Below are 72,089 nucleotides of genomic sequence, written 5' to 3'. Positions count from 1 at the left end.
AAATCTCAACATCAAGTCATCATTCTTTCAACATGATTATTTGTCAAAAAATTTTGGATAGTCTAAGTCCTTTGTAATTCCTTGTAAATTACATGTGTCAATACATGTGTCAATTTCTGCAAAAAAAAAAAAAAAGTTTACCAAAATTAAAGGAAACTTGTGTTTACAGGTTTTGCGAGTGGTACATTCAAGGTATGAATTACTATGTACAAATTAACAATATATTATGACATGAAAAGAGATACATTATTCATTCCAAGTGGAGACTAAATAAACTAAAACAATATGTATCTGATTATTTGTTTGTTTAAAATTATATAGTTTTTAAACATGTAGAAAAAACTAGACCAGAAATATAAACTAAGGACTCCATAATGATCTCCTATAGGGAGAAGATTACTGGAGGGATACAAGGAAAGTAATACTTACACATTTTTATATCGCCTCCTGTATTTTTATATATTCTTACCCCCATACACATTCCACATGCTAAATAGTGTGCTATGTACTTCTTAATAATATTTATTTTAAGAAGAGAAATTTCAATAAAAGAAAAAAAAAATAAATGAAATGGGCAGAGAGAAGCAAAGGAGAAAGGAGGGAAAAAATGGTGGATAGAGAGGACAGTGTATTTTAGAGAACAAAAGAACTACGGAAAATGGGAAAGATTTGGAATATGAAAGCTAAAGCCATGGAGATAGCTGAGTAATTACGGGTAAGGAGGTCCAAACCTTCCTAGTCAGTATGCTTGGATCCTGGAGAGTGGGCCTTATCCTGAGCTCCACACTACAGAAAGCCTAACATATCATGTATGCACACAGTGCATGGTACTCAAGAGCTCATGGGTAACACTAATGGTTGTGATGTCCCATACTGGTCTAGCCAGAATGACAATAAGTATCCACTACTGCAAGAAACACTATTCAAGTCTGAGGAGGAAATGCTTTTCTACCTCTATTTCCCTATGTTTTTGAAACAAAAGGCAGCTGCATATGAATGCTGAGAAGTTTTGTGTGGGATAACTGGGTCAAATGGTGGCTAGCTGACTTCCCAGATAAACACTGCAACAAGTGCAGGAAGGATGCAAACAACTAAAGCATTTAGCCGAAAGACAAATTCACTGGTCAAATCCTTCCTCTAACAAGCATGAATGCAATAGATTCTTGCATAACAAAATATTGTTTTCAACTATCTATTTTCTTGCTTCTCTTCATTTTCCATTTCCTCCAATTTAGGGTTTGGGGGAAGATGGTGCAATATTTGCAATATTTACACCCAATGACTGAGGAAACATTTTTGGAACTAAACAATTCACAATTGTCTTAAATTTTTGTGTTTGTGCATATGTCTACATGTAATAATCAAAATATTGTACTAATCCCTTCTCTTACCATATAAATCTAAATACGAGTTGGTAAAAATTGAATATAAATCTTAACAATTTGTATGAAGAATATAATTTGTAGTAATTTTGATTGTGGACAACTTAAGAAATCATTTACATATTTTAATATGATATACAAAATTCCTATTTCTTTTTTTCTTTTTATTTATTCGTTTAAGATTTACATAATAGTAGAGTGTATTTGGACATATTATATGTAGATGGAGTATAACTTATTCTAATTAGGATCCCCTTCTTGTGGTTGTACATGATGTGGAATTTCACTGGTGGTGTATTCATACATGAACATAGGAAAGTTACATCTAATCCATTCTACCGTCTTTCCTATTCTCATCTCCCCTTCCTTCCCTTCATCTCCCCTTGTCTAATTCACTGAACTTCTATTCTCTACCCTCCCTTATTGAATGTTAGCATTCACATATCAGAGAGAACATTTGGCTTTTAGTTTGGGGGGATTGGCTTATTTCACTTAACATGATAGTCTCCAGTTTCATCAATTTACTGTCAAATGCCATAATTTCATTCTTCTTTAAGGCAATAGAGTAATATTCCATTGTGTATATTTACCACATTTTCTTTATCCATTTATCTGTTGAAGGGCACCTAGGTCGGTTCCATAGCTAAGCTATTATGAATTGAGCTACATTGATGTGGCTGTGTCCCTGTAGTATGCTGATTTTAAGTCCTTTGGGTATATACTGAGGAGTGGGATAACTGGGTCAAATGATGGTTCCATTCCAAGTTTTCTAAGAAATTTCCATAATGCTTTCCAGAGTGGTTGCACCAATCTGTAGTCCCACCAGCAATTTAGGAGTGAAACTTTCCCCCACATCCTCACTAACATTTATTGTTACTTGCATTCTTGAAAATGACCATTTTGACCAGAGTGAGATAGAATCTCAGTGTAGTTTTAGTTTGCATTTCTCTAATTGCTAGAGATGTTGAACATTTTTTCATATGTTTGTTGGTCTATTATATTTCTTCTTCTGTGAAGTGTGTGTTCAATTCCTTAGCCCTTTTATTGTTTATTGTTTTTGTTTTTATTTTGATGTTAAGTTTTTTGAGTTCGTTGTATATCCTAGAGATTAATGCTTTATCTGAGGTGAAGGTGGCAAAGATTTTCTCCCATTCTTTAGGCTCTCTACAGATTCTTGATTACTTTGCTATAAATAATCTTTTCAGTCTGATACCATCCCATTTATTGATTCTTGACTTCTTGTGATATAGGAGTCCTATTGAGGAAGTGATTCCTAAGTTGACATGATGGAAAGTTGGGCCTACTTTTTCTTCTAGTAGGTGAAGTGTCTCTGGTCTGATGCCTAGATCCTTTATCAATTTTGAGTTGAGTTTTGTACAGAGTCAGAGATAGGGACTCAGTTTTATTCTACTACATATGGATTTTCAGTTTTCCCATCATCATTTGTGGAAGAGGTTTATGGTACCTTTGTCTAGTCCGAGATAACTGTGTTTATGTTGGTTTCTATCTCTATCTTCTGTTCTGTTCCATTGGTTTTCATGTCTGTTTTGGTGCGAATACCATGCTGTTCTTGTTACTATAGCTCTGTAGTATAATTTAAGGTCTGGTATTGTAGTGCCTCCAGCTTCACTCTTCTCACTAAGGATTGCTTTGGCTATTCTGGGTCTCTTATTTTTCCAAATGAATTTCATGACTGATTTTTTAAAAAATTCTATGAATAACACCATTGGAATTTGAATAGGAATTGCATTAAAGCCATGTAGCTCTTTGGGTAGCATGACTATTTTGGCAATATTAATTCTGCCTCCAAGAACATGGGCGATCTTCCCATCTTCTAAGGTCTTCTTCAATTTCTTTCTTTAGTGCTCTGTAGTTTTCATTGTAGAGGTCTTTCACCTCTTTTTCTTAGATTGATTCCCAAGTATTATTTTGTGAGGGCTATTGTGAATGGGATAGTTTTCCTAATTTCTCTTTTAGTTGATTCACCATTGGTATATAGGAAAGGAATTGATTTATGGGTGTTTATTTTATATTCTGCTACTTTGCTGAGTTTGTTTATTAGTTCAAGAAACGTTCTGGTTGTTTTTTTGGGGGGTCTTCTAAGTATAGACTCATTTCCTCAGCAAATAGAGATAGTTTGAGCTCTTCTCTTTCTATTTGTGCCCCTTTAATTTCTTTTGCCTAATTACTCTGAGTTTCCAGGACTATGTTGAATAGAAGTGGTGAAAGAAGGCATCCCCGTCTTGTTCCAGTTTTTAAAGGAAATGCTTTCAGTTTTTATCCATTTAGAATGATGTTGGCCTTTGGTTTAACACATATATCTTTTATAATGTTGAGGCGTGTTCCTACAATCCCTAGTTTTTCTAGTATTTTGAACATGAAGGGATTCTATAATTTATCAAATGCTTTTTCTGCATTGATTGAGTTAATCACGTGGATCCTTGTCTTTAACTCTGTTGATGTGGTGAATTATGTTTATTGATTTCCACATGTTGAACAAACCTTGCATCCCTGGTATGAACCCTAGTTGATCATGGTGCACTATCTTTTTAGTATGTTTTTGTATGTAATTTACCAGTATTTTATTAAGAATTTTTCCATCTATGTTCATCAGGGATATTAGTCTAAAATTTTCTTCCCTTGAAGTACTTTTGTCTGATTTTGGCATCCGGATGATACTAGCTTCTTAGAATGAGTTCGAAAGGGTTTTCTCCTTTTCTATTTCATTGTATAATTTGAGGAGGATCGGCATTAGTTCTCCTTTGAAGGTCTGGTAGAACTAGGCTGAGAACCTATCGGGACCTGGGTTTTTCTTTGTTGGTAAGTTTTTGATGGTGTCTTCTGTTTAAATAATCTATGTCCTCCTGAGTTGATTTGGGTTGGTCATATTTCTCTAGAAATTTGTCAATATCTTCATGATTTTCTATTTTACTGGAGTACAAATTTTCAAAATAGTTTTGATTATTCTTTGTATTTCAGTAGTGTGATGGTGATATTTCCTTTTTGTCATCTCAAGTTTTAGTAATTTGAGGTTTTACCTCTTTCTCTTGGTTAGTTCAGCTAAGGGTATACATTTTACTCATTTTTTTCAAAGAACCAACTTTTGATTTTGTTGGTTTTGTAATTGTTTTGTAGTTGATGTTGTTTTAATTTCATTGATTTCAACTCTGATTTTAAATATTTTCTGTTTTCTACTGCTTTTGGTGTTGGTTTGCTCTTCTTTTTTAGGGTTTTGAGATGTAATGTTAGATTATTTATTTGATGACTTTCTATTTTTTTTTAATACCTTGAATTCTGTCATATCATAATGGAATGAAATTAGCAATCAATGATAAAATAAAAAATAGAAGGTACTCTAACATCTGGAGACTAAATAATATACTATTGAATGACCAATGGGTAGCAGAAGAAATCAGGGATGAAATTAAAAAAAAATACTTAGAAGTAAATGAGAATAAGAACAATGTTTCTACTTAGTTCTAAATTTAAATGTTGATTTAAGCAGTTATGGTCAATTTAAATTGCTACTCCACAGCAGACCAAAGTTTCTAACCCCGAAATAAATAAAACACTTTCCAATTACTACAATGAGTAAAGAAAGATTGTCAAACTTGATATTATTGTCTGTAGTATATGAAGTATGCAAAAAATGTATTAGAGTAACTTAACCAGGGACTTTGCTGAAATGAAGATAAAAAAATATTTTTTTGTGGAAAATGTATAACAATTTATAAATTATTTATGTCTTAATATCATTACTCATCCAACATCATTGGTCCATCAATGGAATATCTAAGCATAAACAATCATAATTGAGCCTACAAGCCCTACATATTTTGCCAAATTTTATATTTTTCCAATTTATTGTTATAAACTAACATAAGGTTTGATCTTGAAAAACACATGACATAATATATGATTAATTTTATTTAGATTCATTGAATATTTAGTCATCAAGTACATGGTCTTCTATTTGGGGGTTATATTTGCAGTTCTGTTGCTAGTTTTTCCAGAGTTCATGCCCCTATCCAGCCTTCTCCCTTCTGCCATTCCCCTCATGCGAAACATTGCACATAGGCAATGCACCCACTATTCTACATGAATAGAGATTCTCTTTCCTTTTTGCAAGTTTGCACCCTGAATAAATGTCTCTGGATTCTCTGTGGTTATAGCCCCCTACTCTCATTTAGATAAGAGTTTCACATGGATAACTTTGTCCTCTCCATCATCTGTGAGACACCTCACTCCCTACTCAGGGCAATTGAAATGCTTTGGTTTCCCAAGCACACTACCTCCTGCCATGATGGTGATATAGACAGGGCCATGCACAGGGAGAAAATGGTGAGAGTGTGGGTTTCTTCTTTATTTTCCATATCTGTCAATACATTTAACTTTTCAGTGGGTTCGAGCACTAGTTTTATTCTGTTCACTATCACCCCTAACAATCATGTTGTTTGAGGTTTTTCATTTGTAACAGGAAGTGGGTATTTGTGTGGTTTCTTCCTAACCTAAATCCTATTGTGGAACCATATGTGAATTTTCTACCTCTTCGGGCAGGCAATTAGAACAGAGAGAAGTTGATCCACAATGCCAGCTCCTCAATTCACTTATTAACTCCCATAATGTATAAGGGTGGCAAGATCATGACATCCCAGCAGATTAAATTATTTGCTAAAATAACTGGGCTTTGTTTGTGGGCTACAAATCTGCTCCACAATAATTTTCCTTCTTAGCTTTCTAAGGAGATAAATAGAAATTTCTGGTTATCTGGGATTTTCCCCAAAGAAAAATCAATAGGCCATTGTTTTAAGTTTGCAAAGGTGGCCACATCTTCCATGCTTTCCTTCAGTACAACTGATTTAACTATAGAATCTGCTGGCAGTGACTCTGTTCCAGTTCTGATATTGTAGTCAGGGATTTTTTGGTTTGCCTTCCCATTTCCAGCCTGCCTCATGATTTTGTAAAAGACACAGTTTACTAGGAAGAAGAAGAAGAAGAGAAAGAATGAGAAGTCATCACACAGGAATGTTAGTAAGGATAATTAGACCTTGATGAGAGAAATGAAAGACAGAACCTTTACTACACATTTGTGTGTGTGTGCATGTGTGTGTGTGTGTTCACTAGAATTCGGATTAGAGGAGGAATATGAGCTCTAACAACTAATATCAACCATGCCAGTTTTTAAACTCTTACAAATATGTAAATTCCAAGACCCAGGTTAGAAAAATACATGCCATGTTATAGAAAATTATTACCTTTTTATTTATAAGGAGTCAGACATGACCAATAACTGTTCCTATACAAAAGGAACATTGTTAACTAAAAGAAGAACTCTCCTGACTCTCCTGTTCTTATCTGAGCAATACAACTCTGGTTGACACTGATATCTCTCAAATGATATTTCTCTGGAATATGAACCATTTTTTGCTCATAGCTAAAAGGTGTATGGAATATGGCATAAGTGGAAAGCAGAATATCCTTTAAGACAATGACAAAGAGAGTTTATGTTAGGGTCTCACACTCTTGCCTCAGGGGAAGAAAGGGAAGAGAAAGATGATATAGGAAATTTATCTGATTGTCCTAAGGCCCTAACTAAAAATTCAATTCTTCAATATTTTTTTAATATGTGCTCACTTTTATTCTCTGGTTGTTGGAAGGTACTCAACATTGTATGAACATTCTTTGGAGGTTCGAGAAATCACAGTGACCTAGGTCTGGACCCAATCTCAATTCATTTGCAAGGTAAGCATCAATGTTGCTAGCATTGCAATTTATTGTGAAAATGTTTTCTTACTTTAGTTATTATTAGGCCTATATATTTTATATGACTGGAGAATATTATTATATCATTCCTCTGCCTATCCACACACATTCACACATACAGAGTTGACTGATAGGGTTTGTGAGATCTGCAAAGAATAGCATGTGAAAGCAAGAATCTTTGGGAAGAAATAGCTCATAGTGTATGAATGTGAACAGCAATTGATATGGTAATGGAAATAGCTTCAAAAACAAATGCTCACTCTCTTTGTCCTTATTACGTTCATGTGTCATATCGGTCTTGGGTGGTGATTAATACTGGTCTTGTCTAATTGACTCTTGACATCTACTACCACAACTAGGTTGCAACAGCTTAAAACTGATCAATTGAGCTAATTGCTCAATACGAAGAAGCCATACCTTTGGTCCTGGGGGTACTTGTAAAGACATAATGTGCTCACTTTTTTAAAAAAGGGATTAGGCTATCTATAGAGATGTCCTATTTATCTAAAAATACTCTATATCACACTGTATAGAATAAGGACTCTGAAAACAGGTTCCGTTTAAATACCACATTTTACTAGCTGTATAATCTTGAGTCAACTATATAATCCCTCTGTACTTCAGTTTCTTAACTGAAAACTGGGGATGATGTGTAGCTTAAAGTAATATGTTAAGCATTTAGAATTACATCTGGCATAGTCAGTGCTATGTGAGTATTTTTCTTAAATAAAAATCATCAACACCTATTAGAAACAGAGAACCAAATACTTTTTTGTTGTTTTTAAGAGATAGGATCTATAGTGAGACAAGGTCTATGTTGCTCAAGATAGCCTTGAACTCCTGGGCACAGTTGACCTTCCTGCCTTAGCCTCCTGTGTAGCTGGTACCACATCACCTGGACCCACCATATCTGGCTAGAAGAGTAAACTTTTATAAAATACTAAAAAAAAGTATCTGGCATATAGTAGGTACTTCTTCCATTCATCAGCATAGCACAAATTAGAAATCATTTATGTCTTCAATTAGTCACTCATTCCATTGGTGCAGGGAAAGAAAGGAATACAAAAACTGGATAAAGACAGAAAATTAGCGCCTACAATGTTCCAGTTGCTAAATAGGCACCAACATTAAATCATCTTTGTTGGTGTTCATTAACTCCAAATAAATTGTAACTACAGCAATTTTACATAAGAGGTAATACAATCCAGAAAGCTGAACTTTGACATGCACCCTAAGAGCATGAAGCAAACGAGTCCTAGAGAACTCAGATCTGTCTGACATCAAAATTCAAGCTCATTCTTCTAGATTTCATATTTGGAGGCATTGCACTGGTTTTCATACTTTGGGTGCCCAAGGAACTAAACACTTGGTACCTACATACACATAAATAACTGTGGACTTGATAGTGGCAAACACATGAACAAGATATAAGATGCAAACATGGGATGGAGGGAGGGCTTTAAAAAAAATATGTCATTTGTTCCCTATACCAGGGAATATTTTTCCTCCAAAAGTAATGATAACTGGTTGTAATGATAACTTAGCTTCAAGCATTGCATTCCACAAAGAACAGGGTGTTGTGGTCAATGTGAGTGAATGAGTGAACACGGATCAAGGGTGATGAGGAACAGTGTAAAGGGAAATGACAGAGAAAAGCTTGAGGTCATTATAGAAAAAAATACCATTAACAAAAGTCGTTGCCTTGGGACCTGAAGATATAAATATATTTGCAATGTTGGAGAACTGTGCTGATCACAAATCTTGTTTACTTTCTCAGACTCAATGGCCCATTTCTCTACAAACATTCGTCTTGCCTCTTGGCCAGCAGTCTCTTGGTGACTTTGTCTGGCTCTCCCGGCTAACTTTTGTCTGAGTTGATGTCCCAGGGCAGCATGGCCTTTCATTCCTCCTGCCAAGCCTTCTCAGTGCTGAGATGTCTCTCCATTTCTAAATGTGAATGGAACACCATAAGAGAAGCTGGGACTCTTGCTGCCTGAGCAGGTGCCAAAGGGCTGAAGGGCACACCCCAGAGTTGTGGGGAGTTAACTTGACATAAGGTAAACTTGAACCAATGGAAAAAAGGATTCAGGAGAGAAGGAGGCAGGTAAGCTCCATGCCCTTTCTCCCTTCCCTGGCAATTTCTGCTGAGTGCCTCACAGATACCCTTTGCTGAGCAGCCTGCTGTGTTCCCTGGTAGCTCACAAAACAGCAAAAGCCAACTGGATCCTCCTAGCATCACATGGCTTTGCATCTGTCCTTGCTTTGTTGCTTTCTCCCCCTCTCCCTAAACAATGGCTTCTGCTTCTCAAATAAAGTGTTAGTACTTTAATCCATGTCTCAGGCTCTGCATCCTTGAGGACTAGTACTAAGGGAAGAGTAATTTGTCTTTCTACAGGTCTGTTCCCTTGTGCAAACACTAATTTCCTAGGACTTCTTATGACATGCTATGAAAACCATGAAAAGTTTTATAAAGAAAGTTTATAAAAAATTCAGAACTTTGTTGATTGGCACTCACACTGTCCATAACTTAGCTATATTATAAATAGCACTGCTGTAATTATTAGTATGCATGTATCACTATAGTTATGTTAATTTTAGCTCTTTTGAAAAAAAATACCTAGTGTAAGATAGCTGGGTCATATGGTGGTTCCATTCCTAGTCTTTTCATCATCTCCATACTGTTTTTAAAGTAGTTGTACTAATTTGCAATCCCAACAATGATGGAAAAGTGTATTTTTCCCTCACATTCTTACAAGCATTTATTGTTATTTGTATTCTTAATTATTGTCATTCTTAGATAAAATTTCAGTGTAGTTTTGATTTGCATTTCCTTGATTAGTAAGGATTTTGAACATTTTTTTCACATCTATGTTAGTCATTTGCATTTCTTCTTTTGAGAAATGTCTTTTTAGTTCATTTGCCATTTAATTTTTTAAATTTGTTTTCGTTTTAGGTGGACACAATAACCTTTATTTTATTTTTTTATATGGTGCCAAGGATGGAACCCAGTGCCTCATGTGTGATAGGAGAGCACACTAACACTGAGCCACAACCCCAGCCCTAATAAATTTTTTTTGATGTTAAGTTTTTCAGTTCTTTATATATTCTGGATATTAATCCCTATTGAAAGAAAAGCCAGCAAAAATTTTCAGATTCTGTAGGCTCTCTGTTAGTGATCCTAATTTTTTTCCTTTGCTGTGCAAAAGCTTGAATGGATAAAGAAAATGTGTTATATAGACACAATGGGATTTTAACCAACCATAAAGAAGAATGAAATTCTGTAATTTCCTGACAAATGGGTGGAACTGGAGAATATCAGGCTAAGTGAAATAAACCTGACTCAGAAAGTCAAGGGTCAAATGTGTTTTTTCATATGTGGAAACTAGAGAGAAGTAAAGAATCAAAGAAAAGGAGAACTTATTATAGTAGAAGGGAGGATAGTGGAATAGAGGAATAACTGTAATGCTTCAATATAAAAACAACAAATAGAAGGAAACCAATATAGTAGAGGAAGGAAATCAATGGGAGGAAGGAGGAGAGGAAAAGGGAAATACTGATGACTGAAATGGAAAGAAAATATGTTGTATACATTTATGAATATGTCAAAATGAACCTCACTATTACATAGAACTATAATGCACTGATAAAAAAAAATAAAAATTCAATACCCTGGGCCAAGCCATAGAGTTCTGTGGAGCTTTCATATGTCATTTTATTAAATGTTATCATTAAAGATATAGAATTTGTATCTGAAGCTGCTAGGACCATTCTTGAGAAGCAACATAGTTAACTCTTAGTTTTGTTAGAACTTCTAGTAGCTCCCTTTTAGGTATTGCAAATGGGTTCACAGATTCATTTCCTTGTTTATTTATTACCAATAATTTATGAAATTTTAGCTACACTAGTAACTAGCCTAAGGACTGGAGTAGGTATTTGTATCTATGCATGTGTAGTTGGTTGGATAACACCCCTAGGGATTTTATAATCAGATAACAATTACAAATAAGACATCATATTCAGAAGCCACACATATACCATGGAATATCAATTTGCTTACCACAAACTTAGCTTTCATAATTGATCTGAGGGTGGCAAAAGGAGACACCAGGGGTATTGCAGTTGTAGTTCTACCTTTATAACCAATGACATCAACTAAGAAAAGGACAAATAATCTATGAGCACAGAACAGTTGGTCATCTGTTTAATTTCTACCCTATGCATTGGCTAGTTCATTTAGAATTATACATAATCATGCGTGTGTATTTCACAGTTTTTTTCCTATGTTTTCCTTTCCCTTTTTAGAAAAGTGGAATTCAATCTTATTGCCTTGTCTCTCTGGATTGTCATCAAATCTTTTCTGGAATGGATAAAATCAGATTCTCTTTCTCTCTTTTTTTCTTTGTATTACTAGTGTCCTGACTTTGAGTAACCTGGAATACCTTGATAATGCCAGTGCTCAGATTATTATTATATTTGCAGTGATTTTGCTTGAGGAGGAAATTACTGATGTTCCCATAAAAGGGCTTGAAATGGAAAAGACCTGCTCTGTTTTGTTTAGTTTGTTTTTTTTGTTGTGTGTGAGTGTGTGAGTGTGTGAGTGTGTGTGTGTGTGTGTGTGTGTGTGTGTGTGTGTTTGGCGGGAGGGTTTGGAGTGTAGCTTTCAAATCACCAGAAAGCAAAATCAGAAAGGTTATTACCTGAACAATAAAGAAAAATATTTTGTCCATTTCATAGAGTACTTTTTCTTTTTCTAAGTCTCCCCGTCCTACATGCAAAGGGTTGGGCTTACCTAGAAGTAAAAGATATGTGAGTCATTCATGCAAAACAACAAAATATGAACCTAGACCTACTTAGAAAATAGACTCTTGTCCACTACATAGTCACAGTACGTTTGTGAACTGCTCCTTATAGATGTGGTTAGTTAAGGAGCTTGGATTAGAAAATAAATCAGCTATGCCACCGAGCACACTGTTCAGTTCAGCGACCTCATTTTCATGGTAAGTCTTTCTCAAAGTGAGCAGTGTGCAGATTTACATTTGAAATGAGCACCTTTTCCGTCACAGCGATGTGATTTGAGTAGCACTGACCTATGCATTAGTCAAGATAGTCTTGGTTACGCTGCAGTAATAAGCAAAGCCCAAATCTCAATGACTTAACCAAACTTATCAATAATTTCTCAACCATGCTATAAAGGTAGATGGGGCTCAGCTTCAGTCATAGAGATGGGCTACTGGGCATTTTCCTAGCTTATAGCTAAATCCCTATGAAGTATGGCCTCTTCGTTTACAATGACAGAACAAAAGAGATTAACAGAGAAACTGTATGCCTCCACTATAAAAATGACACATGCAACTTCCATTCACATTTCATTGATAAGGACTGGCCCTCAGACCCCAACCAACGCAGGAAGAATAGCAAATGGTGGGAGCAAGAAGAATATGTGGTAAGCACTAAGTTCTCTGCCACACCTACATGCCACATTATATGACACTAAATTAATAAACTAATAACTTTAACTTCATATGTTTGAATGTAACCCTTACAGAGTTGTCTATGTTCTAGCAATTTCTAAAGCTTCTCCTTTCTTCTTTTCCACTTTAAACTGGTAGAGTTAGTTGCGTCCTACAAGACAGGATGCAATAACCTTGCTGTAAGTAGAAAATATCATTAGTATTTTAAAATTCGAATCAGTCCTAACACAGTCATGGTTTCTGATGTAACTCAATTCCTGATGAAGAAAAACCCTTCTCGATCTTTCCTCTTGCTCTGGATTCAGCTACATCAAGGAAACACTTTGAGTCTCAGTGCGGCAGCCCCATTGTCCGATGGACTCATCTCCTCTAATACAGTTCTCATAGGCTGAGCATCACTGGGCAAGACACCAGCCACCTCTGCCTTGTGCAGAATTTGCATTACCTAAAGATCACTCTGTAAGCTATGGTCCATTCGCCTTGGCAAATACTGTTTAAATATAGCATCCATAAATAAATGTTAAATAATTCATGAACATAATTTTGTAAATTCTGCTAGGCCACACCTCTCTGGGGGCATATTTATGAACATGCGTCAGCCTGGAATCAATGTGTCTGCCAAGCTCCTTGCCTCTGAGGCAGAATTCCCACATCTAGCCCAAAATGCTGCAAACGGCTCCGATTCCCCTTCAGTAGTCATCCATCATGCTGTCACTTTAATTCAGATGCTGCTACTTGTTTTAATAACATACATCTTACACAAAGAATATTGCTAACACAAGAATCTTGGGGTAGATTTTTACAACCTCATAAAATGGTATTAACCCTCTGATCTCTGATGTTCATTCCATGCAGCAAGAGCCTCTGAATGCTTTCCCTGCCCCCTCCACATCTTCCAATCTTCCTGATGCTTATCAATAACCTCTGTTCTTGGGGGCTATATAGTTCCAGGCCCTGACATCAATCACTGCAGTAAAAATATTATTCCTCCAGCATTGCCCTGAAGAATTATGGAAAGAATAAAAGTGTTATTGCGGGAATTATTTAGCAAACAATAGATGGATAAAAATGTATTACGGTAAGTGTTAAATTATATCACCTCATTACCAAGAGTCGACTTCAGATACCATGAAGGTGCCTTGCTTCCTTTTTGAAGTAGTTCAGAAGAACAATGGGAAAGAACCACAAAAGATTTCAGAAGGAAACACCAGACTACCACTACTAAGATGAATGCTACTGAGGGGAAACTTATTTAGGGGAAGGACTTGGGAAAATATTCCTTTTGGCCTGTTTTGAATATGAAGTTGGAATTTACTGATGAGCAAAGGGGTTTATATTTAATTGCTGAATATAGGATGCACTTCTAGGAAAGAGATTCTTAAATGAAAGTAGATGGGTGGTCTACCAAGCCCCTGGTATGTACACTCCTCACACCCAGTGCATACTACTCTTAGCAGGGGTGGGAGAGTGGTTTTCACTGGAGAGGGGAAATCATAGTCAGTTCTAAAAATCAGGACCATGCCAATATTGTTGCCCCAGCCAGTATTGAAAAATAATGTTTCTGAAGCGTCAGATTAAGCTAATGACTAAAATCAGACCCCCATTTAAAATACTGTACCTAAACAAGGTTGGAAATCACTTTATTTTTCTTAACCAAGTTGTCTTTTATCAGTTAATGCAGATTATATTTCTTTTCTTTCTCTTTTTCTTTTTCTTTCTTTCTTTCTTTTTTTTTTTTTTGGCATAATGTTACACTGGGCTCCTGGGATTCATTTGATCAACATGATTAAATTATTTCCTTACTCAGCTAGAAGGAAATTACTAGTTACCAGACATTATGTGTCTGTTAATTATGTGCAATAAGGCTCTCTCCTATCACACCAGCTCCTGTATTCATGTTCTGTGCATTTTAAAGGCATTATCATTAAAAAAAATTTAAATATTGAAAAGGGACAGCTATAATTTTGTTTCATCTATTTAATAAATAAGTAATCTGTGAAATCAGTGGTACAAAGTGTCTCTTTGCTCTTTGTGTCAGCAGAGACCTTCTTAGGAAGAACAAACTGAAAGGTTCTTTTGATTTCTATTTTTTACAAAAGAATATCTCCCTGTCAGCTTTCTGGGGCAACATCCAGGTCTTCTGTTACTGAAAAGAGCAAATACAAGCCCTGCCAAAAACAAAGCCAAATGAAAAACTCTTGATTTTTTTTTTTTTTTTGGTGTGTGTGTGTGTGTGTGTGTGTGTGTGTGTGTGTGTGATTCCATAAAGCGGAGTCTGCTCACCTGGGGCGGCTGAGGGTACCACGCTTACATTCCTTCTCGTGGCACCATTTACGATCTAAGGTTTTCAAAGATTTTCTTCTTTTCTTTTCTTTCTTTCTTTCTTTCTTTTTGCCTCTCCCCCAAAGGAAGAGACGACATATGGTAGTGGAGAGGCCTTATTTTGTCTCCTAATGAAATGATGTGCTTCTGTTTCATATTAAAGTGTTAATCGGTCTGAAATTAGGTCTTACGAAAAGAATAGTGCTTTAAAAAATGCTTAATATGATTCATTTTCCGCAGTCCCAGCCAGATGACTTTTATTTTTATATCAAAAAGAGAAAGTGGAAAGCGAGCGCTTCCTCGCTGCGCTCTTACGCTTCCCCCATCGCCCCGTCTTGGGACCCAGATCCAATAACCGGTTTATAGAACAGAAAGCTCTTTAGAGTCAGAGCTTGTGCCAAAGCCTAGAAGGTTTTGTTTCAGTTTGAGAATCTTCATAGGTTTATGAAATCTCAACAAATATTTCAAAGAAGGAAGGTTCACATTTGAAGTAGGTGATCCTATTAGGCGCTGAGCGCCGGCGCCTTTGTTGTGGTCCCAGGCATCGTTTTATGTAAGATAGAGCCGTGTCCCACTAATATGCCAAGACATCACTTTCATGCCAGAAACAGATAGGGCTGAACTTGTTTCATGCACTTTGGCTTTCACTGTTAATAATGAATGACGAAAGTTCAGAGGAGAGGAGCTAAGTGGATACTCGGCTTTAAAAGAATGAATTTTAACTAGCAACATGCCAAACTAGTCAGAAACCACTTAGATGGTCAGCAACGTGTGCACAAAAAGAGAACTCGTCCTAGAAGTCTGTCCACAGCCACCAATTTGCATTGGGGAGATTGGTTATCTTCCAGATGGCAGGTGAGTCTCCTTGGAGGTGGATTCTGGGGTTCCCGGGGCCACCTGACAGGTGCACCCTATAAGGTCCCAGGCTTGCGGAAAAAACTGGAAGGCCTTGAATGTCAATCTCTTGTCCCGATTTCAAAGAATGGGAAGAATCAGATTCAGAAACAGAGACAAGAAAGTTTTAAGTCTTAATGGATAAGAAAAAAATTGAATTAACTTCTAAGTAAAACCAACTCTTGAAAATTTCATATTTCTTTATTCTTCCTTTCTTCCTTTCTCTTTTTTCTTTCATTTTACTTATAGTTGACTTCCTAGAGAAAGAACTCAATAAAAAGAAAGCACATTTTGAAGATTACATACGTAAAATTCATTCACTTATTCATCCAGCATTTATTGGGTGCTTACTTCATGCTAGACACCTGGTAGGTACCAGGGAGAGAAGAGGATGAAACAATACCCCTACTGTTTCTGTGGTGCAGCTTAGAATATAACTTACAGGCTCCGTGTATTTTCAGCCTCCTTTCCATCAGCATCTACAACCACAGCTTGGAGAGATGTGAATTGATCATCTGTTCCATCAGTTTGATCATCAAAGATCCCAGTCCCTCAAGAGACTTGATACCAAAAGCAAGAAAACAAGCATTTTAGAATCTGAGAATCTAAAAATGATTTTCACCCACCAGGAATAAAACCATATGATTTGTGAATTTAAGTGAAAATTTTATTTTATTTTTAATTTTTTAATTAGTTTTTTTTTAATATATGACAGTGGAATGCATTACAATTCAAATGACATATATGGAGCACAATTGTTCATGTCTCTGGTTGTATACAAAGTATATTCACTCCAATTCATGTCTTCATACATGTACTTTAGATAATGATGTCCATCACATTCCACCATCATTTCTAACTCCCTGCCCCCTTCCTTGCTCTCTCAACCCTCTGCCCTATCTAGAGTCTGTCTATTCCTCCCATGCTCCCCTACCCTACTCCACTATGAATCAGCCTCCTTATATCAGAGAAAACATTCAGCATTTGTTTTTTTCTTTTGGGATTGGCTAACTTCATTTAGCATTATTATTATTAAGTGGAAATTTTAATTATCTAGAATGTCAACCTTTCTGAGTAACATCTCTCAGATTGTCTTATCTGTGCATGGAAAGAAAACTCCTTGCACTGGTATTCCGGTTGTGGCAATTCTAAAGATTGCCATCATGTATTCAAGTATGACTTTGAGTGCTTCCTATGATTGTCAATGGTCTGATCCATTTGCCTATCTTCCATATCTCATTGGGTTGAAATAAAGATCAATAAAAATGTATGCAAATAGAATTAACTAGCTTGGGATTTTGTAATAGGTAAGAGTTTTGCAAATTTAAATTCTGGGCCTTCAAAGCCAAATTTTAGAGAGAATTCCTTGATCTTTGTATCATACAAATGAGAGTATTCCCTGTTTAGAAGAGTGCCTTAATTTTAAATACTTCCTTGAGATAGCAAGGCTCTTGTCCTAGTGTTCAAACCAAAATAATGTCTTCTGGTTTCAGGGAGGGAAAATTTTACTACATTTAAAAGAATTTGCTGTTGTTGGATATTCTCCCAGCCACATCCAGATCACCATGGCACAGCCTTACAATTAGTCACACACTCCCAAAGATCTGGAACTGGTATAGTATTAGCTCACTCCTGTACCTCCACAGAATGCCAGGCGGATACCGATGGATCATGAACTGATTATTAACTTGCCGTTTTGTAAGGCTATAAAATGTGGAAATAACCCCATTTGGCTTGTATTTCCTATTAATTGAAGCAACCAGTTGTTCCAGCGCCACTTGCCTCCAAGTCTTGTCTATGATGCCTTTTATCTGTGAATCTTCCACTCCCATCTGCACAGTGTGATGACTGGATGTCTTTCCACACCTGAAATGGCAGGGCTGAGAGGACAGTGTCATGCTGCTTTGGACAGAATTGTTCCTCTCAGCTTTCCCTTCTTGTGGGTCTTACCTAAATCAATCCTAGAAATTCTTTCTCTCTGACTCATGCATTCTTCTTTTCTGTTTGAATTTTTGATCCTATGGTCATTGCTTCTCTCTGGAGATTGGTCTTGGCTATCTAACTGGAAAGCCCTATGGTTCCCTGGTTGGCACATAATCCGATCCCTGTTCCTTTTAGATTGTTTCTTCTAATTTGGAATCTAGCTATAGTCCTTGGATTTTAGCTTTATGATTTCTTTTAAAACATTTAAAAAAAAATAAATTAGATCTTCTATAGAATGCTACTAATAATCCTTTTACTTTCCTTCTGCTTTTGGATACCTCCAGTGTTTTTAAGTATAACACAAAAACCAACACTGTTTATAATACAAAAGTGTGAGATTTTGTTTGCCAACAAATTGGTGAAATGAAATTTGTTATATTAGTATGACAGAATATTAGACAGCATTAATGATATGTGTAGAAATGGATACTTACTGACATTGAATATATCTAGTATACCTAGTATATCAATCAAAAGATTGCAAAGCACTCCTTGTGATGGATCAATCAGTCTACATACTATCTATCTCTCTACTTATCTACATGAGCTCTACTTATCTATTTCATTAAAACAAATAATGGTTACCTATGCATGATGGAACTAAGCTTTTATTTTATTTTCTTCTTTATGCATAGATACACTTCTACTTTTCTAAGATGAATATGAATCAATTATATTACTAATAAAAAAGCAACAAAGGTTACAGGAAAATAAGAAGACCCCTGGCCAGGGCAGGTCTCATGGGAATATTGGGCAATAAGTCCTAACTCATTCAGCCCTGGGAGTGGTTCCCACTCAACTCCCACCATTAACTTCCCAGGCTCCAATTATTTTACATACAATATATACCTTTACCATTTGCTCACTGCATGGTATGGAGTGAGTATTGAATTTGATTAAGCCAATCTCTTTAAGAGTTTGTCAAACTTTTGAGATAGAGTACATTACAAAAGACACCCTTTATAAAAATGGTGGCAAGACCCAGGGTGAAATGTACTTTCTTATTGTTTTAGGTGACCCTATTTAAGATGACTTCGTTTGCTCTCATGGCATTGTGAGCCGTGAGGAAATTCAAGTTGTCTGAGTTATTTCACGTCAACAAGTGGAGATGAAGCCTCATTGGGTAACTGCCAAAACGGGATGTTGCTCTTGAGTTCAAAGTATCCAAGCATGCATTTAGGAGGTTTGTTCAACTAAATTCTCTTTCAGTCTTTTTTTCAATTTTGCAATGAAAACTGCTGCTCACACAGCCCCAGTGACTGGAGAGGAGGAGTAAGAAGCATAGGGTAGCCAGGGAGAAATCAAAGCATCACTAAAGGTGTTCCACATGTGAGAAACATCAAGTTAAAAATGGAGGGAAATAGCTGTTGCTTTATTCCATAAATTAAAAACACTCAGAGCTGCTCTTCTCTTTATTTTAAAACACTTTTGGTAAAACAGTGGCACTATACTGATTTAGCATGCTCTCGTGGTTTCTATTGAACTTCTTCTTCTACAAAAAAAAAAAAAAAATTCTGTTTGCTTTCGTTAAGACTGAAACAGGACAGAAGTATGTGGATACCCAGAATTAAAATGCTAGCTAAAGTCTGACCAATTATTTTAATATACATCAAACAATGTGCATTAATTCTTTATAGTTGTTTTGACCTACCATGTCTGCATCTTAATCATTTTCTTGTTGTGCCAATATTGTTTGCATAAGAGTAGGTTTATAATTTATGTTTTTTATTAAAAGGTGTCTGTGGAAAAGAGATTTACCATGACTCTTCAGAAAATTATATTTTTAATCAGCTGTAGAAATTCATAGTATTTTCTGCATATGGGGCAGCTTATTACAATGATCCAAGCAGACCAAAGCCAACAAATAATCTTGTCTGCCTATTGTTAATTCTTAGGAGAACAAACATATGCTTAGAACATCGTTACTGCTAAATTAGCAGGAGCAATCAGCCATCCTAGAAGAATAAAATAAAAATGCAGAACACTATAGTATAATTACTATTTGCATTTAAATTGTGTGCTATAGTTTTCTAACTTCATGTAGTAATAGTAAAGTCTAACATTTGCTGATTTCTTTCTGTGTGTCAGTAAATGAGAGGATTATCTCAGTTAATCTTCATAACAACCCCATGATATAGATACTATTATTATACCCATTTTGCATATGAAGAATCTAAAGTTCTAGACAGAATCTCTTGTCTAAAGTTGCAGAACTACTCAGCAGGAGTAGAAATTCAAGGTTGGCAGGTTTGACACTTATTGTGTCTACTCTCTTATCTGTTTTTATTATCAATCAGCAAACATTTGGTTTAGACACGAGTTTTGACATTACAGTGTTCAATTTTGATCACTACCAGAGAAATTTCTATAATTTTGGAAGAAATAACTCTTCCTTCCAAACTTCCTGAGTAGATTATGGGGAGAGGAAACAGGATTTATTCAAAACAAAGTATATCTTTTTTTTTTCCACCAAATTAGTGATGATGGATATGCATAGTGGCACGCCAAAGATTGCTCTTTCTTTCGTAATTAATTTTAAAAACTCTAAAGAGCAAGTATAAGAACTTATTATTGTGTAAATTTACAGAATATGAGGTGCTTGATTGACATGGAAAATTCATGGAATGAGGTAGGAGGTGCAAGCTGAAGGTTAATACTATGGTCACCAATCCTGAAACGTATTCTTTCATTCATTCACTCCAGGAATATTTATTGAACACCTACAATGCTCATTTTTCCAATATGAAGAGTCTGTAATAAAGTCAGATATGACTGTGTCCTCGAGAAGTTTACACTCTAATCAGGAGACAGAGAAACAAATACAGAAGTGATCAAGTTCTTAGGATAACAATGACTGTGATGAAAAATGATGGGTGGGAAGAGATGGTGATGGAGACAACAAGGTTGCAGGTTTGCCATGTGGGAAAGTCTGTGGTGTCACCTCGGCTTCTAATTAGGGCACCATTAATAACAAGAGCAGAGCCATGTATGTGGCTGTCTTGGTATGGCCCTCAGGTGCCTTGATTGAGTAAAGGGTCACATCATTGATTTCTCACTGTGAGTGATTGTGACTACTCATAGAATCCACAAGACTTCCAGAATTCGCTAAGGAAGGGGAAGACATAAGACACAGTAAACAAAAGTAAAAGGAGCCATGCTCTACGCACACACTAACATAAAGGGGAGGAGGAAAGTACAGAGGAATAAGAAATGTGGTGACACAGAGTCTTTGACTGAGAGGTAATATGTGGGGGTACAGATCCATCCAGCCACTGGATCCTTGTGATCTAGGACATGGCCACTAGCCTCTCTGAGCCTTTTTTTTTCTCATTTGAAAAACAGGCATAATTATTGTTCCACTTTTTTTTCTCAGGACTACCATGGGGTTGAAATGAATCATAATAATGGTAAGAGACCCTTCTTGGTGAACTGTGAAGTGTTAGAAGGAGCAGTCATTTTTCCCTAAAAGTAGGCCATGCTCAAGAGTGGTATCTTATGGATTTTGAAAATCACCTCCTCCAATTCTTAAATTTCACAAATTAGAGACATTGAAGCTCATGATGGTTAATGAGTTTCCCTGAGAACACACCACTAGTTAGTATGTTGTTAGTTTCAAATCTATAGACTCCCAGTGTTCTCCATACCACATACAATTGGATGGACAGTGGTAATTCACTAGCATTAACAGAAATGCCCCCTACTTTAACTTCAGATGGACAATGAGTTTCTTCTTGGTCCCAACTAGAGTCCTATATTCTGTTTGCTCTGGAGATAGTATTTTAGCCAGAGCCCATGAGGTGTCACTACCTCCCACCCCAAGCACTTTCCGTGTGGCAAGACAGTAAGACTTATAGCAGGCTAAACTGAGAGAGTGTTACCTACTTAAACTGTTTTTCTGACTTAATAAGAATTTTTCATCTACAGCAAGCCATTTTAAAATATTGTCTATACACAAACAGTCACTCTGAATAATAGGTCTGCACACAGTAAATGTCACCTCTCTAAATCACAGGAGACCTCGGCGGCACAGCACAGGAGGCTCCATAACAGTTTAAACTTCAGCCTCCCATTTATTACGGATGTGTTTATAAATCTCAGAGGGCACTCTTCCGCCGCCTAGGAAATCCAAAAACAGCGCCATTGTTTGTCAGGGTGACTTGTCCAGGATGTTGAAATCCTGGCCATCTTTCTTATACCCGGATCCCATTTGGCTCCCAAAGTGGGTCAGCCAAGGTTGTTGTCAAAAATGCCATTTTCTCATCTCTAATGACAAGAAAACTCTGCTCCATAAAGAGTATATGGGACTTAGAAAACTGGAAAGGGGAGTGAGAATGGATGTAGGAGCCTTTTTTTTTTCTTTTCTTTTTTCCCCCTTTACCTTGAATAAATGATCTTCTCTACAAAACTGCTTTGAGTTTCTCACATGAGGGAAGCAAAAGACAGCTTACACAGCAATGGCATTGAGAAACTCCTTAGCCGCTCCCATCTGTCTTGGTTAGTATGAATACTTTAGCATTAAGTGGAGAAAAGGAGAATCCATCAATAGTTAATAACTGACCTTAAGATGGGAATTCAAAGTTCACCACAATTACACCCAAGTGTCAGAGAACACACATGGGACACTATCAATATATTTGAGTACAAGAGCCTGGGATGGCAAATTTAAATACCATCAGAGAGAAGAACTGGGCATTATTTTTAATGAGAAAATATTGTTACCATGTCCATCAGCCCCTACTGGAGACTGAGAGCCCAAGTTCTCGTTCAAGAATGATTGTGGAGAGCAAGCATAATCTAAAGGAGTTTAGAATCAAGATGAAATCCGGTCATGTGGTAGGTTGTAAACAAAATGTTTCTCAGATTCAAAGGCAGACTGTATTTTAAAGTTGGAAATGAGATTAGGTAAAACGTTAAAACAAAATATGTATGTGCAGAGATGCTCAAATTGATTGTCATCAAGGAAAAGCAAATTAAAACCACAATGAGTTATCACTACACTAGAATGGCTAAAACAGAAAAGACCATCAATACCAAATGCAGACCGACTGGAATCTCTCAAACAAACACGGCAAGTGAGAATGTAAATGGCTCAACCATTGTGGAGAACTAGTTCTCAGTCATTCAAAGAGTTAAACCTACATGTACCTATGACCCAACTATTTCATTTCTGGGTACTTATTCTCAAGAAATGAAATGTGATATTATGTATGTATATATATATATATACATATATATATATAAAATATGTATATTACCTATCAATATTTTTAGATATGTTACAACTCAAATATAGCTCATAAAAAAAGACTTGCCCAAGCATACACACAGCATTTTTATTGATAGTGGCAAAAAACTGGATGCAACCTAAATGTCCATCAAAGGGGAAGTAAAATACATTGTGGTGCATTCCTACAACAGAATCCTACTCAGCAATACGAATAAATGAATCCCAGTTACAAGTCCATGAATGAACATAATAAACATTATGCTTAACAAAATAACTAGACACAAAAGTACACACTACATGGTTCCATTTATATGCAGCTCAAGAACAGCCAAAACTTGCCAATGGAGATAGAAATCAGATTAGAAATCAGAATAGCAATGCCCTCTTAAAGGAGAGAGAGAAACAAAGGAAAGAGATGGGAGAAAACTTTATAGGTAGGAAGTGATGCTTGGTATTGATTGCCTGGGTATATTTATGCAACTAAGTTACACTTTTAGACTTAGGTTCTCCCTCTCTCTATGTGTATATTATATATACATATGTAATATGTATATATATAATATGTATATTATATATCAATATATCTAATATATTACAACTCAAACAAATACAAAATGATATGGGAATTGTTCCACTTATTTAATTGAAGTATTAATATACACATATTTATGAATGTAAGGAAATGTGAATCTAATTGCCTCTCTAGTATTCACTTCCATTAGTTTTTTAACTCATATGGTGGTCCACAGGCAGACAGCAGAATCACCTATTTACCAATAATCTAGAATCTCAGGTCCTGGGTCAGAATCAGAATGTAAAATTTAATAAGAAGCCCAGAAAATTCACAAGCACATTAAAGTCAAAATATCATGGTGATAGTAGTTTTATTTGCTTTTTAAAGAGCCCCCAACATCTATTCATCCTATTTCAGACAAAAGCAGTACCCTTTGGGGGTAATTACCTCACTTACCTTTGTGAAGTGCTAAGGTTCCTGTTAATCAAAGAACACTGCCCAGTTGTCCTTTGACTAAGAAATGGGCATGTCCTTTAGGCCATCAAGATTCTGGGTCTCTAGCCATTATCTTTGAGTGGAGGGCAGCAAACTTTGACAAATAGCTGGAGAGCATTTATTCAGTGATGGTGGTAAATGAGATTGCTGCATGGTTGCTGGTGCTGTTACCACCTTACCTGACTTAAATCTGTCTGGGTTCAAAGCCTGGTTTTCCACTCCCACTTTGCATTTTGTGAACTACCTGAATAGTAGTTAGGTTAGCTAGGAGTAGACACAGTTGTTTGCAACCAAAACACTTAACTAATGTGAACTATTGGTTCATCTAGAATATTTAAGTATGCTAAATGTAGTTTTGTTTTGTTTTTGGTACCAGGCATTAAACTCGGGGGCATTCAACCACTGAGTCACATCCCGAGCCCTATTTTGTATTTTTATTTTAGAGACAGGGTTTTACTGAATGACTTAGTGCCTCACTTTTGCTGAGGCTGGATTTGAACTCACAATTCTCCTGCCTCAGCCTCCAGAGCTGCTGGGATTATAGGCATGCACCAAAGCACCTGGCAAATCCTCTGTTTTTTAAATTCAGTAAAATTAGTAATGCTTAAATTCTAGTTAGTTTTCTTTTTTTTTAAGTACAGGTGATTTTAGGAAGGTAGACTTTTAGAACTTAATTTTCAATTAAATATAATTCCATTGTTAATTTTATGTTAAAAAATATCACACAGAAAAAGAAAGTTTTTCTTTTACTTTTAATGCCACTTACAAAAGGGGATTATCTTCTAAATGTAAATGAACTTTTAAGTTTACCCTAAGAGGGAGTAGGTGCTAGGGTTTGGTTTTCAAGGAATAGGTTTCAAATCCAATGAAACTTGTCCATTAACCATCACAAATGGTTACGAGATGCAAATGAATTATTTGGACATATTGGAGGGGCTCTTCTGTAGGACCTAGCAGCATGGTACAAAACTATTTTAAATGAGAGAGAAATCCAGAATCCATTCCTCTTTTCTTCCTTATTAAAAGAACTTGAGTTTAATGTGGACACAATGTACTCAGCCAAAATACTCCATTCCCCAGCCTCCCTCACAACTGCTGATGTTAACAGATATAAACAGAAGTAACTGGGTGGGGATTCCTGGAAATTTATTTAAAAAAAAATGATTATCTAGGTGGTTCATGCTTTTGTTTCCAGTTCCTATTTATCATTCTGGGCAGAATATACATATGACGACTGGGGCACCTGTTGCCATCTGGAACAATGGGGGAGGGGGGGGACCTTGCAGCTGCAAGCTGCCTGAGAACTGCACAACTTATGTAGAGATGTGACCCTACTCCACGTGGGACTCTTGTGTTAGGCACAACTAAATCTAATTCTAGGTGATTCAGGTAAGCAAAAATAAACAACTGTGTCTGTAGGTTTATAAGTCATCAACAATTCTTTTAGTCATCTCTCTTGATTTGGAGGTTTATCCCTTAGAATCTTAAGATATTAGAGCTGAAAGACAACTCACAGAACCCTAGATAAAATTTCTCACATAGAGTGAACATCCCTTACTTGAAATGCTTGGGACCATTTCAAGTGTTTTGGATTGGGGGATTTTTTTTTTTCAGTTTTGGAATATCTTCATATACATAATGATATATCTTGAGGATAGGGCCTGCATTTGAACACAAATTTTATTTTATTTTTTTGCCTATACACTTTAAGCCCATAGGAAGAAGGTAAATTTTATGCAGTATTTTTTAATAGCATTGCACATAGCACAAAGTTTCACGGTATGGAATTTTCCACTTGTGGAGTCACGCTGGCATTCAAAAAGCTTTGCATTTGGGAGCCATTTCAGATTTCGGCTTAGGGATTCCTAAGCTTTACTATAAGTAAGACAAAGCCCAAAGAGTTTCAGTGATTTGCCCAAGACCCTGCCATAAGTTATTTATCAAGTATCCATTATAATCAACATTTATCAAATATACATTGTCATGCCTGTCAATGCAACACTTCCCAGTACACAGGACATCTGTCTTCTTTCCAGGATGCCTCTTATGACTCTCAAAGCATTGCTTTCCCTTGTTTAAATCTATATAGAAGTGTAGATCTAATATATACTTTAATAATAAAAATACTAGGGAGAGAAGCTTGTCTTTTTAAGCTCTCCTATACATCCCCATAATAAATATGGGCTGACAGGGAGTCAATGATCATTTGGATTCCGTTCCTGTGTGTGTGTGCATGCGTGCTCACATAAGTGTGAGTGTTTCAAGGAGAGATAGTGGTAGTGTGAAAGCCATTTTTAGAGAAAGCATCTCAAACTGCGGAAGGAGAATGATGCCTGACAAGCATTTCTTTTATTGAATAATCCAGTTTACAAATGCTTCCAGACAGATGGAGGGGACTTGACGAGGTTAAAAATATGACAACCACAATCAAATTCCAAATGGAAAGTGTGCTCTGAATCATAAAGGTGAGGATGAGGTTTCTCCTCCATGAACTCAGTTGTTGTAGTAGATTCTTTGGTCTAAATAGATACCATTCTCCTCTTTAGCAAATTTCTGTTGGGGGCGGGCGGGGAAAGGGGGTCAATTGCTCTAACTAGTTTGCAAGAACTGCTACTTGTGTGTGTTTGAGTGATTCAGAATCACTGAGGCCTGGGTGCAGATTGACAGCTGAAAGTAAATCAGGAGAGCAATTGGGGAAAAGGCTCTTGAGTAGCCAACTTGCCTATTTCATAGATTCTTACAAGGAATATAGGCATGCTGGGGCATTTTTGTCTTAGCAATTACTACTGAGATTCACCATTGCAGTGATCCATGGGGATTCACTGAAAAGGTTAATAGCATCTATCAGATTTACAGGGTACAACAAGGAAGATGGCACATTCCCCCAGTGTGAGGTGTAATGTCACCTGTGTGGGCTGAGCAGTCCACATTCATTACCATTCATTGGCCAAATGGCCTGGGTTTTAACCAGCCTTGGAATGTAATCTGTCAACAGTTGAGCATTCATTGCATGAAAAGTAGCAAGCGAGAGGGCAAAGAGAGAAGACAACAGAACTGGCATATTTTGCTCTCAGCTGATGGACCTTCTGAGAAAGTTATGCCCAAGAGTTGACACAGCGTGAGACCAAGGTGAAAATAAATATCCAGGCCTCGGAGTGCCACTCTTTTAAAAATATACCTTAACACACTCTCAGGCATCTTACTATAGCTCAGTACAAAGCTGTTGTTTCTCATTCCCTCCTTCGTACAGAGTTTTCAAAAAGCTGTTCAGATTTGTGTAAATATGTGACTATAATTGGCTTTCCAATTTCACAGCTTATCAAAGGCAGAAAGGGGGCTCGCCGACATTTCAAAGACAATAAGCACATTTGATGCAATGGTCTGTGATTCTCCCCAATGTTTTTAACCCACAATTGGAGAAACAGATGGTTAGATTTTCTAGGAAGCTTAAAACAGAAGCTGCGCTAATACAAAACTGCTCAGCTATCAGACGGGGCAAATCCATTCTGTTGCTTTTTTTTTTTTTTTAATTTCCAAATCACAACCCATCAGAGGAAGGATTTAGCTTCAGAAAAAGATATTTACCAGGAAGAGTTCTGCAGAAAAGAAGGACATGCTTTGTTAAACCAGATGCATTTTATTTTTTCTGGAACCAAGATTTATGAAAGCGGTATGCTCATATTTCTCCATATACAGTAATTGGAACTCATTATGCTAATTGTATTTCCATTATCACTAATTAACAATCAGAGTGACCTGGCCCACAGTCTAATTTGTCTTTAATCTGTTTTTGTAAAGGGAGTTTTACCCTGTAATTTCAAGGTGATAATTCTATTCAGTGCAACTTTATGAATTGCCGAAGGTAACACTTTTTGATACTCAATGCTATCCTCTTGCAACTGTTTAGGAGAAAATGGGGAAGCAAATAGATATACCTACGTGGGCCCTCACACTGATGAGTTAGATGATTAGCCTTTGACATCGTAAGAGCATCTTTCATGATTCTTGACCAGACCAGTCAAAGCAATGGGTCACTGGTCCATGTTCAATAGGTTTAGCTTTTGATAAAAAAAAAAAAAAAAAAAAAAAAAAACTGCAGTACTTAGTCCAAAAAAGCAGTCAGCATCTGGAAAAGAAGTGTTTTGAGTACTGTCTGGTGATTAGTTAACATCTTCTAAATATTTCCATGTGACAAATCTCTTGTAAAGAGAAATGAGAGGTTTGAATTACCAAAAATTTGCTTCTTATAAAAATGAGATATTAAATGTGGATATGCAACACATCCATGATATTTCCTCTCAGGGTATATTTTTATTATTTGTTGGGCAAACGCACAACAGCCGTGAGATGGTGTGAGAGGAATGAGCCTGAGGTTTTGAGTTCAAGTCCAATTCCAGGGCTTTGAACTTTTTTTCCTTATCTTTATAATTGAAATACTGCATTTGAGGTAAAGAGTTGAGGCAGCTTGGAGCAACGGTTAAGAATGAAACCAGAAATCAGACTGAGTTTCAGTGTGGACTCCATTACATATTAATTGGCAACCTTAGGGGAAGCCCCTCTCTGCATAGATATATGAACTATAATTATATGGACATAATAATAGTTCCTTCTTCATAAGGATGTTTTGAGATCAAACTAAAGATTAATGCATATAAAGTACTTTTCCTGGTCTCTGGCACACGATAGGCAAATAACAAAGGTCAGCTCTGGTATTGGAAATTTGACAGCATTTTACTGGGAGCCAATGGTCACTAAGCCATAGGATGCTTTCTTTCATTCTAAGGATTGAAAGCAAACGTGGTCACCTTCATCCATTGTGAAGAAAAGACTTTTATGAGGAGGATGGAGAATAATAGTGGGAGAGGGGGGGCAAAGGGGAGAAAGCTCTATGAAAAACACATAGAAGAAATTAATTTCAGAAAACATGCCTCTACTCTACTCTAAGACACTTCAGAAATTCCAGATGACTGCACCTGATCTACCACCTCAAATGCTGACTTCTATCTGAGTAAGCACCTGTGGGCTCTAGTCCCATAGATAACCTCAGAACTAGCACCTTAGCCTAATTGGCCGGGTTTCCATTTATGTGTCTTTCAGAATGCCTCCAAAGCTAACAGCTTTGAGGTCTCTGTGAAAAACAAATTTAAAAATAAAGGAAGAAAAGGGAGGAAGGTAAAGAGGGAGGGAGAGACTCTTTTGTGATGTGCTGCCCAACCCTCTGGCCACACTTGAGAATCAGTTAGGTGGCCGTGCCATTTCTTCTGCAAAATGTGTAGAGCTTTTCAAAGTCTCAGGGAACCCTGTTTCTTATTTTGGCCTCTTCTGCTTGACAGGCAGATTTTTCAGAAACTCCCAGAGTCCGATAAAACTGTAGCTCTATGGCACACTCTGATTTCACACACGCAAAAAAAAAAAAAAAAAGTTATTTGGTTTTCCTTGTCTGTAGCATAAATCACAGGGTATCACCTAATCCAAAATAATCTTAATCAATGCTTCACCGTCTGGCTTTCCATAACAATTCTAACTCCCCGTTGATGTTTTCCATCTTCCCTTCTGTTAGACCAGATGGTGCATGTTCTAGTCTCTTTATTATCTTCTCCTGACCATGATACTCTGTCCAAAGATCCTTGTAGGAAACCCCCACACTGTCAGCAGCAGCGGCCCTGTCCTGCCTCTTCTGTGCCGAGTTGATTCAGGCAGCCTGCACGATGACTATCTATACCTGGGTCTTCTTCCAAAGTCACTCCCTGGCTGGTTCATAATTATCTGATAGCACAACCACTTTGGTCTTCACATATTCAGTATGAATTTTCTTTTCCAGGGTAAACACAGAATCCAACTTGGATATGATGCTTTCTCACAAGGAGAGTCTGCAATCCGCTTCCACCCAAAATCAAAACGCCTCTTTCCCTGTTGTGTTAAGAAAGGGAAAGGAGTCTTTAACCCTCTGTGCTTCTGAAGCTGGACCACTATGTTTTTCTAACATACCACAACACAGCTGAATTATATCAATCTTTCTAAACAACAGTCTCCCGTTTGTTTTTCTGTATGAACCACCATGCACATTTTGAAAAAAAAATCTTAAAATAACTGATATGTTTGATACATCAATGATATATTTGATATATTTGAACATCAGTGACAATGACACACTGACTTGAAGATGATCATGAATCAATTACTTCTGTAGATCACTTTAAATAGCAATCATTGAACCCACCCTTTTCCTGTCCTGTGTGTGTATGTGTATGTGCGCCTGAAAGTATGTATACATGTGGGTGTGTGCAAAACTATCAGCAACAGATGCATTCCCAGATAGCAATAGTCTCTTAATGCAAATTATCTTAGAAATCTTATCCCCAAACATGCTAGTTCTCTGGACTTTATTCTTATCTCCCTCCAAAACACAAATTCATGTGATTCGATGAGTTGGAAATATAACATATATACAGAGTTGGAAGAAAGCATGGGTATCTAAATTCCAAGGAATACACATCAGTCACCGGGTGGAGAGATATGCTAACACAGCACCATTTTTCTGTGATATCTGACAGAACTGAAAATCACAGCACAGAGCGATTTTATCAGAAAGGATTTTCAATTTGTTGTTTAGGAAGATAGATCTGCAAGGATCCTCTTTATCCCTAATGACTATAGAATGTAAATAATCTTGTTATAACGATATTTCATGTAAATTTTATCTTTGGATGAGGTAGATTTTCTTTCAGGCAATTTCTTTTCTTCTCTTTTTCTTTTTTTTTTTTTTTTGTTGGGGGAGGGAAGGGGAGGGTGCCTAGCCCCCATATAATACATAAAATATAATATGTCTGGCTCCCAAATCCACACATTGGGCTTGATCCTCCAGTTAAAAATGCAGTCCTTTAAACTCAATGTCGATTCCGACATGAAGGGAATTCCTAAAGCATGCACAATCCACATTTGAATCTCAAAGCATCTTTTAAACCATAAATGAGAGCTATAGTCGTTATGCTATGGCGAAAGCCTCCTATTTTTCACTTACCTCCAAGTCCATAATTTTTTTATCCAAAGAAAAATAACATCCAGGGGTTTTTTCTTTTCTTTTCTTTTTTCTCCCCCACTGTAGAAATTTAGGCCAATACTATAGAATGCAAATTTTATCCCAAGCTCTGTATCAATAGAAGCTAAGATGGTTAACTGCTTCCTGAGGCTTAGCAAAGACTTGACATAATTCTCACTTAACTGGTGAGGTTTCTAGGATTTGGGACACTTTTAGCTCCTCCTTTTCTATTCATGAGGATGAATGGAATTGTGTCATTCTGCAACTGCGGAGGGTATTACTGTTTCCATTTGCATGTGGTCCCGATGATTTGCATGTGGGGGCAGCCAAAAGGTCTCAGAATCATTTCCCTATAAAACCATTTCCTTGCTGATAAGGCTTCCCATAAGCATGGCTGAAGAAAATGGGTCAGACTGTGTTTCTAAAACTGTTCAAAGAAACACCTCCCAGATTTTTCCTATGCAAACTTTATCATCTTTTACCTAATTATAGTGGAAACTCCTCCAAGGGGTGTTGATGTTGATGTCCTTCTTTATTTCCTACACACCATCAAGTAGTATTAAATAAGATAGATCTCTCTTTCTCTTCCTCTCTCATTACATTTTTTATGCTTTTTTTTCTCAATGCCATTCTTACTTCAAGTAAGAATGAAAAATGTAATTAATTTAGCCAAGAATTCAAGAATTTTTTTTTTATAGATATGGTCTCAATGTTCTTTTTATACTTCCAGATCTGTCATTCTTGCTTCAGGTAGAAAGCAGAACTGGGTTTAGTAATTTAGCCAGAACCTCTATTTTTGCAAAGCATTCAGCAGGACTTAATGTTCCATATTGCTTTGGAATCTTGTTTTTTGAGGGGATTTCATATCCTCTCTGTCATGCACACTGCCTACGAAACCTGAGCCTCTGAATTTCAAAGCAGGATGAATGTTAGAATTCTCAATGGGAAACTCACAAAGTGGTATGCCATGTGTTTCTGACCAGTAGCGTTAATTTCAAAGACCATTCAGCTTCATTAGTTAGCACTAACTTCTTTGTACCTAATGAATGTCGGTATTCATTTAATTCTTTTATTCATTTATCTGTTCACAAATTAAATATTTATGCAATATCTCTATGTGATAATCCCTTTGTAGGCTCTTAGGACATGGAATGATTACAATACAGTTAATGGCCCCAAGGGACACATAGCTTAAATGAAGAGACCACACCTAAATGAACAAATACAAGTTTATGAGAGCAGGAACTTTGTCAGTCTTAATAAATAGCTGTCACAATGCCTAGGAGTTCCTGGAACATCAAAGGCCCTCAGTGAATATTTGTTGAATAAACCAGTGACTAATAGGCATAACCATGGCAGAGGCTTAGTCTACATTTTCACTGTTACATCTCCATCACCTTGTACCTACTTGGACTACCAATGAGACTGGCATGTCTGGTGGATGGTGATGACAATAATAAAAAGAAAAAAGATGGGTGCAGGGATACATGATTGTAATCCCAGCGGCTTGTGAAGCTGAGGCAAGAGGATCATGAGTTCAAAGCCAGCCTCAGCAAAAGCAAGGCGTTAAGCAACTCAGTGAAACCCTGTCTCTAAATAAAATACAAAATATAGCGCTGGGGATGTGGCTCAGTGGTTGAGTGCCCCTAAGTTCAATTCCTGATATCCCCCGCAAAGAAAAGAAGAAAAATATATTGGCACTTAGTATGTGCAGTGCTTATTTGGAAAAAGAAAATCACTTATACTGATCCTAAGAGGTAAAAACTGTTACTATTCCTATTTTTAGATGAGGAAGTTAAGTAACTCATACAAGGAACAGAGGTTGTTTATATGGAGCTCAGATTTGAAAGCAAGTAGTGTGTTTTAAGAACACACCCTCCTAAACACTTTGTCCTGCTGACCAGCACAGGTTGACTCAACTGATATGTATTTAACTGAACTGGGTTTTTGAGAGTCTTGAATAACAGGCTCAATGATCTGAATATTATTCTTTATTTTTTCCTAACTATTTTTAATTGTGTTTTCTCATTTTTTGTTGTTGTTGTTGTTTGTGTGTTTTGATTTTTTGCTTTTCTCAACACTTTTTAGTGTTAGCATAGATTATCCCATGGAGTCCTCACTCACTGAAAGTTTTTGAGCTATATTTCCAAAGGATGTTTCCATCTAAAGTTATGCAAGTTATCAATGAAGGAGAATAAAAGTAAAAACAAGAGAGCAAGTAAGACCCTGGAGAAATAGCTTGGTGATGGAGACTTCCCTGAACCAAGATGATGCTATAGGAGTGGAAATAATGTGCTCAATGACAATCAGAGATTGCTTATCTATGGGAGAGTAAAGGGAAGAAAGATCAGGCCAATGATTGAAGTTAAAAAATCGTTGCCCACCCTGGTTTGGTGATATGTAGGATAAGTAGAATTTTAAACATGTTGACTTAAAAGCAGGGGTCGGCAAATTACCATCCGTGGACCAGGAAAGGCCGACCACTTATTTTTGTAAATAAAATTTTACAGAAACACAACTGTTCCCATTGGTCTATGTGTTGTTTGTGGCATCTTACCAGTTACAGCAATCTTGCATAGTAGTTGCAACAAAGACCATATCACCCCAAGCTTCCAACATCATCTCTGCTCAAAAGTAATGAATAAATTCTGAAAGGTGGTTAGAAATGCTGTCTTGGATCTCATGTGTATGTTCTCTATCTTTTTCTTCCAAGTGCAAGTATGTGTCTAACTGTTCCATTAATTAATCAATGTTGCTGAACTCTGAAACAGAGATAGACACGCTTTCAAAACAAATCCCTCGATACATAAATTATGCATATATCAACGTAACCTAGGCAGTGTCCCATAGCACCCACCTATAATTGAATCAATTTAGTTTGTGACAACTCAAAAATATTTACTTAACACTGTCTTAGGGCTAAATGGGCAGTGATAACATGAGGGTAGGCACAAGTGGTACTTGGATGGTGAAACAAAGATAAGGTGGTTCTTGAAACCTCACTGGGATGTTAAAGTGGCCAGACACAGGAATACCACTGACTAATGCCCATGTTTCTTATCCTTTCATGTTCTCAGGTTTCTTCTCCTCTTTCCTCTTTCCCTATCCACTAAGGCCACCTTTAAATCCCTCCATGTCTGCTGAGCGAAATGGAATTAAAAAGCACCTCTGTAGGAGGCCAATGACTCACATTCTGGCTCTCTTCTATCACTTCCTGAATGATCCTAATTGTTAAACCATTTAGCTTTCCTGACATAACGTTGCTTTTTATCTGAAGTAGTGATTATTTCCTACAATTGAATGGCAGGAAGACGCCTACATTATCTCCAGAGTTCATTGCCAGGCCTAAGATCTCTGTTTCTAAGGCTCTGGCCCCATTTGGACATCACAGTGCCCTGACTCTTTTGGAAATGTTATATGTACATCGATACTTTATGTGGTGGGTTCACTGTGTCCCCCGAGAAGACCTGGAACACAGAATGGGTCTTTGCTGATGTAATTAAATTGAGATTACCCAAGATCCGGGTAGACCCTAAATCCAATGATGGGTGACCTGATAAGAGACAGAAAAGAAGACCCAGACACAAAAAACGAAAGCTGTGTGAACTTGGAGGCCGAGATTAGAATGACACCTCTATAAGCCAATGGAATTTGAAGGATTGTTGATAACCATCAATAGCTAGTTGGGGGGCTGGGGAACAGATCCTCCCTCAGGGCCTCTGAAAAGAAACGAACCTTGCCAACACCTTGATTTGTGACTTCTGTCTTCCAGAAGCATGAAGGAAATAATTCAGGTCATTTTAAGCCACCTGATTTGTGGTTAATTTATTTATAGCAACCCTAGGAAATCAATACACCTTGTTAAATTTTTTCAATTTTTTAATTGTCTATGCTATTGAAAATCAGACTACTTCTACCTGTTTTTGTTTTTCCCTGCCTTAGAGATTGTTATAATGTTTTGGCAAATTTTATATTGGGATTCTTTGTAAAGTAATAAGTCATAGATTTTGAAGAAACATAATTTAACCCAAAGGTTTTTTGTTTGTTTGTTTGATTTTTAATTTAGTAGGAGTTCTGCAATTTGCTATTTTAAAAAATGCATCTTACTTGCTGAAAATGTTGTTTTATAAACATACCTGAAGCTTCTGTTAGAATCCTTTAGAAGCACCTGACCAAAAAATTAGCTATGAACCAAGACACAATAGTTTTTCAAAACCCCATTCTAGTATATCAAATATGTACTTGCTTTTCATACAGATAATACCATCTTCTTTGTCGGTCATCTCAAAAACCACATGATTTGTGTGTTCAGAAAATTTGGCTTTGAAATTAGGGCTTTAAAATAAGGTGTCTTTCTTTTTAAAAAAATGACTCAATGACTGCCTTTATTTTAAAATTTAAAATGCTTAGCATTTATGGATGTTAACTTACATGTATTAGTGAGATTTCATCACTACATAATGGATTGTTAAATGTCACTATTGTGTTTTACTCCCAAAGTAACTACTACATGCTATATGCTTAGAAAAATATCACATAATTATAAAGTAATTCTAGATTCTAGTAGATTACTTACTAATTATACCTAATATTGTAGTTCCGATAGTGATTACTATGAAAGCTCATTATAAAAGGCAGAAATAGTCACATATGTATTCTTAATTATATCTGCCACAATAGAAGTTAATGTTAATTGAAATGATTTATAGTTATTATAGTAACTCAATTAAAGGTATATACTAGTAGTGATAACCAACCTTCAAAAGAAGAAAGTATCAAATCAGTACCAGAAATCTTAAAGGAGAATTGCCTCAAACTAATTTTGTCAGCTTTACTCTTGCTTCAAACATTCTCCTTCAATAATTTTATTCAACCTTATCTTCCCTGCACCTAGGATTGGCATCTGGAAGTCAGTATCTGTATACTAAATAAATGAAAAAAAAACCTCTTAATATTTATTATTATCCATCTAAAATTAGATAATGGGTTCTGTCCACAATAATTCATAAATGGATCATAAAAGTATAAATTGATGTTCTGAATACTTTGGGGTCATTACCCACTATAGGAATGTGACCTGAAGACTTTGTCCCTTTCTCAGGAAAGTGAATGTAGACACAAAGCCTTGCAAATGTATTCAGGTGGTTCAAGGACCTCCAGAAGTCCATCATGGAACTGAAATAAGGAACTTTCATGATGTGATTGGCTTATTTCACTTAAAAGAATGTCCTCCAAATTCATCCATGTTGCTGGAAATGACAGGATTTCTTCCTCTTTTTCTGACTGAGTTGTATTGCATCATGTGTATAAACCACATTATTTTTATCCATGCACCCAATCATGGGCATTTGAATAATACTATAGGTTACATATCTCAAAGTAAATAGAAGAAAGGAATTTAAATATTCTCACCACAAAGAAATGAGAAATGTTTGAGGTACTGGATGCATTAGGTATCCTGATTTGATCTTTGCACACTGTATATAGGTGTTCAACATCAGACTGTACCTTACAAGGATGAAAACATATTATTGTCAGTTAAAACAAAATTTTAGAAAGTGAACAGGTGACTCTATGGAACAGTTGCATATTTCAAACCTTACTACTACCAAGTGTTTAGAACTAGGGACATTCCTAAAGAAACTAATAGTAGATTATGTGCCTAGTTTTCCTTTCTCCACTATTTACAAAGATATAGAAAAAATTAAACCATCATTTCATTCATAATGTATTTTGCTTCACAATGACTTAAATTATCCGCATGGCCATGTGAGTTGTGTCACTTGGGGCAAATATTTTTAGCTCCTGGGCCTCAGTTTCCCCAATTATAAATGTGTTTTATTGAATGAATAAATAAATAAATCAGCATGGGTCATTATGTGAAGCCTATTCTTTGGACAGGCAATAACCAATGGCATACATTTCCAACTATAGGTACATAACCTATTGAAAAGACAAGTTTGAGATATAAAGTATCTGGTTCACAGGAGATATTTGCCCATATTGCTGAGATATTTTTCTTCACATTTTCCTAACTGCAGATTTGTATAATGTCAATAGTGGCAAGCTATGAACCGCAATGATGGCTGGGTCACACATAGTCCTGGATCTGAGATTGGATAGACATAGAAAGTTCCAGACAGACTCTGCCCCTGGAAAGCTCCTGATCTCACACATAAGCAGTGGCTAGAGTCAGGAAGTTTCCCTTGACAATATGAAAATGCACAATCAGACATGCTTCTAGAAGGCAGAGGAAAGGCATGATGGTGAGAGTGGCCAGTAAAATTCAGAGTCAAGGCAGCACCAACACATATTTCATTTTATATTCCCCTTCTTTGATTCAATAGGATTCTGGGTATGGACAGGAATGAAATAATTCAAAACTCCAATTGAAATCTGAGTTACAAAAGCCTGAGAGTGAAGCCTAAGAAGATAGGATATTGGTTCAGAAGGCCTGGAAATATTACATATTTTGGAATTTCTCTAAGGACCCAAAACCTGGGACCTCAAAGCATTTTTACGACCTCTCTCACATCTTTGAATGACTGTAGGTAGACTTAACATAAGTTCTGAGAGAGTTAACCAAGAACAGAACACACCTGCCATGTTATTCATTACATCAACGGGGGATTTATTCTCAGTCCCCATTCCTCAGCCGTACAGTACACTTCCTGCATCTTTCCTAATCTACATAATCACTTGTCAAGATGAGTGATTTCTATCTACTTGTCAACATTGCTGTTTTTTTTTTTAACATTACCTGTGAAATTGGTTTAACATATTTTAACTGACATACTTTTCTATGCAACTGGATACCATGGATGGATATATTTGATAGTCATTTCTCCTTCCCCCCTCCTCAACTCCCCAAATGAGTGCAGAGCTCCTGAAATGAACTGAATTTCCCTAGAGAATTAAATTCATTGCATTCTTGCCTCACAGTCGCAGGTGATACCTGGGATATATGTATATATATCCCAAATCAAACTCTTTCATCATATCTAGGAAATCTGTTCTGAGAAAAGGAAGTCTGTTCCCATTAATGGGTGTGCTGTTTAAAATGTCTTTTCGTCCCAAAATAAAATATTTTGTAAAGCTCTCTGGCTGCAAAACACACACACACACACACACACACACACACACACACACACACGAAGAAGATCACAGATGCCAAGTAAATTCTCTTTAAAATGTTCATAACCATCTTTTGACCCAATGTTTAATATTAGGCTCTGTCCTTAAAAGTCAAATCCAGAGATACTTTCTCAGCATTTGACTATGATAGAAATGCATTTGTTGCAATGATAGACAATTAAAAATTAGAAATGCAAATATATTTTCCTTCTTCTGTTTTCTGTTACACATTTTCAGGTCTTAAATCTGTTTTTCTTTTGTTCTCATTATAATTTAATATTCTGATATACTTGGATGAACTTGTCAAGGGCTTAAAAATATATGCAAAATTGTTCAAATATAATTTTTTTAAAAAAAGCAAAATATTCCAGAACAAAAATAGTACCCAATGGGAGTAACTCATTGTCACTTGCTCCTCCACGAAGATATAGTCAATATCTGCTGCCAAAATTAGTACTTTCCTGTTCCTGAAATACATATAGGAAATTTGATAAAGGAATCTAGAAAAATTATGCAAGTAGCTCCTCCCATTCTGCTGAGTAGAAAACAGAGTCTGAGGTTTTGGTAGATACTAGTCAGACAATAATTTCTAAAACTACACTTGATTCAAGTAGATCAAAAGAAATTTCTGACTTTACATTCCAAACCATTGTCAAATTAAAGTGGACATTTCACTTCAAAAAATTATTTTGCATTCTTCTCTGAATCCTACTCAATATTTATGATTAAAATAATTTACACTGTGGTAGATATTTTCTGAATTCAATCATTCAATAAAGGTTCATTAGCACTTATCTGGAATCAGGCAGAGTTTTGGGTGTAGGAGACAGTCCAGACAGAGGGCATCATGGGTTAGAGTCTGAGGTATGAATAATGAGGCTAGCCCAACAACCCAAATGGCCCCTTGGAAAGAAAACAGTGGTCTTGGTTTCAAAGTCCAAGAAGACAAGTTATTGACATTTTCCTCCACCATAACAATTTTTTTCTAAACATGGAAGTTTGTGGCTAGCTTAGGTAAAATGGCTTTGTTGCACGTCTTCCCTTACCTGAGAAAGTCTACACCAATCTGCACAGATTTTCTCTGTCTTTGTCACCTAAATAATCTTTAATTTAACTTGAAATCGGTAATACTTTCACCTGATTCCAGAAAAAAAAAAAGTTAAATAAGTGCTTGATGAAATGTTCCCCTAGTATGCAGTCCACTGGATGCCTCCCTGTCCACAGTATACTCCCTGTCCTCCACAGTGAAATCACTGTTACTGTACATCTTTTAGAGTTTCTTGATGAATATTCAAATTAATACAAATATTTTATCATTTTTCTACCTTCTTTCTTTTTTATCAGGGAAAAAACAGTATTTATACATACTATTCTGCTGTTTCTACTTAATGAAAAAATCTTAATATCTTTTTATGTTGGCATGTAGAGAACTGCTTCTTTCTTTATTAAAGCTGCATAGCATGTCATTATGCAGTTGTACTATAAATAATATTTGTCCAGCCCCAGTAGATTTAGTTTCTTTTCCCTAAATTCTCACTATTAATAACACTACTGAAATAAACTTGTACTTATGTCATTTCTTCTGGGATGTAGTATATCTTTAAGACAGATTACTATAATTGGAATTGCTGGGTCAATGGGTATATTCATTTGTAATTTTGATGCATATTGAAAAATTATCCTCTGTAGATTTATACCAGGTTACACCCAGGACCATCAGGAATGCCTATTTCTATACAACTTTTTAAATGAGCATGCTGTCAAAAATCTACAGTTTAGCCATTTGGATGGGTAAAAATGTTTCAAGATCATTTTTAATGTGCATTTTTCTTTTTATGAGAAAAATTAAACATCTTTTTTATGTTAAAGAGATATATGTGTTTATCTATTAACAAACTTTTTGTTTTACTTTTCATGAGTATTTCTTTTTTCATTTTTCTATCAGATATAAGAACATTCTCTTAATTTTGGGGAATTTTGTTATTGTTAGGGCCTTGCACACATGAAACACACATAAATCATAAGCCCTGAACGAGGAGATCTTAAAATTAGAAAAAAATCAACCCTTACTTGCTCATATAAGTCGCATACATTTTTTTCTGAACTTATCATTCATCTTTCAATTTTGTTTTTTTAAATGTTTTCCTTCTTATAAAAAATATGCTTTAATTAAACATAGTTAGATTTAGAAAAATTCTGAAAAAAGTTCAGAGAGTTCTCAGATACTCACCTGTTTTCCCCTATTATCAGCATCTTACATTAGTATGGTATATTTGTCACAATTAATGAATCAATATTGGCACATTATTGCTAAATGAAGTTCGCATTTTATGCCAATATTTTTGTTTGGATAAAACTTCTTTAAGTAAAATTCATATAACATAAAATGAGCCACATTAAAGCATGCAGTTCAGAGGCATTTAATACATTTATAATGTTGTACTATCATGACCTCTGCTTGTTATAAAATATTTTCATCAATCTGAAAGAAAACTCGTATACTTGTATGCCACCATTTTATATTCCTCAGTGTTTTTACCCACTAGCAAACATCAATCTGCTGTTTGGTTTGGGGGATTTACCTATTCTGAATATTTTATAAGTGTGGTATTGTACAATATGTGATGTTTTTGTCTACATTCTTTTTTTTTTTTTTTTCTTTCTTGGTACCCAGGATTGAACTCAGGAGCACTCAACCACTGAGCCACATCCCCAGCCCTATTTTGTATCTTATTTAAAGACAGGGTCTCATGGATTTGCTTAGTGCCTCATTTTGCTGAGGCTGGCTTGAACTTGTGATCCTCCTGCCTCAGCTTCCGGAGCCGCTAGGATTATAGGCGTGTGCCACTGGGACTGGCTGGGATAATGCTTTTGTGATTCATCCATGTGGTAGAGTGTTAGAACATTTTCAGAACTTTTTCTGGCTAATATTCTAATGTTTATAGATACGAAATTTTGTTTATCCAGCCATGCACTGATGGGCATTTGTTTAAATGTTTGGGAAACTGCTCGTCTGTTTTCTACCATGGTTGCACCATTTCCTTCTTTACCAGCAACATATGAGAGTTTCAATTTCTCTACTCCCCACCAATACTTATTTTCAGGCTTTTTTTTTTTTTTTGTAAATAAAGATCTCAGTAGATATGAATTAGTATGTTGTGGTTTTAATTTGCAATTCCCTACTGACTAATGGTGTTTAGCATGTTATTATTAATATATCAGTTTTTGAGAAATACCCATTCAATTCCTTTACCTATTTTTTAAGCTGTCTTATTTATTTTTTTGTATTTCGAGATTTAGGATTTCGACATGTGTTCCAAACACTAGACCTTTATCATGTACAAGATTTGCAAACATTTTCTCCCATTCTGTAGCTTCTCTTTGCTTTATTTCAAGCACAATAGTTGAAGCACATGCAAAAAATTTTTCCTCTTCTCTTCTAGCAATTTTATAGTTTAAGTTGTTTTGTTTTCATCATTGACTTATTTTGAATTGAATTTATATCTGTTGTACATTAGGGATACAATAGCATATTCTCACATGTAGATAAACAACTGACATGGGACTAGTTGATTAAGGGATTTTTCTCTCCCTATTCAATGATTTTTTTGGCACTCTTGTCAAAAAATTAATTCGCCATGATGTAGGGGTTTTTTTCTGGACTCTCAAATCTGTTTCACTTGTATATGTTTATCCACATGCCAGTGCTACTCTGTTTTGATTACTACAGCTTTGTAGATGTAATTGAGAAATACAAGTTCCCTAAGTTGTTCTTCTTTAATTGATATTATTTAGACTATTTAGAGCTCTCTATGATTCCATATGAATTTAAGGATCACCTTTTCTCTTGGAATTTTGATAGGGCTTTGACTCTATAGATCACTTTGGGAAATGTTACCATCTTAATGTTAAGTCTTCTAATCTGTGAACAGAGGATATTTTCATTTATTTGGTCTTTAATTTCTTTCATTAGTGCTGTATGAGCTTTTTGGCCAAATGTTTTAGGGAAACAACTTAAAAGGGAGAAATTTTTTTTATTTTTTGTCTCAAAATTTTAGAGATTTTATTCCATGTCTGGCTGGCTCCATAGCTAAGAGCATGTAGTGAGTCAGAGGATCAGGAAAGAGAGGGTGCTATAGAGCTGCTTACCTCATATGGGCCAGAAGGTGGGGGGCAGGGAATAGGTGAGGCAGAGGGATGGGGAGGAGAGGGAAAGAGAATGCCAGGGACAAGACATAGTCCCCAAAGGCATGAATACTTGAATGACAGTTTCCAACTTCTTCCAATAGTGCTATCAAATTATTAGTCCACTGATGAGGTCAAAGCCCTCACAATCTAATCATCTCCCAAAAGTCTCACATCTGAACATCTTGTGTTAGGGACCAAGCCTGCAACCTATGAGCTTTTGGGGGAACATTTTAAATCCAAACCATAAGAAATGTTTTGCAGATCTTAGGATTTTTGCCTTCTTGGTTAAATTTATTCCTAAATATTTTATTCTCTCCCAATCAAATTCTTTATATATTACATAACCCACACTATCAATATCTTTTACAGTTGTGTACTTCAAGTCATAGTTAAAAATATCTCCTCTATTTTAAAGTTATAAAGAAATTTCCCCCTATTTCCTTAAAGAACTTTTATGGCTTCATTATTGCCGTTTAAATCTTCCATTCACTTGGAATTCATCCTGGTGTAAATTATAAAGTATAGGTTCAAATTATTTTTTCCCCTTGGCTTTCCAATTGCTGTAATATCATTTACTGTGCCGTCCTCTTCCTCACTGATTTAAGATGCTATTTAGTCATATATTAAATTCCATATGTGTTTGTAATTTTTACTGGACTTTCTCTTTAGCTTTTTAGTTTGTCTGTTTATAGTCCTATAACAAATCATTTTATTTTGAGGTCTTTATAATATGTCATCTGTGGGATAAGTAAGTTTAACCTCATGTTTCTCTTTTCTTAATTATTGTTCATTTTTTATATGAACTTTAGAATCAGATTATCATATTTCTTTAAATCTTCTTTTAATTTTATTGAGATCACATTAACTTTAGAAATTGGCTTAGGGAAAATTTACATCTTTATGATGTTGAGTCTTCCTATCCAAAAATAAGCCTTCTGTTAGATCAAGTCTTCTATTGAAGTAAAAAAAGAGAAATCGTACATGACTTAGATGTAAGGCCTGACAAAGTTGGATAATATGTTGTTCCCATTCACTGACATAGGGAACAAAGTATGTTTATCACCATTGTAGTTTTGTGGGGCTTTGTGTATACATGTTTCGTTTTTGTCTTTGTTTGTTTTAGCCTGATTTCTTTGTTTTGGAATTCATTGAGGCAGAAAATAAAAAGTTTTATTTGGGAGGAAAAAAAATCTCTGTTGAGGCTATGTGTGACACCTAATTTTTTTTACTATAGAGAGTTGATTTACTTATTGTTTTGGTTATTTATTGGTATTTTATCCTATTCATTACTCTTATAAATAAGCCATTTTCTTTCATGACATCTTCTAAGAGTTTTGGGGTGTTTTTTGTAAATTAGTCTAATTCATGATAGCTGCAATGAATATCTATTTTCAAGAAAGGATGGGTAAATAACTGCCATTTCTTCTCACTTTTCCCACAATGAAATATCCTCAACTATAATTTCTTACTGCTGTTACAAAGTCCACCTTTTATCATCATTATGACTTATGCTCAATATTTTATTTAGCAAATTATATTAAAGTGAGAATGTTCTTTACTATCTCAAAATTATTTAAATTTTGCATTAATGTATACATATTATTTATGTACTTATGACTATACACTTGTGAAAATATACATACATACATAAATGCTCATACACATAACCTGCAATATATTTCTGGATTGAAAATATCTTTGAGTAAACATTTCTTTGATTTGTTTTGATCAGTGTATAACATGCCACCTCAATATTATGTGTGTGAAGCAAGAACTGCTTTGGAACAAATTTGGAGTCTGAAACATGAGGACTCTCCTCAGCAGTATATTTCAACACCAATTGTCTTTTATTGGAATTCATGGTATAAACGAGATACTTCCTGACTCTGAAAGAAATGACTGTTTATTGTCATTTATCCCTGTGGTCTCCATGACAGATTTTATGTATTCTCTTCATGAATAATGTCAGCTTTATTTTGTGTTCTTGAAAACATGGGAAGATTTTCCTAAACAACCAGGGAAATAGGCAAAATTAGTTATTACCACTTTTTTTTTTTCTCCCAGAAAATATTTGCTTGCCACCCATGGTCTTGTATCACACACAAAATTTGGAACATAGGAGCTCAGCATGGTTATCCAAGACATTATTTATTTATTTACTTGTTATTTATTTGTGTTCACTCAATGAACTCAGAAATTGGTTCAGTGAATACAATAAAATTTACTTTATATAGACCGTCCTGAAAGATACAAGCACAAAGAAAGTTTAAACAAGTCACGTTCAACATGAAGTAGCACATGATGAATAATTAGTAGAAAAGTAAATGAATGAATGATTCCACTAAAAGATTCACTCTCAGTAACCAAAGTACATATATGAAGACACGAATTGGTGTCAACATACTTTATATACCACCAGAGATATGAAAAATTGTGCTATATATATGTATAATAAAAATTGTAATGCATTCTGCTGTCATTTGTTTTTTTAAAAAAAATCAATTAAAAAATGAAAAAAATTCACTCTTAAAATTCATTTTCAATATCTTAACTTTTACTTTCTCACTAAAAGAAGACATTTTTCTTTAATTCTTCTAATAAAACCCCATATCAGCCTTTAGAATTTCTGCATGTTACCATCTTTCCTGTTCTTGTTCATTCACCGGGATAGATCATGCTGCCATTTTGTCAGGCTTTCTTTGATGTGACATATCCTGCAATATCCAAAGAAAAATTCTCAAATTTCAGGGGAAGTAAAAATTAGGAAGTAAAGCAGAATTGAAGGAAAACATAATCAAGAAACATTTGGAATAATGGTTAGGGTCAAGGTGATGGTAGCTAAATGCTTACCAAACCTTCATTGATGGCAGGAATATTATATGGCCCTAGATTATCAAGTACATAGTAAACACCAAGCCCACCATCTCATGCAACCATAATAGAGAATGATAGGTCAGTTCTTCTCAGGAAGAAGAATATTACAATTACCTGTTTCATGTGTGGTTTCTGAGAAAGGGCAAGGATTGGAATAGTCATGAAATCTGATCCACAAGAGTTCAGATCCAGTTGGGGAAAATGTGACCAACAGTCATCAAGCAACAGAAGAGCTATAGAAAAACAGCTAACTTTTAGAAAGAGTGGTGTCCTACCATGCCTAACTGAGATAATTATTCAGACTTTGTGAATCTTACCCAAACATTGAAAAACAGATACATTAGTCACTCATTTTCATGACATGACTACAAGTGATAATCTTGAGATACGTGATTTCTGGAACAGCCAGCATTGCTCCAAAGTCTGGAGGCCAGGGTGTTATCCTACATCCATGGAGTGCTCGCTGTCCCACAGGCATGTAGCATACATCACCTCCTCGAATCTCAAAACAACCTTCTGGGAGATTTCCCCTGATATTCCTACTTTATCAGTAGGAAACAGAGGTAATGGTCGACTCGACTTTGGCCACCAGTAAATGGCTGATCTGGGGTTTGAACTTGAACCCTCTGTTCTGGAGTCCAAACTCTTCCTTGGGGTGTTTTTGTTTTTGTTTATAGAAAAACTAAGTTGAGGGATTTTAAGCTAGATGAACAAAAAAGCAGATAAAGATTGATTCCCAAGTATTTTATTTTTTTTGAGGATATTGTGAATGGAGTGGTTGTCCTCATTTCCATTTCAGAGGATTTGTCGCTGATATACAGGAATGCCTTTGATTTATGCGTGTTGATTTTATATCCTGCCACTTTGCTGAATTCATTTATTAGCTCTAATAGTTTCTTTGTAGACCCTTTTGGGTCTGCTAGGTATAGAATCATGTCATCTGCAAATAGTGATAATTTGAGTTCTTCTTTTCCTATTTTTATGCCTTTAATTTCTTTCGTCTGTCTACTTGCTCTGGCCAGTGTTTCGAGAACTATGTTGAACAGAAGTGGTGAGAGAGGGCATCACTGTCTTGTTCCAGATTTTAGAGGGAATGCCTTCAATTTTTCTCCATTCAGAATGATGCTAGCCTGAGGCTTAGCATAGATTGCTTTTATAATATTGAGGTATGTTCCTGTTATCTCTAGTTTTTCTAGAGTTTTGAACATAAAGGGATGCTGTATTTTGTCGAATGCTTTTTCTGCATCTATCGAGATGATCATATGGTTCTTATTTTTAAGTCTATTGATGTGGTGAATGGTGAAAGACTTATACAATGAAAACTACAGAATCCTGAAGAGAGAAATAGAAGATCTTAGAAGATGGAAAAATATACCCTGTTCATGGATAGGCAGAACTAACATCATCAAAATGGCAATATTACCAAAAGTTCTCTATAGGTTTAATGCAATGCCAATCAAAATCCCAACGGCATTTCTTGTAGAAATAGAGAAAGCAATCATGAAATTCATATGGAAAAATGAAAGACCCAGAATAGCAAAAAAAAAAAAAAAATGCTAAGCAGGAAGTGTGAATCAGGCGGTATAGCGATACCAGACTTCAAACTATACTACAGAGCAATAGGAACAAAAACAGCATGGAACTGGTACCAAAACAGGTGGGTGGACCAATGGTACAGAATAGAGGACACAGAAACCAATCCACAAAACTACAACTATCTTATATTTGATACAGGGGCTAAAAGCATGCAATGGAGGAAGGATAGCATCTTCAACAAATGGTGCTGGGAAAACTGGAAATCCATATGCAACAAAATGAAACTGAATCCCTTTCTCTTGCCATGCACAAAAGTTAACTCAAAATGGATCAAGGAGCTTGATATCAAATCATAGACTCTGCGTCTGATAGAAGAAAAAGTTGGCTACGATCTACATACTGTGGGGTCGGGCTCCAAATTCCTCAATAGGACACCCATAGCACAAGAGTTAATAACTAGAATCAAAAAATGGGATTTACTCAAACTAAAAAGTTTTTTCTCAGCAAAAGAAACAATAAGAGAGGTAAATAGGGAGCCTACATCCTGGGAACAAATCTTTACTCATCACACTTCAGATAGAGCCCTAATATACAGAGTATACAAAGAACTCAAAAAATTAGACAATAAGATAACAAATAACCCAATCAACAAATGGGCCAAGGACCTGAACAGACACTTCTCAGAGGAGGACATACAATCAATCAACAAGTACATGAAAAAATGCTCACCATCTCTAGCAGTCAGAGAAATGCAAATCAAAACCACCCTAAGATACCATCTCACTCCAGTAAGATTGGCAGCCATTATGAAGTCAAACAACAAGTGCTGGCGAGGATGTGGGGAAAAGGGTACACTTGTACATTGTTGGTGGGACTGCAAATTGGTTCTGCCAATTTAGAAAGCAGTATGGAGATTTCTTGGAAAGCTGGAAATGGAACCACCATTGGACCCAGCTATTCCCCTTCTCGGTCTATTCCCTAAAGACCTAAAAAGAGCATACTACAGGGACACTGCTACATCGATGTTCATAGCAGCACAATTCACAATAGCAAGACTGTGGAACCAACCTAGATGCCCTTCAATAGACGAATGGATAAAAAAAATGTGGCATTTATACACAATGGAGTATTACTCTGCGTTAAAAAATGACAAAATCATAGAATTTGCAGGGAAATGGATGGCATTAGAGCAGATTATGCTAAGTGAAGCTAGCCAATCCCTAAAAAACAAATGCCAAATGTCTTCTTTGGTATAAGGAGAGTAACTATGAACAGAGTAGGGACAAAGAGCATGAGAAGAAGATTAACATTAAACAGGGATGAGAGGTGGGAGGGAAAGGGAGAGAGAAGGGAAATTGCATGGAAATGGAAGGAGACCCTCAGGGGTATACAAAATTACATACAAGAGGAAGTGAGGGGAAAGGGGAAAAATACAAGAGGGAGAAATGAATTACAGTAGAAGGGGTAGAGAGAGAAGAGGGGAGGGGAGAGGGGAGGGGGATAGTAGAGGATAGGAAAGGCAGCAGAATACAACAGACAATGATTTACAATATGGCAATATGTAAATCAATGGATGTGTAACCGATGTGATTCTGCAATCTGTATATGGGGTAAAAATGGGAGTTCATAACCCACTTGAATCAAAGTGTGAAATATGATATGTCAAGAACTATGTAATGTTTTGAACAACCAACAATAAAAATTAAAAAAAAAAAAAGCAGATAAAGAAACATTTCCCGGTGAGGAAGTTTTTCTTTCTTTTGTTACACTTGGGAAAGTCTAAAGTATCCCCACTCACTCTCCCATTCAAAATCCCTAACATAAGTGCAACACAATCATTTCATTACTACAAGCTGTAGACACTGTGGATCCATTTTCTCGCAGGCTCACTCTCAATGTGCACACAATGGTGAGCTATGAAAGGAGATCAGTTTCCCTGGAGTAGCTGTAAGGACGCTGCACACCAAGGCCTGGAGGTCAACAGAAAGGTTGTCCCTGAAAAGCAGAGATGACTGATGGCCTAAACGCACAAGGGGCTCTGGAATGCTCTTTTATCTTAAGCCACAGTGTTTCCCCAGCCTCCAGTTTTCCATTCCTCCCATACCTTGCCTTCCATCTTTCATGCCTTTAGATTTACTCTTCTTCCTGGCTTTGATTAACCTGCTCTATAACCAATCTCTACCCTGTGTTCCTGTCCTCCCTAAGAGCCAAGAGCAATCTGACACGAGGGATGCACTCTATCATCGTGATGGGAAGTGTCAGGTGCAAAAGATAAATGCAAATTTCATGGCTCCACTCTCTCATTCAGCCAAGTTTTATGAAACGGAGAAAACTTGGAACCTTATGTTATGGGGCCCATTTGGTTGGCAGGGAGCAGAACAGACTTTATCCAGCACTGTCAGCTGGCAGCTCTGGTGCTAGATTTACACACAGTGCTGGAGACTGCTTTGGCTACGCAGGCTACTGCTCATTCAGCTGGGGGCATCTCAAGTGAGTGAAGAGCGACTCTATGAATCCTGGGAGACAGCGTTCCACGTAAATACTTCAATGTCATCTTTGGGATCCTAAGTTGGGCTAGAAAGTTGGGCTCCAATGAGACTGGCCTCGCACACAGAGACAAAGCAGTAACCAAATCTTCAATGCCAATGAAAACTGGCAGTCTGCAGGAGAAATGGAGTTGGGAAAGGATTTCTCTGATGAAAAACTAGATCTGTGTTGCAATTTGTTTTTGTTTGAGTCTGTGGTCTTCTGTTATACACTGTTTCATCTACCTGCAAGTCTATTATTCAGAGGAATCATCCACCTGGGATAACAAGTTTAACATAGGCTGCGGCATAGTAGGAAAAAAAAAAAAGAGAGAGAGTAGATTCTGGAATCAGCTGTAGACACTAGGTCAATTTTGAAAGTCAAGTGTAAAATCAGTCTTTTTCCCTCTCCAGCTCTTTATGACTTTGGGCAAATCTCTTATCCTCTCTGCATCTCAGTTCTCTTTTCTTCAAGTAGGCATAATAACAGCATTTCCCTCATTGTGTAGTTACACAGATAAAGAGCAAAACTGACCAATAGTAACTACTCAAGGAATTTGGCCTACTATTACTTTAGCAAATGGACTTTCCCAGCTTGAACAGTCTGGTTTTCCACTCTACAGGAGTCCCTATAAAGACAGTGAGAAATTTCAGAAGGGATTCTCAGCACTCTCTGGGGGTTGGAGTTGACTACCAGGTAGCCCACAGAACAATTCGACACTAGAACCTGGGCTTGCATGTGGCATTGCATGTGACACAAGGAAAGAAATGTGAATGACTCTGTAGTTATTTTGTTGTTGTTGTTGTTGTTGAGAAATGCACAAATACACCATGTCCTCTTTGCAAATAGAGTCGACTTCTGATTGAAAGTTAAGGAAGTAATAGTAGTCTTTTCCAGTCCTCAAATAAATGACAGTAGTTGAGACGAAGACCAATTCCTTCAGTATAGAATGAAATTCTTTTGAGGAGACAACTCTAGATCCTGAGGACTTTGCTATAATTGGCCAATGAGGAAATTCAGCTCTATAATGAACTTTCTGTATGGTCTCACAAGCAGACACAGACAGGGTTAGAACAGAAGCTTGAAGTCCGGGCCCTGGTATCATGATGGCTCTCCAGGAAGCCCTGGAAAAACCTCTGCTACCTTCCAGTTGGCTGGCTCTTGTGAGTTGATGTCCTTTTCCTCACCAAAATCCTCTCTTCTGTAGCCGCTATCTTTTGATGCTGCCTAAAACATCTAGGCATTTTTGAGCCCCAGACTATTTAGGCATCCTGCACAAATGAGCACTCATATTTAGAAGAGCTGCTCTTTATTGTTTTGGTTAAAAGGGGTCTGAAATTAGGAGATCAATTTTCCATAATGCTGTGTACATAAGAGCCTTATCAATCACTTCTGCCCTCAAACACCTTATGGCCTACTTGGCAGATGCCACAGAAGGGCCAGCAGAGCAAGGTGGGTACGGGAAGGGCAATATTTGAATCCTTGACAAAAGTGAGATTAAGTGGGTGCTGTGTGAGAAATTGGACCTCTGTTTGGCTTGTCAGGTATTCTGACAAAAATCTTCAAAATTACTGCTTCTGTCTTTTATGTGAACTTATGACAGAAAGAAAGTCATTACTTTTCTTTTCTAGACATTCTGAAAGAAATATTCAGAAGGCCCTTATCTTTCCTAGCACAAAAAGTTACTTTAACTCTGTGACTTAAAAAAAATAATAATAACAGCAGGGTAGCTATCATTTGTTGAAGACCTACTATGCACCCTGTCCACCAACAAGAACTATGAGTTAATAAGTGATTCATTTATGTTCTGAAAGTTCAGAGGCCTGTCTTTCATATGAGTTTTAAAGTTCCAGGCAGGAAAGTCTCCGGGTAAGCCATGCTAGACTTCCCACTGAGGAGGGGGCCTAGTTTGAGCGTCCCAAATGAGTGATACAAAGCACAATTCATAAGCATGTCTTACAACTTCCTCAGGAAAGAGCCTTGCAGAACTCACACACCAAATAAAATAGTTAAGATGAAAATAAGAAAAAAAAGGGGATTTAAAAAAAATCAATTATACTTTTAAATTATTTTCTTCACACAATTTATTAGAACAAGACGAAAACCCCCTAAAGTTCTGAAGAAATATTAACATAACATGCCTGTAACTCATGCTGTGTTTAATGAGAGGTGCTGTTTTTCCTGCCATGGGGGCCATAGCCCAATGAGTGATGACTCTGGAAAGGGTCACATACATATTCATCAAATTCGACATGCACATGTAAACTGGTTTTAATAGGCCATGACAGCAGAAGTTGTGTCGGGCAAATAGCTGCATATGTGCTCCTTTCCTCCACTGGCATATTTAGCCATTAACGCTCTGGTATCCATGGATGAAATATTAGCTTGTTAACTTAAGACCATCAGTTGTTGTTGATTCTCCGTGGTAACCCAGGGAAGAGATCCTCTCAGCTACTCTATTAGGGGTGCGGTTGGAACTTCAGGATGCTCATTTCGCCTTAATGGTGTCATTAATACCATCCTACTCCCTGATCCAGGAGTCCAGAAGATGCATGCAAAATGCTCTCATCCAAACTGATATTACACCCAGTCCAAAGTAAAGACTCTTAGAGCCCCTGCTCTGTCACTCACAGATGATGATAGGGTTTGTGAGACTTTTCCTTCATACATTTCAGTACAAGATCCACTTTCTTCAACTGCTAACCGGTTTGATGGCTGTCAAGGCAGGCATGGTTGGTTACGTAGATATCAGCAGTAAATATGAGCCCTTCAAAGACTCTCTCCTTGTTTTTTTTTTTTTTATGAATACACATCTTTAAGCTCAAAATTGGATTAAATTATCACAAAGCAGCTGAAACTATACTTATAATCCATTAAAAATACCATTGAGTAACAAAGTTTTTATGCCTTCTACAGACTACCATACAAGAAGAAAATCCCAAATCCCACTATTTCAAGACTTACAGATCCTGAATTAGTGTTGATAAATTGTCTTATTGTAACCATCTGGAGGTCCCTAGTTGCCTCAACCACCAACTTCTGGATACCTCTATTTAGTTAAACACAGATATCTTTAAAGAACTATGGATATTTGTTGTCTTCTTTCAGTCAAGCTTCTTCTTAAATTGAATTGTATTTTGTTCTAGTTTATATTAATAATAAAAAAAACAGCTGCACATTTGAATTGCCTAAAGACTGAGTTTAACCAAAGTGATTTGGGATACAACTCTCTTCAAGTAACATATTGAGGAGGACTTTCAAGCCTGAAGACTAATCTACCATTCATAGTCACATTGTATTACTCTCCTCTTCCCCATTCCCCACCTTTTTCTGCCTCATCTCCAAACCAGTGACTGATCTTCAAATAATATTCTGCCCTTTATCCCCAACAAGTGTCCTCAGATCATCAGAATCTAAAACAGGATCAGACTTAGCCTCCACGAACGTAAACAACACAATAAAACACTTTACCCATTAATAAAATTAAACTACATGATAGGAAAATATGTTAAAGAACAATTTGTTGAATAATTAAATATTTGACTCTTCCTATGAATTTGTTTTTCTAGGTAAAAGGAAGGATATGTGTGATGTCCTTCCCTTAACTTTTTTATACTCAGTTGTGAATGAAGAATACACTGGTTCCAACCCTGTGAGCACTTTATAGGCAACAATTTTCTTTTAAAAAAATAATAAAATAAACAAAAGCATTGGTATCAGGTTTTGTATGTTTCAAATTAAAAGATGTCAGTTCCATTCTAGATTTTGCAAGAGGAATGTATTTGTCTTCATATTCAGACTTGGGAGTCTTGGGGTAAGATAATTTAAGGGAAAATATTAACATAGGCTAGCTCTTCCTAATATGAGCAGGTTCGATACGATTATTCTAATGCTTCATTGTAATAGAGTGGTTTTTATGCCTCACCTTCCAAATGTGGTGGGAGCTCTTAGTGCTTTTATGTAGTTTGAGATATTCTCAAGGGAAAAGATGATTGTCATATCCATAAGTGATGTGTCATGTGTTCACTACTTCCCCGGTTCTGGCTTGGGCTCATCAGACCTCTGGTGCCCCAAAACACAGGACACAATTTGCTTACTTTCTGCTTTTTCAAAAAAACAACAACAACAACAAAAAACATAAACAAACAAACAAAAAAAAAAAACAGAGAACTTCCATTTCTAACTATTCCAATTACATTCCAGCAGAAATCAGAGTATCATCCCTAGAAAACAGTGTTGCCTTGGATGACCCAGGAGCAGAGGGAGGATCTGGGGAGCCAGCCCTTCTTTGGCATAAGCTGCCCATCACTATGAGTAAGGGATGGCTGGTGCATTTGGCGCATGCAGAAAAATGCCATCTGGTATAGATTTCCTTTAACTCATTGGGAGGAATTCAGGATCACGGGAAATAATTGAAAGCTGTTGTCTTGGGGGTGGTATTTTATTTAGCTCTTTTTTTTTTTTCCAGTTAGCTTCTGGAAACCAAGCTGTCTGAGCTCACACATCTACTTACTCTACCTGTATTCACTCTCCTGACAAATGCTCCTTAGGCTAAGAGCGAACACCCATAAATAATGTGCGGTTTGCATTTATTCTGCTCCAAAGTGCTGTAAACATCAAGGCCTACTTATCAGAGGTGTACAAGTGGTAACAGTGGGTCATTGAGAACTGGGGCCAAATGAATTGAAGTAAGCAGAATGAATGGCCTTGTTGGTCATAACTGAATGCCAGGCCTGAATTGAGGCCACTCAAAGTAGATCACAGATGACTTTAATCCACTGCTCTGCCCAGCTTTCTGGGGGGGGGGGGGAATCTGTCTCCAGTTTTTATTTACATATTATCATTTTACCGTATGTCACTGTCATAGTTTCAGACTTCAGTAAATCCACATTTAAATAGCGATTTGTCTTCTTTTGATAGTAAATATTCTGGTAAGTGGTGGTTAGGATTAAAGGGAATTTGTCGACAATAGGTAAAGGGGGCTATTTAAGATTAAATGAAATTATACACTCCGCCAAGAAGAGTCTTCATTGGGAAGCTCAGTCCGGCAGGTGCCGGTTGGCCTGCAAATTCCGCCTTTGAAGGTACAGTGATAATTCCCTGAAAGGAGAAAAAGAAATGGAGGGGTGGAGAAACAAATGTGTTCTCAGCTCTCCAGACTCCCTGGGAGTGGGGCAAATCCTGCCTGAAACAGTCCTTGAGACGCCACCACTTAAAGGTTAGCAAAGAGTTCTTTTTTGAGGTGACATTTAAACCTTTAATAGCTCCCAGCCAGTTTGGGCAGGAATAATTCCCCCCACCACCACCACTGGAGGCCAGGAGCCGGGCACTGCTCAGTTACCTGTCTACGGAGGATGCAAGGGTGTGGGTGAAACCCAAGCAGGCTGATCTGGGAGGAGGAGGTGGAGCCCGCCAGTGTCTGCCGGCCTTGCCCTCCGCCCTAATTGCACCCAAGGCCCAAAGAGCTTCAGGTTGCACATTAGGCCCTTGCCGAGATTAGCAATTATAATATCAGTTTCCCCCCAAACAGGGCGAACAGCATGGCTGATGGAGCAGAGGTGACTCAAAGTTTAGTGAGTCTTGGGGAAAGTTTACTGGCTCCTGCTGTTTTCTGGCCCACAGATTTGGCCTTTCCACTACCCAGCATTGGCCACAAACAGTAGGAATCCTTTTCCATCACTATTAGCAACACTTCATTTCTGTCATATTTGACCCTTGGCAAACTGCAACTCAGCGAAGAACATTCTTTCCAGAGACAAACCAGACATCATTCAGCTAGAGACCATTTACTGTGGGACACGGGGCTTGTTTGCTTTTGTTGTCCCCCTGGAGCTACTCCCGCCAGTTAAAATGAATTGTCTTTTTGCAGAGCCATGCTGGTGGGAGGGTCTTTCCTGAGTGGCAGAAAGAGGTGCAGGGGGTGGGGAGGCCAGCTCTGGACTTTATGACTTATCATCTGGTCCCATTGCTGAGCTAGGGTCTTTGGAGTGTCCTGCCTGTCCAAACATCACATTTTGTAGCTTCTCTTGAAAGCAAGTGGGGTTGCACATTGGGTCCTTGTTGAGATTAGCAAGTAGAATATGAGGAGCCCGCCACTTTCTCCTGCATGTCAGAGCCGCAGTGGCAGCTACCTCCAGCTCTTTGCTCATGTTTAATTTGTCTAGACATGGATGAAAAAATTAAAACTAACCAGACACTAAAAATCTTGAAAATTCCTTACGTCAGCTGACGGCATATTATTTCCCCAGCCTATCCTCTTAGATGGCATAAAAAAAAGTGTTTGGGATTTTCAGTCTGTTGTTTCCTCCTGCCGGCTGCGACACAGGAATTCCAAAGCAGCACTGGGGGGAATGGGACTCATCAATCTCCTATAACCCATTGGGGTATCGTTCATTATTACTAATACAAACCTTATCTTGAGGGAGGAACTTAATGAGAGTTATTGTTTAATGGTTCAATGGTTTTGTTGGGGACAATGAAAAAAATGGGGGGGCATTGGATGGCAGTGATGGTGTTACAAAATCATGAATATACTTAATGCCACTGAATTGGATTCTTATGAATGTCTGAAATAATGAATATTATATGCATTGCTCACAATCAGATAATTGTTTAATATTAATACTAAAATTGCTCATAATGTTAATAACTACTAATATTAACACTAATAATTAATATTAACTCAGAGCTTATTAGATATGTGAATTTGGGCTGTATTTAATGCTACTGGATTATAAGATATGAACATCTACATGATGGCTGTTATTTTATATGCACTGACCACAAATATTAATCTGATATTAATGTAAATAATTGAGAACATGTCTGATGGAGATGTCTGACTGATACTCTTTTTCAGCATTTTTCTCCTAGGAAGCAGACCGTCTGCAAGTTGACCAAAGGTGGGGAGGAATACAAAGGCAGGCACAGAGCACCCAGTTGATCCTCTTCAGATGGGACGGGAAACAGAATAGAAAGGCAGAGTTAGAGTGCAAATCACTGGGAAGACACTTGGACGACCCACTAAACACACCATCTCATGGGTGTGGAATACTCGGAGGGTTTATAGACTGCAAATTAGTAATAAGATGGGCCCAAGTAAAAAATAATGGGAACTGTCTTCTCACAATGACTCACAGACATTTAAAGAGGCAGGAGATATGGATTTCCAAAAAAAAAAAAAAAAAACCCACACATATTTGGGGGAGAATAAGGGTCATTCTCCAGAGGCTTTGATCCATTAGTTGGCATTTCACAGAAGGCAGCCAGACCATGTTGATTCGACAACAGCCGTGCAAGCTGGGACCAATTAATTCACACCACTTCATGTAGGAAGGCAGCAAGGCCTGAAGTGTTCTTCGCCGGTCTTAACAACAAGTAATTGTGAAATGTTAAAATAGTTTATAAAAATGTATTTTTTAAAAAAAATCAAGAAATGATTTGATCTTTTGAAAGCACCCCAAGACCATTGAAGAAGTGTTTTTGAATTGTCCTGGTCAATCCTTGTGCCTCCATGTTTTAGGGTACCCTTTTCAAAACTAGACAGTATAAAATTTGAAATTCAAGCCACCCTTTTTCCTCATAGAAGAATTTAGGCATGAGGTTGATTTTAGGCCTTAAGTTTTCATGAATGCTAGAGTCAACCATTAATGTATTGGTTTCAAGGGCCTGGTTCAGCACAAGGTTGGAATTTCTAGGAAAAGTTTTTGGTTAAGATTCATTACCTAGAGATATAGATGTGGTTTTAAAAAAGAAAGAAAGAAAAAAGGTGACCACATCTCAGCAAAGGCTTCCAAAGGTCACTTTAGCTTGGTGTTCTTTCATTCTTCCAACACTTGCTAGGTTTGGGCCATTTATCGGCAAGTAATCTGCTGAGTCCAGTGTATTCTCTGAGACAGGCCATAGGACATACTGGATACAGAGAATCTGGATTTTCTAAGATAACAGCGTGCTGATGGGCCATACCTAGAAGCCATATGTCTCAAGTTCCATTATTCTAAAGGTTGAATAAATCACCTCTTCCTATCAGACATAGAGGAAATAACTAAATGTTAAGTGGAATATGACTTTCAAGGGATGTTATGTGAAAAGACAGGGCCATACCAGTAGAAGATTGACTTTATTCAGAAAGAAGAGGGATCTCATATATATATATATATATATATATATATATATATATATATATATATATATCAGAAAAATTAAGCCACTCATTTCTTATAATTCAAATATTACCACAAAAGGAAGTTAGACTGGGACCTCCCTGACCTGCTCTCTTCTGAGAGACTTATCTGATAGATATGTCACATACAATGGTAGGAGACAGATCCTGACCTGGTGTGCAGAGTTGTAAAGAGAATGACCCCTGAAACTATTCTAGGACCCTTTGTCCACTCAGTCAGATCCAGGAGATAAAAGAAATGATAGGAGAAAGATGATTTTTTTTTTTAATAAGAAGAGTAGGGAGGATTTTCCCCTCTTCTTTTATTGAGGAAGTTTCCTGCCTTATCATTTTTTTTTCTTCACTTTCCATGGATGACTGGGTTGGGGAACTCCTCCTTACACACACTAAGCAAAGGTGTAAGTTTCAGCAAACTACTCAGAGCTTGACCTGTGTCCACTAATGCCTGAGTCTTGGAATGGTGAACCTGCTTCTGACCCAAGCTTTAGGCATCTAGAGAAAGAGAAGAGTGGATGCCCATTGTAGTAGTGAAAGAGAGGAGACCAGCCTGCACACTCCCAGAGTATGTTTCCCATAGAGTGCATGGGAGGCCGTGTGTGGTATTTTATCACTCCAGGGTCCAGGGTCCAAGAAGAAGTTCCAGTGACTGAATAGTTTCATCCACATGAGTCAAGAGAACTTTCGGAGAAAGGGGCATAGTAGTACATCTCTCAATATGCTCATTGGAAAAGAATGAATTTAACCATTTTCCGGGTCCAAAGGGTGTAGTACTTCTCAGCAAAATGATATCTATCCTGTTCCCTTACTTTCCCCCACTCTTGGTCACCCCCAACTTTAACCCCTGGTTGAGAGAAAAAAAATACTGGTGAAGAGTGTAGGTGAGGAGATTCACATGTCCAGAGTAGAGAGTAGGAAGACTTGCTGTCCCTCGCTCCTTCATGGCAGGCTCTTGACCTTTAGTAGGTACAAGTTAGAGTTGAGAGGCAATTAAGAGCTAAGTCAAGCTTTGGAGTCACATGACTTGAAGTGACCCCAAGTCTTTTTATTCTCCAATAGTGATCAGAATTGTTGCAATGGCTCACATTTTCATCCTGGGCAGAGAAAACTGACATAAAATTGAATGGAAAGTGCCATTTCATCTCAAATGGCAGTACCAAGAACAGAGATATCCTTTGTAATGAAGGTGCTAGGGTCTAAGGGGGATGTCAGGGTCTGATAGAAGAGGACACAAGAATGGGAATTGAAGCACTGATCAAGCCATAAACAGCTTATGAGAAAGTGTCAAGTCCTTCTGGAGGTAGACTTGGTGTCAAGGTTAGAATTCCTATTCTATGAAGCATGTGAAATTACACCTATCTAATTGAATTGTTGGTCAATTTATGGATAAGTCCACCTTAATTATGATTGAGTGATTTTCAAATAGTTTCTATTTTTTATGAGGTGGTAATTATACAAAACCATTGAAGGATTGCCTGAAAAGTAACCAGAACCAGAGATGTTTGCAATTCCACTGGTTGCTAGTGGGGGGTCACCCAGTAGTCACTCTCCAGATTGAGCTGATAATGAGCATTTAAAGATCATGCCTTACACATGTGTATAGACATCCTAACTTCATTGCATGCTCTGTAAGATAAAAACGGGGCTTACTAAATATTTGTTAAATGAATAATTAAAGTAGATAACCAATTATAAGTACTATTTAGATTCCCATCCTCCAATAAGTAGTATCTTACTTTTATCCAAATTACTCAAATAATTGTCCTGTTTTATTGTTTGGCTAGCAGAACACTGGCTAGAGAAATATCATTGCTTGAAATTGATTTGTTTGCCAATTGTTAATTTTTTTTTCCAAAATTGCTGGGAAATTGATTAGCACTTTATCAAATCTACAAATACGTTTGGGGAGAATGGACTTCCTAACTATTGCGCTTCCAATCCATGTATATTGTATATCTCTCTATGTAGGTCCTCTTTAAAACGTCTTATCAATTCTTAATTTTTTATATCACTCACAGTCTTTATTAATCAGTGCCATTGAAATAAATGCAAGCCATTGAGTCATGTGGAATGAAGAATGAATGAACCAGGCAGGAATATCTTAATTAATTATTTCATTGAAAGGAAAAAAAGAGACTTGGCTGAAAAATTATACTTAAAACCTTTTTTTAAAAATTATGTAATTTATATTCATTATACAGAACTGAAGTGATAGGAAGTAGGGAACAAATTCACATTTGTAAGTGCCAAAGTCATTTTTCTAGCTCCAGAAAATAAGTAAAAAGTCACGTAGGAGGTCAGTTTCTCTGTTCTCTGGACTAATCTCCCAATGCACATGGGAACCGGGGAACCAGTTTCCTCCATCCAAAGGAACTGTTGATCAGAAGACCAATTGGATAACTTTTTACATTTTCAGAGGAGGAAAAATGTTTATACTCCTCTTTGCTTTCCCTTGTTCTTCCCTATGCAGATAACCCAGTAGCCTCTCTTCGTTTCCTGAAAAGCCCTTTCCAAGAATAGAATAATAAAGTGAAGAATGAAAATCTGGCAAATGATTTTCCAAAAGAATCATTTAATCACAAGGAACTGCTTGCCACTGACCCCCTTCATCTTTCTTAGTTGTACCAATATGGTTTTGTCAAAAACAACACTAGCCATAAAATCCATTTGGGTTCCCAGTAGTGTGACCCTTTCTTTCCACCAAGCTTGACCACAGCAGGTTGCAACCCCTGTCTCAACATTCTTTTGAGAAAGCAACCCAACATCCAACTACCATAGACCTAAGGTATGAAAAAATGCCATTTTTAAGGACTTTTGCAAGTGATAAAAATAAACATGGCTTGCATTTTCCACAAGAAGAACCTAGAATTTTAACTAATAGTCCTAATAAATTTGGGAGATGCCAATAGAATTCGAAAAAATAAGCTCACATTCAGTCTCATTTTGTTGTAATTATGTGTCTCAACTGACCTTCTACAATGAATTTTATTTTAAATTTTCAAAGGATCCTGTCACAATCCTAAGGGTAGGAACTAAAGTCTGTGTCCAGAATAGGGGGAGGGGAGGGGGTATCTTTCCCAAGGCAATTCTCATTGCTGTGTTGTGTAATTGCAGATGGTTTTTTTGATTGGTTCTTGAATGCCAAGAAATATGTTTTAGGGCAATTTGTTTCTTAGAACATTTTGTCCATCTCATCACAACAACATCTATTAAAGCTCTATTTGCAAAGCTAAAAAAGATAATTCATACTCTATTAGCACCTTTATCCATTTCAACCCTTTATTGCCAAAGTGGGTCAAACATTTGGCACTTAAAATGTTTAGCACTTAAAATTCCAGATAGAATAGTGATAACATGACTTAAACACAGACATTCTTTTGAAAAGAACTAAAAGAAAACTTTAAAGTTTCAGCCACACTTCATAGACATGAAATTGATCCCCAACCCAAACAACTCTATGCTCCATTATCATAGAGTAAATTTCAGAGCTATTTAGGTAGAGCATAAAGTTCAGAAAATCATGTGACCAAAAGCACCAAGAGCAAGTAAATGCATCAGAGGTCAAAGGGTGCAGAACTGAAAGAAACATCTGGATTTCATCTTTTGAACTTTTAATGGAAGCACTGATCACTTGGCGCACATCTGGGGGTTTTGACAAGAAGAAAGGGTGAGGTTTTTTTTTTTTTTTTTTTTTTTTAAAGTTTGCTCTAGTTTCCCATCCTTTCCTTGTGCTGGACATACATCTGTTCACATAATTTTGGTTATAGTACTGGTGACATCTGAGAATCTTACTAACCTCATATTGCTTGGTTATCTGTTTAATGGAATAGGATTTCAGTTTTCTAAAAAGATTCTTCACTGAGTTTAGCTTGAGCTATCAGTATCCCAGGAAAAAGCAAGGGAACCTTCTGAGCTCAGCAGAGGCCCTTTCCCTGGGGAAGCTGGTTTTATCACTCAGCAGGAGAACCATTTTTAAAATCACCCTGCAGTAACCAAGGAAGAGCCCTGCAGCATTCAGCCAGACTGGCTGGCTGCCTATACCCCAAATTAACTCGCTGAGACATCTGCATATGAAAAACATCTCCAAAAAGCCTTGAAGAGCCTTTCCAGCCAGTGACCTGGCTTTTACCACATTGTTCCTAAGCTGAAAAATGTGTCTCAAGCACAAATAAATATAATGAAAAACTTGGCTGGAGAGTTGCAGGGCTTCACTCCATATCAATTACTAACTAGGACACTGTGAGCAGGTCACTTAAATTCTTTAGATCCCAGTTTTCTCATTTGTAAGATAATGGTTCTGGACTACTTGTTTTGGGCTAATTTGCTTTTGACGATGACAGTTCATAAGTGTTGATTATTCTTCTGGATCTAGTGCTAAAAATAAACTTGTAAAGTCTTGTTTAAAATGGATTTTTTTTCAATTTCTGCTGTTTATTTCACATGCTTTATTTTTCTTGATTTTCTCAGATGGGTGTGGCAATTATTATCCTCCCCACTTCAAAGTGAGACCACCTAGGCTTACAGAAATGCTGTGCCTACTTAGCACCAACCAAATGGCCAAGAAAGGTAAAGAACTTCCTTCCAGCCCAGCACTATTTTCAGGATACAGAGTGACTCTCTTTTCCTGCCATTAACTCCATAAAAATGAGGTTCCTTCATCAGCAGGATCCATGCCTCAGAAAAGCTGATCAACGGTATGGATGCTCAAGTAGGGAGGCAATCCCAGAATTCAGAGCAAAGGGCACAATTTCTATACCTTAAGAAGGAACTAGATAAATGCATGAGAGTATTAATCAAGCTCAATGGAACACTTCTTATTGGAAAAGGGGCTAGTTTTCAGATTAAAAACGGCTTAATATTAACCCTGAAAATTAATGAAGAAATGAACATCTAGCTATGGTATGGATTTTTTTTCTTTTAGGTTTTCTTTTCTTTCTTATATTTATCTATTTATTTATTTTGCTTTCAAAAGTTTAAAAAGAATCTTATATATTTACAGGCATTAAAATAAAATAATTTAAAATATAATGGTAAAGAACTTAGGGTTTGGGGTCAGAAATGTAGCATTGCTCTCTACTCATTTGAAGCCATTAAGTTCTTCAAACATGCCAAGACCCAGTTTCCTATTCAATGGGAATAACAACTTTCAGATTTGCTGAGAGTATTAAATGGTAACATCAATCATAGAAATATATGTATATGTGTATATGAAATTCTAAACAAATATAAACATTATTATGACTAATCCACAATGAAAAGTAAATCACATCACCTTTGCCTTCTTTACAAAAACCTTTTTAGAAGGCAAAAGGCTAGGTGGTTCAATGTCCCTCTTCAATGTTACTTTTCAGATATACAGTGTTCTAACAGCATGATGTTAATATGCATTTTCTCAAAATACAAAGTAATAAACCGTAGAATATCTCAATGAAAATGCAAATAAATAATTTTAAAATAATTAAGTAACACTGTACAAGGATTTGTGCATAATAGCAATATAACATATATTTGTCAAATTTATGTGGTAAATCTACCAAAATTAAGTTTTTTTTTTTGTTACTGGGGATTGAACTCAGTGGCACTCAACCTCTGAACCACATCCCTAGCCTTATTTTTGTGTTTTTATTTAGAGATAGGGTCTCACTGAGTTGTTAAGCACCTGGCCATTGCTGAGGCTGGCTTTGAACTCAATCCTCCTGACTCAGCCTCCCTAGCTGCTGAGATTACAGGTGTAAGCCACCACCCCTGCCTCCAAGATTAATTTTGATGTCAAAAAGTATGTTTGAAATATTGTATAATTAAGAAACATTATTTAATAATAAGACATATCTGAATTCAGATTACCTTAGCAAATACTATATTAAAAGAAAAAAAAAAGAGAAATGATGGTAAGAATTAAGATTGTAGCAAATTTTTTACATTCTTAAGTAAAAGTCTATTGATACTGTTTTTTTTTTTTTCCTATGTAGATACCATTACAGTTTCAGGAATAATTTAAATAGAAATTTGAGAATAACTACTAATAAAATAAAAAAAAACACTAAGATTTTTAAATTCATCCTCTTTGGGGGGCAGGAAGCAAAGGAAATACAGATTAAAGAGAGAAAGCAAGCAAGCAAAAAAAAATAAGGAAGTCTAAAATTTTGAAGCACAAATTTGACAGAAAGAAATAAATTTCTCCAAATTTAAAAATTCTTAAAATAGATTAAAAGGATAATTTGAGGGCTGGGGCTGGGGCTCAGTAGTAAACTGCTTGCCTAGCATGTGTGAGGCACTGGGTTTAATTCTCACACTACATATAAATAAATAAAATAAAGGTCCACTGACAACTTTAAAAGAATTTTAAAATAATATTTTGACTTTATTCTGAATATAAAGAGATGTCAAAACAAATGGTTCAGAAAACTTAATAAGGAAAACCGATAGGCCAAATTATATCTCTCTCACACACACACAAAAAAAACATGCAACAAAAAAGAGAACTGAAGACACACAGTATTTTGTTTAATCAATGGAGAATTTTAAACAAACTATTAAGTGGGACAATAAGAACATGTTTTAGCTGTGGAGGAAAAAAAATCTACCTTAAATATATAGAATTCCAAAAATGTTCTGATAAATAATACAGTATTGATAAATGATAAATAAATCAGAGACATTTAACAAATCAATGGATAGTGAACAAAAAAAATTACTTAGAGATAAAAAAGATTAAGTAATATAATTTTAAAGATTAAGTTAATAAATAACACCATTAATGTAATGCTCCATTCAACAGAAATATATATATTTTTAGGCACTAATAATATTTACAAAAAATGAATCTCTTATTGACCACAATGAAACTGATCAGTACTGACCACAATGAAGTTTCAAAAAAATCCCAAAAGACTGAAATTGTTTCAATTATATTCTGTCACCACTGTGCAATAAAACCTGAAATTGGTTACAAAAGTACAATTAAATCCTTGACCAATTGAAATTTATGAATACTCGTTAAAATAACTATTGGATAAAAGAAGAATCAAACTTGCAATTACAAAATATAAAGTTTTTTTAAAGAACCATGAAAACTCTAATATGAAACTTAATCACTGTGAACAAAACTTACTCAAAGAGAAATTTATTATCTTAAATCCTCTCTTTTTAAACAAGCTCAAAGAATAAAAATGAGATAAATAAATCATTAAACTTAAAATTAAAAACAGAGAACAATAAAGAAATCCAAAAAATCCAAGTCAGAAATAATAGTAAATATGAAAATTAATGAATCAGGAGAAAAACAGAATATTTGCTAAGCACATCAAAGTCTGATATCACACTAAAAACAAAAACTGAAAATACAAAAACCAGAACATTAAAGATATGAAAATATTGCAGGGGAAAAGAGATTTTAACAAATGTTTCTAAATGCACATAGAAAAATATTATTACATTCATTTATACAATCTGAAACAAACAATCAAATGTCCACCCACTGGGGAATTGGTAAATAAGGTGAGACCATATAAGTGAATAATATGCAGCCATCAGGAAGGATCACAGTAGAAGACATTTATTGACATTCAAAGAGGTTCACCAGGTACAATTAAGGCAAGTGCAAAATTAAGGAGAAACAAAAGGCAGTCTTGATCCTCTTAGGACCTCTCAGGATGTGGTCTGCACTGGACTGTGGTATCCACACAGAACTGTGCTTCTGCCTTGGCCTTTTCCTCGAATGCAGCCCAGAAGGTGTGCTGATTGGAGGGACTTGCACTGGTGTACTGCCCCTTGATAAATGATAAATGAAATTAATAAATTGGTCCAGTCATTCTGCTGCAGTCACCATGGGATATAAGCACAGCCAACCCTCTGGACAAGCTATCTTCCAAGGCTGCCAGGGTTCAGAGATCCTACCTCAACCTCTCCCTGAAAGTCCATGGGTTCCTAATCTGGCACCCAAATGATCAACCCAAACTTTCCATTTCTCTTTTAGTCTAAGTGTACATCATTTAAATCAATTTCATTTTCTGAGCAAATCCACCTCCAGGCCCAGTGATAGATTGAGGATTCCAGGAGAAAGATGATATATGAAAATCTTTTCAGCAGCTCAAAAACAGAAAAAAGGTGGCTAACTGAGAATCTGGAACAAAAACATTCCAACAAGACAGATTTAATGCAAGAAAGCAGAGTAAAGTTTAGTAAATCTCTAATGGTATTTTTAATAAGATTTGTGAGGACGTTGCTTTTTTCAAGAGCAAACACTTGCATAAAAGAAAAAAATGTAATAAGTGGAATGTTTTATTGGAGGTGAACAACATGGTTCATAAATTTAAAACACAATGAATTGTGTGATCAACACATAAAATACTGCAGAAAACTGAACAAGAGAATTAGGAGATAAGAAAAGAAAACTCTTCCCAAACTCAAAGGGAAAACAGACATATATTTACACAATGAAATGAAAGCTATGTGACTCAGAACAGATATAAGAAATCTACAAGAATGTTGTAAGGGGTAAAAAAGTAAATGGAGAAAAAGCTGTAGAAAATAGAAAACTTTCGGGGCTGGGATTGTGGTTCAGCGGTAGAGTGCTTTCCTACCACATGAGGGGTGCTGGGTTTGATCCTCAGCACTACTAAAGAAAGAAGAAAGAAAGAAAGAAAGAAAGAAAGAAAGAAAGAAAGAAAGAAAGAAAGAAAGGAAGGAAGGAAGAAAGAAAGGTATTGTGTCCAAACTACAACTAAAAAAAAAAAAAATAGAAAAAGAAAATAGAAAACTTTCTTCAATTAAAAAATACTAAAATTTTATTTCAAATAATATGTCAAATTTTAAGTAAAATTATTGAAAAGTGGCCTACATAAAAATTGCTTAGCAAAATGGTTAGCTTTTGATGATAAAAGAAAGAATCTCACTATTGTTCTGCTATTTTCAAGGAAAAGATTGAAGACAGGTAGAAAGATGGACAGAAATGCCCATGTATGTATATGTGAATATATAAGAGATAATGAATAATATAATATATATATATGTGGTGATTATAATATTTCTCCTTTGAAATACTAAATACTGAAAATTATGGAGTTACATCTATTTACCAAAAAGACCACCAGAAGAAATACTAAATCCAGTCTACTATGGTTTGAATCCTAAATGTCCCACAGAGGCCCATGTGCTAAAGGTTTAGTCCCAAAGGTGATGCTATTGGGAGGTGGTAGAACTTTTAAGAGGTGAGGCCTAGGCCTAGTGGGAGGTCTTTAAATCCTTGGGGGATTACCTCTCAATGGGATTGTGGGATGTTAGCTCCTTCTTTTTTGTTCCTTTGTACCTGGCTTGTGATTTAAACAGTTTTGCTCCTCCAACATCATGTTTTGACCATGATGTGCTGCCCTGCCACAGGCCCAAAGCTATGGGGCCAATCATCATGGACTCCTTCCTCCAAAACTGTGGGGAGAGATAAAACTATTCTCTTCATAAGTTGATTATTTCAGGTATTTTTTATACTAATAAGAAGTTGATGAACATACAGCCAGACGTGTGTGCAGCACTAACCAAAATATGCAAGAAAACAGATTCCCCAAACATATATCCAAAAGTGAAAATATTACTTGAAGAAAGGTTGAAATTCAATAATAAAAGGATGAAATGTCTGGTAAGGAATACTTCAAGAAAAAGTAGTAATTATTAAACACAAAACTAAAATATTTATCATGATTACAAAACAATGTAAAGGTCCAAATAATTCTTTGTAAATAACATTTGTAATATGAAAAGTAAACAATCATCTAATGCGTCAGATTATTATGTAAAAAGAAAACTCACAAATTGGGCAAGAAATTAAAGGGGTTAAAAGCCACTCATTTTTAAATATTCCAAAATGAAGCTCAATATCTAACTTTCATTTTGGACATACAAAACCATACGGTTAAGTCATATTTTTAATATTTAAATTAATTTATGTAAATTATTATATGTAATCTATATATGTAGGCATATATATGTAAAATATGTGTATCTATATTAAATTATTACATATAGATCATTGGGAATATAAAAGGATATTTATAGATTCCAAATCTCTAGTGATAACAAAGAAAAAATATCAAGAACAAAGTACATGAAGAAGGACAGAAGAGAAGGTAATAAAAATAACATAAAACCAAATAGTGGATAATATTACTACTATTATTAATACTACTACAGCTACTACACAACTGTCAGGACAACTACTATTACTGCCATTATCATATAATGACCAATACTAATTGAGGATCATGTGCCAGACTCTTACTTATTGCACTGCACATAGATATTGAGAAACTTGCCCAAGATCATAGAGCAAGTAAATATTAGAATCAGGATTTGAGAACAGGCAGAATGGTCCCAGAGCCTAGTTCGTATTGCAGGAAACATACCCCAAACCTATGATAATGAAACTTTTAAAGTGTTGAGTCAAAATATGTAAGCCAACTCTAAACTAAAATAATGCACAGATGAAAACATCAATCTAAAATAAAATTGAATTCAAGAAAAATAATATTAAATGGCATATAAATTGACATTGACTAAAAATATAATCCATAATAGAAATAAAGTGGTCTTAACACATTAAAGTTTGAAATTTCAATAATAGCATTCATATGCACATATCAATAACTGACATACAAGTTCAAACACAGCAAATCAGAAGTGACATTGAAATTTTAACATACTTTTTCAATTTTTCACAGAACAAACATGTCAAATAAATGATGAAAGGATTTTGAGTTATTTAATCACTTCTTACACTTTTATTTCTTTTAGAAATCAAATGTCAATGGGACATTTACAAGAAGTGGTCATGTTCTAGGTCATACAGAGAGTCTCCATGGAGTTCCGCACAATAGCAATCATACCTACATTGTTTTCTTAAATACAATAAAAACTTAAAATCAATTGAAAAGTATAATTTCAGGTACATTATGATTCTTATAAGCAAAAGAGGCTTAGCATTTCTGGTGGTTTTTGAATACTGCCCCCATATGATTTTTCCATTCACGGTGTTAGGTGTTTGAGAAGTCCTGGTCTAGGTAATGTCTAAAGAAGAAAATGCGGTACTTGACAGACACTGTCACACAAGAACTACAAGACTCCAAAGACAAGAAATGCTCCAGGCTTCATTACAGTGCTTAAATACAGGCCAAAAGCACTCTAATGAATTCCTTGATGTGAAAAGAACTACATGACATGGAGCCTTTTCTACAGACTTGAAGATCCACTTAGGACATTGGTTACCTCTACTTGAGGGAGAAAAGGCTCAATTCAACCTGGGTAAGAGTCATCCCTGTGGGAAGCTGAAGGGTCGGCTTAAGATGAAATTGGTTTAAATCCGGATCCACAAATCAAGGGAATTATAATAATTTGGGGTCCAAAGTAACTAAAAGAGAGAGCATATGCATGAGACACTTGTGAGGTAATATCCCTCCATTTTGCCCAGCATAAAAATTATCCTCATGGAATCTTGATACAGAAATTGATGTCCCTCTGCAGTGTTTCCAAGGTTAAGCTGAAAAGTCTGGGCTGTGTGACTGAATTGCCACAATGCTGAAGAATTGACAGTTTTATTATAGAAAGAAAAAATAAAACAAATAAACTGGGAAAGTGGGGTGGTAATGGTGCTTTCCATAAAGTTTCAGTAGAAATGAAAGACTGTCTTTTTTGTTTTTAATAATATGAAGAAGTAGTTCATAAAACCAAAGAGATAAGAATCATCACATTTGGAAAGATACCTTTATGCTTCAAGATACAGCTCTATGAATAAATAAAGATAATATGCTCTCTTCCTCCAAATCTATAAAATAAAATACAAGGAACCTCCAGAAGAAACTTCTTCACTATAAAATTTCAGATGGTTTCAAGGATACAAGGTAAATATCAGCAAAAACTTCCACAAGATACAATAGGCAGAAGTCCAGTGGTAATGGGAATTCTCCACTGATTTTATGATCTTTCAAGAATCCACAATCACATCAAAAAAAGAAAAACTTCTTCCCTCAAGAAATGTCACTCATTGGATCAGGCGGATGATGTGTGTGTGTGTGTGTGTGTGTGTGTGTGTGTGTGAATGTACAAGTTATATTTCAGTCTTACCTCGAGTCTAGGCACAAGCAGTAACACCTGTTAACAACCAGTGTGAACAGTAGCCAGACTGTCTTGCAAGAAAAGCTAGGTTCAGATGGTGGCATGATAATAGGAACTTGGGAAGCCAGAGCTCAGCATGAAGACATAGCTCTATATGTTTCCGAACGCCACCCTCAGTATAAGCTAATGGCCTCTGGCTCTCTACAGTTCTGAGCTTTTCCGTTACTAGAATATACACATTCTTACATGCCATTTTCACCTTTACCTAGGATATGCTTCCTCATTTCCTTTCTTGGCCCCCTGCCTCTGACACTTCCATGTTCAGCTCAAGGGATGCTTTTCTTGCCTCCCTCAGCAAGGAGTCTCTTGCTTTTCCCAGCAGTCTTAGCTTTTGGTGAGCATCTCTAGAGCATTTTCCATTCCTATGAGTATTTGAAGGCCCATTCCCATTGCTGGACACGGAATACTTTTGTTGAATTTACTTGAGTGCTCTTTATCCCTAGGAAGGGACACTGGGTCTCAATGGGAGAGCCTAGCAAGTTTCTTGGATAATGGATGTATGTTTGTGAAGAGGAGGTAAGTATTGTATGATGCTCCTAACCAAGGGCTCTGTGATAAGGTGGTAATAAGAAGGTATCTATGAGGAGGAGAAGACAACAAGGCTCCAGGGTGAGAGGTGGGCTATTCAGGTTACTTAGGATTTTGTAAACTTTTTTTAAAACTCAAAATTCTTACAGGAATATTTTACTTTTAAAGGACCTTGGCAGTTATCAGTAAACAGAAATGTTTACTTCAGCAAAGGAAGGGGGAGAAGAACACCCTAGAAATTCGGGAGTCATTCTCCAATGCTCAAAAGACTGAGATGTGGGAATAAGACCAAACTTATCCTAAATGGTCCCAGGAATAAGATTACTTGATAGAAATTCTATCATCTGAAAAGCCAAGAAATAGTGATAAGAAAGGCATCTTAAAGAAATGGTGAACCTAAGTAACTTTGTGAGCCCCTGTCTCAAACTGAAAAATAAAAAGGGCTGCAGATGTTGCTCAGTGATAAAAATGCTCCTGGATTCCATCTCCACTACCCACCCACCCACCCCTTCAAAAAAATAAAAAAGACATGGAGAGAAGAAAAATAGAATGAGTTCTCTGGCCCAGGAGAACTCCAAGAAGAGACAAGGATCATTTGTTATTCATTCATTCATTTATTAAACACTTGCTTAGGACTTGCTACCTGCCAAATATTGTTCTGAGAGTGTGGATTACACCCCCATCTCTGCATCTTTATATGGCCAGGTCTACTGGTATGTGTGTTTGTAGGGGGCTGACTGATCTCCATGTTTCATCCTGCGAAACTGATTCTAGGAAATGCCTAACCAACTTCCTTTTGCAATTTATGATGAAATTAAATGTTCAAGTGGCTTTTTCCAGACACCACAATTTGTGGGAGAGTGAGAACTAATACCTGTGCCTTCAGGTAGCAAGTGTTCCCCTCCGCCTCCCAATTGACTCTTTTAACTGACTCAATTTGTTGACAGGCACAGAGATCAGAGTTAGCCATGGCTGCAGCAGAGGCTTTCGACAAAAACCACAAGGAGAGGAAGCAAAGAAAGAATAAGCAAAATCAGATGCAGAGTTGCTACAACTCTCTTTTAAATGTCCCATAAGTGTGCATTTAGCTCATGTTTATTTTTACATACTTCACCAGAAAATAGCAACTGCAACGGCTCATTCCTGATGGTAGCTTCAGGCAAAGAGGAGGCATAAAGTGAGAAAGATGCACAATAAACAAACAAGCAACAAGCCCCTTCCACACAATGCAGATTTCAAAACTTTTACTCCAATTCTCAGCTACATCAGGCTCAAAGACTTGCAGCGAGCGCTGGGTGAATGTTAATATGTTTTCCTGAATGTCAAATATGAGTTGGAATAAATTTATCTCCACTTTGCTAAGAAAATACTGTTTTGTTCCCAAACCTAAAACCATAATTTTTTTTTGCACTATGTTCATTGGAAAGTGCCCTACCCTACAGTTTTGCTTTAATCAATTATTGAATTTATTTTATTTGATTAGAGGAAATACTTATCCCCCCCAGTTAAATGAAATTGAAGCCTATATGATGAGATAATAAATATATCTCAGCATCTCAGCTGATTCTAGCTACCAGACATCCCCACAAATTTTCTTTTTCTTTTTTTTTTTTTTTTTGGTACTGGGGATTGAACTTAGGAACCTTAATAACTGAGCCACATCCCCAGGCATTTTTTTAAATATTTTACTTAGAGACAGGGTCTCTCTGAGTTGCTTAGAGCCTTGTTAAATAGCTGGCGCTGGCTTGGAACTCAAAATCCTCCTGCCTCAGCTTCCCATGCCGCTGGGATTACAGGCATTCGCCACAGAACCCAGCTCCATTCTTGATTATTCCTTTACATAGTCAAGGCTTGTAAATGTTCTTTGTGGCCTTC

Source organism: Urocitellus parryii, chromosome 12 (assembly GCF_045843805.1).
Source record: "Urocitellus parryii isolate mUroPar1 chromosome 12, mUroPar1.hap1, whole genome shotgun sequence".
Classification (NCBI taxonomy): Eukaryota; Metazoa; Chordata; class Mammalia; order Rodentia; family Sciuridae; genus Urocitellus; species Urocitellus parryii.
Note: the sequence above shows the minus strand (reverse complement) of the source record.